General features: G+C 36.8%; 1 protein-coding gene across 1 annotated transcript; it reads left to right on the top strand.

The window, feature by feature from the left end:
- The first annotated feature begins 33,718 nt into the window (after positions 1 to 33,718).
- Positions 33,719 to 33,997, top strand: LOC149232926 (uncharacterized). Its single transcript, XM_089382044.1, has one exon. The coding sequence runs from the start codon at positions 33,719 to 33,721 to the stop codon at positions 33,995 to 33,997; it is 279 nt and encodes a 92-aa protein (XP_089238170.1).
- Positions 33,998 to 72,089: the final 38,092 nt, after the last annotated feature.

Raw genomic sequence — 72,089 nt, 5'->3', positions numbered from 1 at the left:
TCTATCTCATTGCATCACACTTAGTGCATCGCGAAGCTATATATTAGTGTTGCGAAGCACTATTCCAAGTGCATCTCTTCATAATTCAAACTCTGATATCGCATTTTGATTTGCTAAAGTGTGACTTGTTAGAGGTATTCGCATTTCCTTACACACTATTGCAAGAATCCTTGCAAAAACGCATATATATATATATATATATATATATATATATATATATATATATATATATATATATATATATATAAGGAAGAGGTCCCCTCCCCCGACCCCATATTATATATATATATAAGGAAGAGGTCCCCTCCCCCCACCCCATATCATTTCACCTTACACATTATTGCAAGAATCCTTGCAAAAATGCATATATATATATATATATATATATATATATATATAAGGAAGAGGTTCCCCCCCACCCCATATCATTTCACCTTGCTCTTTTTGCTCTGAGTCCTTTATAACTCAACACAAGGAGGAACATCTTATCGTGACTTGTTGCTAGAGATCACGCTTCACCCTGCTCTTTTTGCACCGTTTCCTTTGTAATTCAGCACAAGGAGGCACATCTTATTGCGACTTTTTGCTAGAGATCACATTGTCATCAGGGGTTGAACAGTCGCTAGGTTTTAGGTAAGTCAACGTACTTTTCTTTATTCATTTTCAGTTTTATTTGCAGCATTTCATTTTCCCATCATTTCATATTTTGACTGTTTAATCCCACTCATAATCATCAACAAAAAGCATACATAGAGGCTAATATTTCTTGGAGAGCCAAAATTCTTATTGCTCAGTTAAGGATTAATTCTCATAAACTCTGTTGTGAGAAGTGTGGGAGGAAAGAGTGTATTTTTTGTTCTTCTGGAAAAGTGGAAACAAAAAATCATTTCATTTTAGAATGTGAGGCCTTCAAAGACAACAATGAAAGTTATGCAGATATTATAATGGCAACTATCTCTTGGGATAATCTATTTAGCGAGGGGTTTTGGGAGCGTTTATTGTGAGGCTTCACAGGAAAAGGGCCAAATACATCAACCAGATGAAAAAGCAATATGTCCCGTAAGCTATCTTTAGCGTTGTGGACGTTAAAATAAATTTCTTTCTTTCTTCTTTCTATAGTGCCTCTTCACCTTATTTTCACGCTTTCATTTCTCCTATTTCTACCCTTCCCTCCATCTCTCTTTACTATACTTAGTCACTTTTGCATCACTGACTCTCACATTACACTACAACACTATTTCCTAATCTAGTCTCTTGTTATGACAAAGCTTTCATTTTTTGTTTCACAATGGCGGAATATTTATCAGTAGCCTTTTCCCCATCCTCTGTGAAACGACGCACCAAAAGCAAGTTTCTCTACAATTAGTTTCTTCATCGCCACTAGCATTCACTTGCCATTTTCATTGCACCTTGACTTCACTCTTTGCGATAACGTAGTTCACATATCACATATTACATCATATATCTGTGATATCATATTCCTTGACACATTGTCTTCTTCCTTATCACAATATTTCTATGCAACTCACACAACTACATATCACGCTCTCTAAAGGCAACCTGTGAAACACACTAAATACATTGTGTTGCTTTTATATTCCTAACATTCTTTGTTATTCTGAATATCTTCAAAATATTGGATACTATTGATCTAGACTGCTTCAGTCTCTCCTTGTCAACAAGAGACATGGCTCCAACCACCAGGAAAAGACCCGGGAAAGAAAATGGAAGAAGAGAGGATTGCAAAACAACTAGCAAAAAAGCAAGTAGAGGAACCCAGATTGAAGGAGCAAGCACATAAAAAAAACATAAGCATTATTTCCGCCTATATATGTCACTCCTCCCACACCTATCACCGATGGACATTTTATGCTCAAAGAAATGGGCATTACATTTGAAGAAGAAGATTGAGTGTTGGATCGCAAAACAACTAGCAAAAAAGCAAGTAGAGGAAGCCAGATTGAAGGAGCAAGCACATAAAAAAAACATAAGCATTATTTCCACCTATAGATGTCACTCCTCCCACACCTATCACTGATGGACATTTTATGCTCAAAGAAATGGGCATTACATTTGAAGAAGAAGATTGAGTGTTGGATCTCTCAAGTTTTATATTTGACCAAGTCAAGAACATAATATCTCAAGAGAGGTGGAAATACTTGGTTAGAAAGTCGGGCAAGCTAATTTCAGTTACCACAGAGAAGGATATAGTATTAGATACTACAATCAATCCTGTAGCGATAGCTTCCTAGCTATCCACCTTCATTGCCACTACAGAAAAAAATGTGGAATGTCTAATGAATGAGGTGAAGGAATTGAAGAAGGACTTAGCCAATTATAAGCAGGAGAATAAGAATATTTCAAGACATTTGCATTGGAAGAACTAAAAGGATTGGAAAATGTTATGAAACAATTGTATGATGAGATGATCGTACTCCAAAAGAGAGCATCATTACTAACAAATATTCAGAATGAACTCAAAGGAAGAGGTGCCTTATTACGAAAAACCATCAATGCGGTGGAACTCATGTATGAGTGGGGTACAAAATACCCCGATGCACCAGTTGAATTATCAAGGAAAGATAAAATAGGCAAAGAATAGGATAAAGAAAAGGTCAAGATGTCCATGTATTCACAAGAAAAGTTGGGAAGAGATGCAACCAAGGCTTTGAACAACTATCAGTCGCTTCATAGTGCATTGGAATCCCTTGTTAAAACACTGCAAAATGTTGATGTTGGACCACTGTGAATATCAAGACCAGAACATGAAATATGGAAAAAGATTCAAGAATTTGTGAATCCAAAGAAACAGGCAATGGCAGAAAAATTAGGATCCCACGAAAGAGGACATTGTAAAACATGTGGTAGAATCTACAACAAGTCTTCAGATGGACTGTTAATTTGGTCATTAAGCCCCCAGTTCCGAAAAGCTTGGTCACGTTAGTGCATATAATCGCATAGTGGGCTAATATTTTAGGGCTTAACTCCACGCCCTTTGGTTTTTACATACCCCTGGTTCTGTGGTTCGCCATGTGAACCTAGGGTTGGCCCCATCCAACCTTCCGCTTTGGTCTTGTGCGCTAGTCTCCGATGGTATTATGCCTGGGTGCGTTGGCCGTGGGCCTGGCTAAGGCCTAGCCCCTTGGCCCCTCCACCTGTGGTCCCGTGGGCACTGGTGTGGCTAGGGGCTAGGGCTTAGCCTACCTCCCTCCCCAATGGTGCCACATATAAACCATTTATATAGTTTTTGCACCATGCATGATAAGAAACATGCAACGTCTAGTGGTTAGGCCTGTGGTTGATTGGTGGGAGGTCATGAGTTCAACTCCCGTGGGTTGCTCGAACTCCATAATAAATTTTTGAACCAACCTTTGGAGGTCACGTGGCAACCCCTGGTTGTCCCACGTGGCCCTCCATTATTGAACCTAATTACACAACAATAAAATACCAATAAAAAAATTGAGCCAATCCCAACGAGACACGTTTCATCCAACCATAGGTCCTCATAAACACAGTCACCTACCCAGTTAGCGTACGGACTGCTGACTAGGTGCACTTGCAACTTCAACTTTTAAAATTTTAGCTATTTAGAAAATTGATCATAACATGATATCGAGAGCATACAATATCGGTTTTGAGTGAAACAAGTTGTGTTGGATTCAGATCGTAAGGATCTATCCAATCGTATAGGTTTCAAGAATTTTTTTAGCACTTTGAATTTTGAAGACTAAACTAATCCCTTGGATCACTCCTCCCCATTGAAAGATTTTGGACCTCTAAATGACTACTTTTAGTCAACAAATAAACGAGGGTACATTTCCCTCACCCTTCCAACCTTAATCCATTTGGCTTTTCTTGAATTTGTGCCTTTGAGACCAACACGAAGGTACTCCACATTCCCTCATTTTGAAGTTCTTGTCCTTCTGTCAAGGATGGTATCCTGTTGTAATTCTTCAAGAAATTATGACGAGAAATATTCTATTGAAGGAATCTAAACATGATCTCCTTGATCATCAATCAAAGGAGGCTCATATAGTCTCAAATTCTCAACATTAACAATTGCATACATTTGCATATATGGAGGCAAATCCAAATGGAAGGCATTGTTACTAATCTTTTCTAGAATCTTAAAAGGTCCATACCTTATTGGTTTTAGCTTTTTACCTTCTCCTTTGAGCCTCTCTTTGCTAATGTAAAGCAAAACTTCATCTCCATCTTGGAAACTGTGGTCAACATGATGCTTATCATGCCTTGTCTTGTACCTGGCTTAGCTCTTTTCCAACTGTTCTTGAACCATTTGATGCACCAATTGAACTTGTTTAATGAACCACTTGGCCTTATCAATGTCAGTATGACCATCAATAGCAACATCCTTCCCAAAGATAAAATGTAAAGGAGATTTTGGTAAGTAACCAAATCATACCTCAAATGGAGATGTTTGAGTCGATGAATGCTTTGTTTGGTTATAAGCATGCTGAATGTAGTGTAAGTGTTCATCCCAAAGCTTGGGATGTTTGTTGTAATAACCGTGAAGAAGATGTACTACCTTTCTGTTCACCACTTCTGTCTAACCAACAATTTTTGGATGGAATGTTGTGCTCTTTTTCAACTTGGTGTCCATCAGTGCCCATAAGCTCAACCAATTTTTTTTGACAAATCGAGAATCTCGATTATAAATAATGGATTTGGGCAACCCAAAATGTACCCATACATGTTGAAAGAACATTTGTGCAGTCTTTTCAGCTGTAACATGCTTCTTACAAGACATCAAAATACACATCTTGCTGAAGCGATCCACCACAAAATAAAGATAATCACGATTTGTTTTAGACATAGGCAGTCCTCCTATAAAGTCCATAGAGACACTTTCCCAAGGATGGGAAGGAATTGGAAGTGGAGTATACAATCCTAACTTTGTATTGTTAGGCTTACTTGTAGCACATAAGGAACATCCTTGTACATATCGTGATACACTTTCATTCATTCTAGGCTAATAACAATACCTTTGTAATTGTGCCACTGTCTTGCCTATATCAAAATGGCAAGTAATACAAGAAGTATGCGCTACCCTTATGATGTTGACTCTTTCACCCCGTGGAATGCATAGCTTGCCAAGATGATACAAAAGTTTATCATGCACATGGTAATCCAATTACTCTACTTGGTTTCCTTGACACAAAGTTACATATACATCTTTAAAGTTTTCATCTAAAGCATACTGTTCAACATAGCTCTCATGAATGATAGAATTATGCTTAAGAATAAGTGAAGCACTAACAATTGGTCTAGAAATCATGTCAGCAACCTTGTTATAGATACCTTTCTTATACTTTATCACCAAGTGGAATTGATGCAAGAAACCCATCCATCTGAAGTGCCTCTCTCACTGTAGCTTCATTTGTGATTGCAAGTATTGCAATGGTGGATGATAAGTGTGAATGATAATTTCCTTTCCCATCAAATAGTGTTTCCACTTTTTCACACTTTGCACCAATGCATATAGATCCTTCCCATAAGTAGGGTAGTTAACTACTGCACCATTAAAAATTTCAAAATGGTAACATATGGGCTTACCATGTTACATCAAGACCGTTCCCATGACATTCACTTGCATCTGTTTGTATCTCAAATGTCTATCTTAAATCAGGAAGTGCAAGAATTGGAGCTGTGCGGATTATCTCCTTCAATGCATCAAAAGCTTTGTGTTGCTTGCCTCCCCATTGAACAATCTCATACAAATCAAATTTTAACTTTGAATCACATCCTTGGAAAGCTTCATTTTCAACATTCTCTTTGGGTTTGATCATCAAGAGTACAAAGTTGTTACTAGCATTGACTAATCTCTTCATTTGTCCAACATTTACAAGTGACAAATTCAACTTCTTGTTTTGTGCTCTAACGATGTACTCAACTCCATTTTTTAATGAGTGATATTTGTTCTCATAGCGATGAAAGATGGCTCTCCTATCATGTAGATATGGGCTTCCCAAAACAATACCACAAATATCAAGTGGAATGACATCAAGCTCTACCTCATCTATATAGTTTGGAGTGATGGCAAATCTTAAATTACATCTTTTTGTCACATGCAATTTTGCATTGTCACATATCCAACCTAAAGGATATGGTTTAGGATGAGGAGTTGTTTCCAAATTCATTTTCTAGACAATGTCTTCAGAGGTTTTCTTGTGAACCACTATCAAACAATATCTTGGTATGTTTTGAGTTCCATTGAGGCTACTAATTGAAGAACTAATACTTGCAATAGATTCCTTACCTTTGAATCCCATGGATGTGATATTTGTTTCATCCCTACAGTCAAATCCTAAATCATTTTGTGTAGTTGCAACAGTCTTTTGTTTCCCTTTGTTGTTAAAATTTTTGGGTCTCATTTCAGGATGAAGTTTCCAACATTGATCTTTATCATGTCCTTCTTTTGAACAATGTTTACATGTGAGATTTTCTCCCTCTTTCTTGACTGAAGCATTTTTCTTGCCTTTGCCTTCGAATTTCCCTTTTCCTTTGTCACCATTATTGAATGGATTTTTGCTTCCCTCTTGAGGAACATTCTTCCCTTTTGCTTCTAAATGAGTTTCCTATACACAAACTTCATCTAGTTTTGTAGGGTTAAACACGAGAATGATGTGTCTCAAATAACTATGCAATCCTCCAATATATTTGAGCAAAGTGTCTCGAGAAGACAAATCTATGCCCAAAATCAAAGCCCTTTTTCTAAATTCTTGAGTATAGCTTTGAACATTTTCCCCTTAGCTTGTCTAAATTTTTGCCAATCGATAATAGCTTTCTACATGTATGTTAATGGATAAAATTTCCTTCTTAGTGCAACAGCGAAATCATTCCAAGAGGATCAAACCTTACCACGTTTCTTCATGGTCTTTTGAGTTTTGGCTTTCGACCAAATTAGTGCTGCACCTTCCAATCTAAGAGAATCAAGTTGAATCTTGGTTTCATCATCCTTGATTCTTTGTATCCTACAATACACTTCGATCTGATGAACCCAATTATCCAATCTCTCTGCATTTACCTCTCCTTTGTACATAGGCAATTCAAACTTAATATCAAGCTTAAGCAACATAGTTTTACCATTACCCCTTGGGGAACTTGGAGGTGTTTTTGAAAGGGTAGAAGAAGTAGTAGATGATGAGGCTGAAGATGAATGTGAGTATGGATGTGAAGGTGGTGGTGTTATGAAACCAGCTCAAGAAAAGATAGAAAAGATAGATCAACGCCTTAGAATTCATCCTCTTCGAAGGGGCAACCTCCTTTACATTACATAAATGAACAATTCTTGGATGATACAAATGAAAAGACCTCCTTTCTATATATAGGAGTCTAAGGGGTCATAACATAATCAGAGCCGACATAAAAATAATAATGTAAGGGCACAATAATAACAATAGTGGGCTTCTATGGGGCACAATAGTAACAATATGGGCACTACATGGGTACATCAATATAATAAGTGGGTTATACTAATAACAATAAGGGGTTACACTAGTAGTATAGGGGCCTAACATGACCCTCTCCTTCAAAAAGCGTTGTCCTCAACGCTTGAGTAGTTCTTGATGCTTCTGTATAAAATTCTTGTCCTCCCATGTGGAATATTCAGCGGGTAAGTTCTTCCACTTGATGAGATACTCTGAAATTGATCGATTTCGTAGCTGTTGGGTTCTTGTTTCTGTGATTGCTCCAGGTTCCAATATGATTTTTCCTTCCTCTTTAATTTCTGGCAATATTGTTTGAATTGGGATCTTTTGCAACTTTTGAATAAGTGGCCATACTTCTTCATCCTTCTTCCATTCATCCCTTGCTTCGTTTATCCAATCTGGTTGGATAATATAAATAACACAAAACAATGCTTCCACATCTTCATCCTTGAAGAGTCTTCCCATTCGGTAAGGTCGCCATTTTTTAAGTGCATGTAGTATTGCCAACATTTCCTTCTCATAAATAGCTTGCTTTAGATGTAGCAGTAAAAATACCCAATCACCTACATCAAAACATTTTTCACTACGATGTTGATCTACCTGTTGTTTCGTTTGATTTTGCACCGAAGTGGCATTATCCTTTAAAAGTTGGAGAACTTGTTGTTGATGCTCGATGTGATCTTTCACTGGTTGAACCTTTTTCTTCTTGATATGTCCTTCTATCTCTAGAGTTTGAGGAGTGGTAATTTCTTACAATCCTTTACAAGATATGGTCGGATTCATTTCTTGATGCTCGATGTGATCTTTCACTTCTTGAACATTTTTCTTCTTTATATGTCCTTCTATCTTGATAGTTTGAGGAGTGGTAATTTTGAACAATGAATTACAAGATATGGTTGGATTCATTTCTTCTTTCTCGATCTGATCTTTCAATTCTTGCACCTTTTTCTTCTTGATATGTCCTTCTATCTTGAAAGTTTGAGGAGTGGTAATTCTTGCCAATGCTTTACAAGATATGGTCTGATTCATTTCTTCTTTCTCTGGGGTGGGGTCCTGGCGTATATCTTCTTCTTTTGTTGTTTCTTGATCCTTTTCTTCCTCCTCTTCATATTCTATGTAAAATAATTTCTTCTCAGCACACTTATGACCTTTAGTGCATTTGCTATCACAATTGTAACAAAGCCCTTTTTCTCTTTTTTCTTCCAATTGTTGTGGTGTAACCCTTGTAGGTTGTGGAAGGCTAGGAAAAACAACACTTCCATATTTATAGTTGTGAGGGGTACACTTCCTAGTTTCCATAATTTTGTTTTCCACTATGTCACAAAGCCCTTTTACTCTTTCCAATTGTTGTGGTGTTGCTCTAAAGAAGGTTTTTCTCTTCGTATCCTCATAATGTGCTATCATTTCCTCCGTGAAAATTGACCACGTAACAAGTTGTTTACGAGAACAAAGCCCTTTGTACCATAAAAATTGATTTGGTTCTAAATATGAAGATGCAATACATACCTTTTGTAACAGTTGTACACCATGTAGATCAAAATATTGCTCCATCTGAAGTATCCAATTTACCGGATCCTTGCCATCAAGCTTCCTCATCTTGCTTTTTCTTGATTTTAGGAGCTCGACTTTGAAACGAGTGTAACTCTGTACTTTCGGATCTTTAAGTTCTGAAATTGTGACCTGTAGTAGCACTCTGTGTCATTTTTCCAATGCCACCAGTCTGATCCAAATTGGATTCTCCAAGAAAGAGTTATGCACAATCTCCCAAGATGACCTGATTATAGACTATTTCAGTAGAGCGAACTTGTATGAAGTGCCACGTGTCACTGTTTCGACCTTTGACTCTGAAACATATATACAAGAAAAATACAGTCCGTCCTCTTTCTGTACCTTCTTACGAAATTTCAATCCGATCCGCAGAGAGAAAGTTATGACGATTTTCCCCAGGTCCCCTGTTTTGAATGTAATTCAGGAGTCTGCAAAAAGACCAACTTCCTCAGATCATATCTCCGCAAATATCGCGCGAAAAGCTCTGAAATTCGGACCCAAGGTTCAGCGCGATTTCTTCTCAAATGGGTTTTTTTGCGACTTCTGAAACGCCACAGAAAAAAAGTTATAGAGAAAATGCCACGATGACCTGTTTGGAGCAGCGAAACCCTAGAATCCAAAGCTCCGATACCAAATGTTATGAAACCAGCTCAAGAAAAGATAGAAAAGATAGATCAACGCCTTAGAATTCAGCCTCTTCGAGGGGGAAACCTCCTTTACATTACATAAATGAACAATTCTTGGATGATACAAATGAAAAGACCTCCTTTCTATATATAGGAGTCTAAGGGGTCATAACATAATCAGAGCCGACATAACAATAATAATGTAAGGGCACAATAATAACAATAGTGGGCTTCTATGGGGCACAATAGTAACAATATGGGCACTACATGGGTATATCAATATAATAAGTGGGTTATACTAATAACAATAAGGGGTTACACTAGTAGTATAGGGGCGTAACAGGTGGCTTGTCACCATTTCCTCCATTTCCTTTTGGAGGTTTGTCTCCTTTTCCTCCAAGAGGTTTTGAGCTTTCTCCATACAATCTTGAATTCCTTTCTTCATAAAGAACCTTAACCATTTCAGACATCTCAAAGAATGCTTTTCTGAAAGTTTTTTCATCTTCAAACATCCCTTCAGGACCTTCTTCATGTGCCATAACTATTGAAGCTTGAGGTGTATTTGTTCTCCTTGAAACAATTTGAGATCTTGGCTCCATAAGTTCTCCTTCTCCTCTTTTAAGCTTCAACCTTGTAAGCATCAGAAAAACACTTGCAAACAAATCAAACCTTCACAATAACCTGTGCTCTGATACCAAAATGATCTGAATATGTAAACTTGAAGATTTTTAACAATTTGCAAGTGAAAATTATATGTGTTTTGGGTAGATGATCAATTTACTAAACACATAAAACAAATGAATTTAGCACAATTTACAGCCAAACATAGACAAAATAAGCATATCTGAAACACATAACACAAAACATGATAAAGGAGTTCATCCCTCTCCTAGGCTACATATCCTGGTCCAAGTTCTAATGCAGGGTCTCTTTCATTAAGTGCTCAAAAGTGTGTTTACGTGCTTTTACATTGCTTAAACAATAAAACTGATGTCTCTAATGGATTTAACACTATCAAAAACCCCCATCTGGGTTCTTTTTGCATCTCATTTGGCAAAAAATTGAGTAAGTTATGCATGTTACAAGTTCTTCCCCATTCCATAGCTAAACATCCTCCAATTCAGCCCAAACCTAGCTTGTGCGCCCCAAACCCGAAACTGGTGCGAAAAAATGGCTTACAATCCCGCCTGACTAGCAAAATTATAGGACCGTTAATTTTTCCATTAAGCCCCCAGTTCCAAAAAACTTTGTCACGTTGGCTCATATAACCGCATAGGGGGTTGAGATTCTAGGGCATAACTCCGCGCCATTTGGTTTTGTCATGCCCTCCAGTTCTGTGGTTTGCAATGTGACCCTGGGGCTAGCCCCTTCCAACCTTCTGCTTCAGTCTTGTGCACTCGGCTCCAATGGTATTATGTCTGGGTGCAGTTGCCATGGGCCGGGCTGAGGCATAGTCCATTGGCCCCTCTGCCTGCAGGCCCGTGGTTATGGGGTGGCTAGGGGCTAGGGCTTAGCCTGCCCCCCTCCCTTAATGGTGCCACATATAAACCATTTATATAGTTATTGCACCAGACATGATAATAAACATGCGATGGTCTAGTGGTTAGGCCTATGGTTTCTTGGTGGGAGGTCACGAGTTCGACTCCCTGGGCTGCTCGGCCTCCATAATAATTTTTTGAACCAACCTTCAAAGGCCATGTGGCAACCCTTGGTTGGCCCACATGGCCCTCCATTATTAGACCTAATTACACAACAACAAAATACCAATAAAAAAATTTGAGCCAATCACAACGAGACAAGTGTCATCCAGCCATAGGTCCTCATAAACATAATCATCTGCCCAGTCATATGCCTAGTTAGCGTATGGACTGCTGATTGGGTGTACCTGCAACTTTAACTTTTAAAATTTTAGCTGTTTAGCAAATTGATCAGAACACAATATTGGGAGCATACGATATCGATTTTGAGTGAAACAAGATGCATTGGATTCAGATCGTCGAGATCTATCCAATCGTACATGTTTCGAGAATTTTTGAGCACTTTTAATTTTGAGCACTAAACTGATCCCTTGGATCATGTATGCAAGTTGAAGAGAGAATTATATGGACTCAAGCAAACTCTTAGAGCATGGTATGGTCAGATTGACATCTACTTGCAAGAAATGGGCATTGTGAAGAGTGATGCAGATTCAAGCCTTTACTATCTTATGGTTAAAGGTGAGCCGCTAATCCTTGTGTTATATGTGGATGATCTATTTTTTAGTGGGTCACTAGAGCTCATGGAGGAATGCAAGAGGGACTTAGCAACATAGTTCGAGATGAATGATTTGTGGTTGATGCATTATTTTCTAGGTTTAGAGGTGTGGTAGGCAAATTGGGAGATCTTCCTTGGTCAAGGAATATATGCTATAGAGAAATTGAAGAAGTTTAGGATGTTGGAATGTAGACCCATGTCTATGCCTATGAGAACCAACTGGAAGAATATTGGTGGATCTAAGCATGAGGAAGTGGACCCCACCTTGTATAGACAACTTATTGGCTCTCTTATGTATTTGATCAACTCAAGGCCAACCATTTGCTTTGCAGTCAACACTATTTGTCAGTTCATGGTGGAACCAAAGAGGGTGCATTGGACAACAACGAAACATGTGCTATGATATTTGTGAGGTACAGTTGTGTATGGGTTGAGGTATACTTAGGCTGATGATGTCAAGTTGATGGGATATATTGATGCATATTTATCAGGTAATGCAGTGGACAAGAAAAGCACTTCAAGGTGTTGCTTCAGCATGGGATGAGGGGTTGTGTCTTGGTATAACAAGAAGTAGAAGTCAGTTGCATTAAGTTCTGTAGAGGAAGAATACATGGCAACAAACATGGCTACATGCGAGGCCATATGGCTTCGAACGCTGCTAGTGGAATTGTTTGGTAAGAGGATGGAGTTGATTAATATCTATTGTGATGATCAAAGTCGCGTCAAGTTATCTGAGAATCTAGTATTTCGTGATAGGTTGAAGCACATCGTCTTCAGATACCATTTCATCAGGGACTGTGTACAACATGGATCAGTTCGACTACAATATGTTCCCACAAATCAATAGGTTGTAGACATTCTAGCGAAGGTCTTGAGTAAAGGAAAGTTTATTTTCTTCAGGGATAAGCTTACATGATCGCATTGTGTGAAGCTTTGCCGGTTCTACTACATGTTTTGCAATGGCCTCTTTCGTGGGATCCAAATTTTTCGGATTCATTCTTGTTTCTTTCCATTCACAAATTCTTGAATCTTTTGCCATATTTTGTGTTTTGGTATTGATATTTCCGGTGGTCCAACAAATTCACTTTTTTTGCGTTTTGACAAGGGATTCCAGTGCACTATGAAGTGACTATGAAGCGATTGATAGTTTTTTAAAGCCTTGGCTACATCTCTTCCCAACTTTTCTTGTGATTGCATGGACATCTTGAACTTTGCTTTATCTTGTTCTTTGCCTATTATGTTTTTCCTTGATAATTTGGCTGGTTCATTGGGGTATTTTGTACCCTACTCGTACATGAGATCCAATGAATTGATGGTTTGTCATAATAAGGCATCTCTTCCTTTGAGTTCATTTTGAATGTTTATTAGTGACTATGCTCTTGAAATCCTCTTTATGGGAACTAGAGGAAGACAAATCTTGGATTTCTACACGTCACTTTTAATTCCCTTGCTTAGAATTGGCTAAGTACTTCTTCAATTCCTTCGCCTCATTCATTCTGTAACAACATTGAAGGTAGGTCTCTGAGAAGCTATCACTATGGGATTTATTATAGTATCTATTGCTATATCCCTCTCTGTGGTAACTGAAATTGGCTTGCTTGATTTTCTCGCCAAGTATTTCCACCTCTTTTGAGATATTTTATCCTTGAATTGGTCAAATTTGAAACTTGAGAGATCCGACACTCGATCTTCTTCTTCAAATGTAATGCCACTTTCTTGGAGTGGAAAATGTCCACTGGTGATAGGTGTGGGAGAAGCGACATCCATAGGTGGAAGTAATTCTTCTATCTCTTTATGTGCTAGCTCCTTCAATCTGGCTTCCTCTGCTTGCTTTTATGCTAGTTCTTTTGCAATCATATCTTCTTCCATTTTATTTGTCGGGCCTTTTCTTGGTGGGTGGTGGGTGGAGCCATATCTCTTGTTGACGAGGAGATGATGAAGTAGTCTAGATCAATAATATATGACATTTCAAAGATATTCAGAATAACAAAGAATGTTAGGAATATAAAAGCAACACAATGTATTTAGTGTGTTTCGCAGATTGCCTCAAGAGGAACTGATATGTAGTTGTGCGAATTGCATAGAAATATTGTGATAAGAAGAAGACAATTCATTAGGGAATATTATATCACATATTGATGATGTAAGATGCGATATCTGAACTGCGTTATAGCAAAGAGTAAAGTCGGGTTGCAATGACAGGTGAATGCTAGCAGTGACGAAGAAACTAATTGTAGAGAAGCTTGCTTTTGGTGCACCATTTCGCTAAGGATGGGGAAAAGGATACTAATAAATATTTCATCGTTACGAAACAAAATGTTAGATTAGATTAGGAAAGCACGTTGTAGTGTAATATCAGAGTCGATGATGCAAAAGTGACTAAGCATAGGAAAGAGAGATGAAGGGAAGGGATGAACGAGGAGAAATGAAAGGGTGAAAATAAGGTGGAGAGGCACCATATATAATGGAATAAGGGTAGATAGAAGGAGATAAGTCACAAAATGAAATGATGGGAAAATGAAACATTTCAAATAAAAACCACAAATGAACAAAGAAAAGCGTAATGACTTACCAGAAACCTAGCGATTATTTGTCTCTTGATGACGATGTGGTCTCTAGAATAAAGTCGTGATAAGATGTTCTTTTGTGGACCGAGTTACAGAGGACTCACAGAAAAAAGAACAAGGTGAAATGATATGGAGGGGGCTCTTCCTTATATATATTTTTCACGTGCGTAGAGCCATCTAGCAAATTAAATGTGCCTTTGCAAGGATTCTTGTGATAATGCATAAGGCAGTGCAACGATGTCTAACAAGTCACACTTTCACAAAGAAAAATGCCATATCAAAGTTTGAATTACGAAGAGATGCACTGGGACAGTGCTTCCTCAACACTAATATATAGATTCGCGATGCACAAAGTCTAAGTGCAATGCAATGAGATAAATAAACTTGTGACAACATTTATTTTAAAGAAAAATCATCAAGGGAAAGCACCAAGCTTAGAGGGATCATAAAGAATTATCACTTGAAGATTTAAAAGGAGGGACTCCAAATTTTAGAGTATATCAAAAATTTGGCATTGTTGTAGCGATTACAACAAGTTTATAAAGGCAAACACAATCCCAATTAGATAGCTTATCAAAGCATGTCATAGAGTTGGGTTCTGCTTCTGTAAGGCCCTTCCATTTCAATTGATCCTTAATCCTACCTTTATTAAGGAAATTTTGGACAAAGGTTCAAAATCTTGTGTAATCATGGTTCTAAGCATACTACAGGGAAACTCAAGTCTCATCTCATAACTAGTCCCATGATAAGATTGAAGTTTGATGTTATGTACCATGTGATGTGTTAATGACTTGATATGGGTCTTTGTACTCATGAGTGAAAGACTATGGAATTGATTGATGGTTAATGATGCCATTAATATTAAGTACCCCCACTTTTAGAGTTGTGGCAACATTGGAATCCTTGTTCGCTTGATGGCTGTTCTCATAGAGGACATGATAATATGTGATTTTGGTGAATTTATTAACCTCTTGTTTAGATTGGGCTATAACGAACGCCAATATGTTATCAATTGGGGTGAGGTTTAGTATGACTCTAACTAATGATAGCCTTTATATCTCCTACCACTATCAACAACTTGATTCAAGAGCCATTATCTATTCTTAGGCCTTCTAATAAGGTGTAACCTTCTACTTGATTGTTAGTAGAGATATGAAGATTCCATGCACAATTTGTTTCAATTGTTTCTTTCATGTTGATGATGACTCCCACCTGCACCACCACCCCATAAAGGCTTTTTTTTTCAAAGTAAGAACAAGTTTGCAATACTTAAGACTAGAAACCTAGTCTTTATTAATATAACATAATACCTTGACATTTAATAACACCATTATGTGAAAATAAAACTTGGCTATCTAGAGTAAACATTGATGGTACACAAAGGGAATGGACTTTCAACTAGATTACAAGATGCCTTTAGATTTTAGGCACAATGAAAAAGGCTTGGAGGCTACAATCCACTGCTTAGACATAGGTGGAGAGGGCAGGCCCATGAACAAAAACAATAGTTGAATCTTTAATGTCTAGTACCCTGGGAAAATAACTAATTTTTTGACTTTGATCACCTTCAAGACAAAAATTCCTTTCTAGCAGATTGTAAATTCATTTTGTGGGAGTATAAGTAGGGAAAATGCATAACAAGGACACCAAACAACTAAAACTATCCATGATTACATCTCATTTTCTCCACCTAATCACTGTGATCAAATTGCATTGGGTTCTAGACTATTCCAACGTCAAGTTGCTAGAATAACACACGAATCTTCATGCAAAAACATAACTATCGACATTTATCTTCAGGAAGGGCACTTGGCCATGTCCTCATCCATGAGTGCTTGTTGGGACCACTGCTAAGCATTGTCACACTTGGGGCATCTCAATCACCTTATCTAGAAGGAAGGATTATTTTGATGTTGTTCATATAGACAATTTATTAATAAAAAAGTTGGATATGAAGTGGCCATTAAATATTTCCACTATGCATAATGTATGCAAATTATGATTATTATTGTTGTACTTTTCAAATGATACAAGTAATAATGCAATTTTTTTAAACATTAAGAATATTTATTATAACTTGTTGATAATTAGTATTGGAATAATCATTATTGATTGCTATCCATAAAATGTGAGTTAACTCATCATTGTTATTGAAGAAAAATCACACCACTTGAAAAACTACACCTTCTAGAACCCATAAAAAATTTGCAAGGGAGAAAATTTCACTTATGCTAAATACCTTGTGGTCTTGATTGGTTACCCTATTTCCTCACACCACTGGAAAAACTATACCTTCTAGCATCCATAAAAAACTGTGAGGGAGCAAGTTTCACTTATGCTAAATAACTTCTGGTCTTGATTGATTACCCTATTTCCTTACATTTAAAGAAAACTAAATTAAAAAAATATTGTTCCAAAATCACTAATCAATAATACAATTATAATACACAAATAAAAATTAACCATCCAGGGTCCATCTTAACTTTGAGTTTCGACAAGAATCAAATCTCTCAATGTGAAAACCTCTTTTTGAGGGAAAAACTTGAGAAAATGTTTGCACCTCGAGAGATTTGATCCCTCTCTGGTGCTTGATAGATCTGGAGTTAAGATGGATCTACACTAATTTGATTAATTGTGCCAAGAGGCCCTTTACAACCCAATATGGGGGAGATGTCCATGTTACCTTTAAAAAATAATAAAATAATACTTACATGAGCAATAGAAAAAACAATTAATGTCAACCATAATATGTAATTTCTTTATTACTTAGGATGAAGTTGACAAAAAATAATACTATTGATATTACATGATGTGTGATTTATTCTATGTTCAGTTATATGTAATATGTACAACAAAAAAGATTTTACTGTCAATCATAAGTAAGATATTTCAATGTCCATATTAAACAAGTGTTGCAGGGCAACTTAGCCCCTATCACTCAAGTTTGAAATCATGTTATGCTAAAAATTGCATAAAAAATTATAAAAGCTAAATTAATAATAGTCAATAGGTAAATAAAATCCTAAAGACTTGCTTTGGGAGGAACAATAAAACATAGATAATGGTGGGAGGTAACTCTTAGTAGGTATATTTATTTAAATCTTATTCCTATTCATTTTTTATGCTAAGACTTCCTTAAATTATAGTGGAAAGTAATGATGGTAAATATGTTATTTACCTAAATAATAGCTATTTTCAATGGTTTTATTTTTGGATGGTTTTCTTACAAAGCTTAAGTATTTTATTTTTGGATGGTTTTCTTGGAAATCTTAAGTATGAGATATCTAAAACTCATGCATGAATATTACAACAATATCCATAAATTAGGGATATGTGTGTGCGTGTATATATATAAACAGAGAGAGGAATTAGATTTGCATCTTTAGAGATTTGATCCCTCTAGATGTTTGGTGGAGCGAGAGTTATATGGATCTATACTGGTAATAAATAATAATTATAATTATTTTTTTAAATTTGACTATATATATTTTGTTTGTTTGTTTTTTTCTTAGTCGAAAATAACATCATCTTTCATTAAAATAAAGGTGATTACAATAACTTGTTTCTGATTTACTTCCTTCTAAAAAAAACATTTCTGTCACATATTTATCATTGTACTCAATTAAAACTTAAGAAAAATTCTACTTACCTATCATATTCTCGATATCTACCTATGGTTCCACTTTGAAAATCTATTAGCATACCCCCTTTGATTATTTCTAAAATGTCTCTTTCCTAGCCTCAATAAGAACCACTTATACAAAATTGCTATGCTACAGGATCTCTATAGTTCCTTCATTTATTACTAAACCCTATTGATAAGCATGAAAGTGAGTCAAGCTTGTTTCTGTTGCAATTCCCCTTTTTGATAACATGTTTGCAACCCCATTTTGTTCACGATACACATGCCTATATGTAATCTGACGAAATGTTTGCTCCAGAATCCACATACGCCTTATCCACGCAGAAATATTAATAGGATTGAATTGAGAGGATCCATGTACCCATTCTATGCCACTTTTTGAGTCCCTGAACATCTTTATAATCTCAATACCCAACCATTTTGCACATAGAAGTGTCCCCCATAGTGAAATAAATTCTGCCCAACTGTTCATGCCTCTTCTTCCTTCCCACAAAAAGTGATAAAACATACCAGGTTCCATTACAATATAAGCCCCACATCCACATTTCGTATGTACACACGCCCCATCAAAGAAACCGGTTGGGATTTCACTCCAAATATCGGTATACTCAATGGTACCTCTATGGCCTTTTCTAATAATTGATCCAATCTCCCCGAAGTATGCAACAATGTTAATTATTGTTGTCCCGATGTCTAGTTCTTGTTGTTCAAAAAGTTTTTTGTTTCTGCATCTCCATATCCCTTAGAATATATAGAATGGTAAAGTGGAGTGTTGCTTAAGTGTTATGAACCAAGAAGATAGACATCCCTCAATCGATCCCCGTTGCCACCTGACTTTGATGTTGAGTAGTGATATTACTCCATCCCAGATAGCAGTTGCAAATGGACATTTTATAAATAGATGAAGAGTGTCCTCCATCGCTGCCCAACATAGGGAACAAATGCCTGGTCCTTGTTGTCCTCTATGTATTAATATGTCCCAAGTGAGCACTATGTTGTGGAGAACTAGCCAATTAAAACATTTCAACTTCATGGGTATGTCCCAATACCATATTTTTTGGAACCACTGGATCCTTTCATCAAATGTATCTATAAGAAATCTGGAATATATATCCTTGAAAACAATCTGTTCCTTTTTAAGTGTGCCTACCCAACACAATTTATCCTCTACGTCAGATAGAAAAGCTCCAGTCTAATTTAAACATTGGGTTTAATCCTTCCATTCTATACCCCATCTCCATGACAACCCCATAGAAACCGTATTTTGTCACGTGAAAGTACCCAAGTTGTTGTTTAGTTTAGCCGCCACTTGCCAGGTATGAGTAATACCCATCTGGGATAAATGATATATCAGAGGGGAAAAACGTGAATGGTGACCGTCCATACCCTTGATAATGTCCAAACCCACCTGAATCTGACAACCATCGCCAATCTCCCATCTCATTCCAACAAAGAGCCACTGTTTAGTTTTCATCATACTACGCCAAATGTATGACGTACCCTTATGCTCCTTAGCCCCTTCTCTAATCCACTGCATGGTATCAATATGACAAAGGTATTTCCTTTTCATGATATTTTGCCAAATACCTGTGCCATATAATGCCCTCCAAAAAGATTTTGTGACCAATGAAATATTAAAGCGCTCTATGTCCAATATACCCCAACCTCCACTCCGAACGGGTCATGCAATGGAGGACAAACAAACCAGGTGGTATTTCCTTCCTATACTTTTACCCACCCATAGAAATCTAGCCGAAATTTTATCGATCTTATGTATTATTTCCTTTGGCAGTAAATACAAATGCATCCAGTAGACTGAAAAATTATGTAGGACATATTTGATAAGGGTGAGTCTACCCCCTAGGGAAAGCCACTTATTTTGCCAAAATAGTTTTTTCTTCTAAAATTTTCTTAACAACCAATCCCAATCTTTATTTCCATATTTATTTGGTTTCAATGTATATCCAAGGTAATTGAATCCCTCATCTATTTGTATCTTTTCAATTTCAAACATGTGGCAAATATCCATAATAAACACTGCAACCTATGAATTTGTAATGAGGATTGATTTACCTTTGTTCATGTATAAGCCTGTAGCCTTACCAAATGCATTTAATATCTCATAAATCTGACTCCATTCTTCAATGTTATTCACTCCACCCAACAACAGATCATCCATGAACATTGAGTGGGTAATATATATATCCTCTAATACGTCGACCCCTTTAACCAAACCCCTATTCCTTGCTTTCAAGAATTTCCAACTCAATTTGTCCATAATAATTATGAACAATAATGGTGATAAGGCACATCTCTGTCGCAACCCCCTTGAGGAGTTGAAGAAGGTGGTAGGTAGACATTGATGATGATAGAAAAATTGGTAGTCGCAACACATGCCATAATCCATCGTATATTCCGATGGCTGATGCCAATCTTATATAGTGCCAATTGCAAGAACTCTCATCTATGCAATCATATGCCTTATTAATATCGATCTTTATAAGACTAGCATTTATTTTTTGGGTCTTGATGGAATGAAGGCATTCTTCAATGATTGCAACCACGTCCTGTATCAATCACTGGTCCAAAAATCCAAACTACTATGGAGAAATGTGTTTGGATAAGGAAGATTTCATTTTGTTTGCAATGAAATCTTCCTTATCCAAACACATTTCTCCATAATTTTGTTTGCACTTGCGACAATAAGACAAAAGTGCGAACGACACTTGCAAATGCAAAAGACATCGAGAGTGACACATACCAGAGTGAATATAACATGAAAATGACACTTATTAAAGTAAAAACAAGAAAAAGCAATAGTCGTAAAAATGAAAGCAACACTTGCGAAAGCAAAGGTACACAAAATCAACAGTTGGAAAACCCCATCGAAATAGAAGTACAATCACAACCAAAAGTGAGAGATTGTAAATGAAAGTGCACACTGACTGTGGACATAAGTTATACATTGCACATGCAGTGTCTTGATGAATTGTGTTATGCATGTTCAAGCTTGCATAAAAGAATGCACTCATGAACTTATTACATACTTAACATGTGTGAGTAAGTCACTCCGACACTTAGAAACTGAGAAGAAGATTTAAACACTTAGCGTAACATCAATCGATCATGAAGCGACTATGGAGCTACATATTGTTAGATCCTCAGTAGGCTCCAAAATTCATGTGTAGGAAAATTTTTGGAGGTCGTTGATCACAACATCAACAAAACTCAATATCAAATACTGATAATTGTTCCCTCTTAACATCTATTTCAAGTGCGCATTAGTTGAAATTATCGAACTCGATTTCGATGCAGACATTTTGCAATCTATCGTACTTCAAACCTTCAGCAACACACTTAGACTTCATTATGAGATTCGATGTGGGTGCTTGGAGTTATGATGACTGGGAATAGATTTTATCAGGTTGAAATATGATATTAAAGGTGAAACCGTGCAATTTTATGATTTTTGTTGGTTTGCAAAAAAAATCCATATTATTCATATGAACATTTATTAATGCGTAACTCTCATTTGATATAAGATTAATGATTCATGTAATTAATAATGCATTTTCTTATTTATACTATCCCAAAAGGGTAAGGTTATTTTTTGTTCATTTTACTAACAATGGTGCTTTTAGCAATGCAAGAATATAATTTTTGTTTATTCATTATATTGACAATGGTTATAATCTGTGGTTGTTTGATACGTATAGTTTTTGTTAAGTAAGCTTAATGATTACAATCTTTGATTATTTTGTTAAGTAAGTTTTTCGATTGTATTACTATATAGCCGTGGATGGTAGCTTTGAATGACACATGTAAGTTCTCAGTTGTATTGATATGTAACCTTGGATGGAAATCTTGAATGACCTAAATCACATCAATGTTTTAATTATAGAAATTCACAAAAAATTAAAATTTGGCCTACTTTTCTTTTTTGATTTGTTTGATTCAACGTTTGCAAAATTTAGGCAATCCAGTGTATCATATATCCTTCTTATTTCTGCCAACAATTTTTTTGTCTTATAGAAAACGAAGAACCAATCCTTTCTATGACATAGTCTTTTTTAACATTAGTTTATTTGCTCAAGAAATGTCAAAATTATTTTTTTATGAGCATGTCACAAATCATTATCCCAAAGACACATAAATGTGTTTATAATTTTTTAAGCAATTAGGTAATGATCACAATCAATATTAAGTTATATATAAAATGTTTTACCTACAAATGTAATTGATCTAAAGTTTAATGTAAAGGAGTTTTCACAAACATTAACAATTAAATAAATTAAAATGAAAAAATTATGCATACATAAATATTATAATGTTTAAGGATTTATTAAAGGGTCTTTTTTCGGGACCATTTTTCTAGTTAATTTTAATCAAAATCCGACATAGATTTTTAAAAACTTGAGTTTAAATTGTTTAATTTGCATAATTCAAGTTCCTAGGTGAATCCATTTATGCATTCAAAAATGTATTTTAAACAACAAAAAACCTTGAAAGTGTATTGCCCAATTTTGGAGAATTTGGGGAAAAAACTATTTCGGCTATAAGTTAGAGTATACCTTTATTAAATATTTTCAAATTAAATCTATCAATGTAATTTTTATTATGGTTTAATATGAAGGATTTATGTATGAAATGAAATTAAAAAAATTAAAAATTAAAAATTAAAAAATTAAATTTTCAACTTCATTTAATATTATTTTCTGAACCATTTTTTTTTATAATAATTAACAAAATATTATTAATAAATTTAAAAAAAAGTCCACCAATAGCATAGTCTATTTTACAATGAAACTTTTCTCATTTCTATTCTTTAAAAAATAAAAAAATATAGATATCTCATTTCTATTTTTAAAAAAATAAAAAAATATAGATATCTCATTTCTATTTTTAAAAAAATAAAAAAATATAGATAACCTAGATTTAACATTTGAGATTCTTCATGGTATACATAATTTAATGGATGAATTGGAAAAAAAAAAATTTTCATTGCAAAATCTATGTAGTGTGTGGGGAACCTCCAAGCTTTAAAGAATTTACAAATTCTTAATGTTACACAAATATTTTAATGAGTGTATTTTTCAACCATAAATATATAATTATTTTTCCATAACTTTATATATATTTTAATAAAACAATACACAATTACTTTTATGTTTTCAATAATTTTTTTATATATTTCAAATCATAATATTTATTTAGAAAAATTGAGGAACCCAGAAATAACAAACTCAAGTTGCAGAGTCTTTGAAGCTATACACATCTGAATTAGACGATTAGCCCTTCTCTTTAAAAAAGAAGAAGGGGAAATTCACCAAAAAAATATTTGTGGAGACTGGAACTTACGACTCAGTAAAGGAATATGACCAAAAATAACCTCCGTGAAAACCTGACTTGATGACTTTGGAAAGAAAATCCCAAAAAAGAGCACCGCCGAAACTGGAAATGATCTGAGAAAGTTTGGGCGCTGAGATAGCATTGAGGTCACATTGAATGAGAATATGGTCGCAAATCCGCTGCATGGAACTCACAGTCGATAGGAGGATAAGTAAGAAAAAATTAACATAGAAGAATAACACATAGATATATTAGTGATTAAGAACTATAATTTCCTTATTTAAATTTATGAAAATGGATAGATTGTTTTATTTCATTAAATGGAAGTTGTGTTTTTACAGTGTTTCATCTATCAAATGTAATTTTTTTTTCCTGTTTTAATTTCTTACTCGATTTATGTTGCTTGTTTCAGTGTACTGATCCACTTTCTAAATATCAATACTACATGCTTTAGCCCCAAATTGCATAATTGCATTAATTAAATCCTTATGCTCATGATTAAGCTATTTAACCTATTATCATGCTTGTTATTAAGTTCATCTAACTTTTGAAGAGTTTTTGTGTTCTATTTGTCTCTACTCTCAATTCCATACACTAAAGCCACTTAACATGTCAATAGAAATCTATCATTCATGCATATATTTAGAGTCCCCATTTTTGGAATAATTAGGATTTTGAATAGTTCTTCATTAATGTATGCATTGGAGTTGTGATCACATTTTTCTTTTACATTATTATTTAAATCCTTCACCTCTCCCTTGACCTCAATTGAGAATAAAAAATGACAAGCCTCTAAATTGTTTAAGCAAGAATATATTTCTTCTTTCCTTTATTCCTACCCCTCTTACCCTCAACATTGATTACATTTACAACCATTTAGAATATCATATTTATTAGAGTATATGTACTTGCAACTAATGTGAGTGTTGAACACAACTCCTAAATAAATAAAAGAGATGAATTACACAATAACTCCTTAAATAATAAGATAATCTCCTCTTAATAATTCAATATATCCAAATCACTTCTCTCTCTTTCTCTATATATATCTACACATTACTCTATATATATCTACACATTACACATATGACCTATCATTTAAATCCATACACACTTCTTTATATATATATATCATTTTTATTAAACACATCATTATTATATATACATTTAAATTTACATATGCCCTTTATGAAATTTTCTTACCCTGCTCATTACCATTTTTCATACATATACTTCATTACCAAAATTATGCTTTTTATAAAACATAGAAACATATAGAAACATAGAAACTTAAAATAGTGTGCATTTTTCACACTTCATTACCAAAATTATACAGTTGATAAAACATAAATTATACAGTTGATTAAACATAGAAACTTAAAATTGCACACGATTAAGCTTTCTCAACATATGGAAAAGGAAAAGAAATATGTAGAAAGTCTAAGATCCATTGTCAAGCGAGGTTCAAATGAAGTCATTCTAGTACTTAGGTCTTGAATGAGTTGCTACATAATAGACCTATCCATTTTTTAAATTGTGAAAAAGGAAAACTGGTTCTCAGATTTGGTTCATTGAATTTAATATAAGTTTGTAATGAAAATTTTAATCTGTTTACATTTTTCACTTTTAATATGTTTTAGTAATAAAATATGTTATAAAAATGGATCAATATGTTATAAAAATGGATCAAAGTTATTTATTGAGTTGGGAAAATAATTTTAAAGATTTTATTACACAATTTCATAAACATAAACTTGAAAGCTATAATGATTTTTCCATTTTTGAAGATAGGTTATTATAATTTATCTATTTGAGAAGGTATTTGGAGACATTTATTAGGGGATTTTGACATTTTTAAAATAAAATAAGTTTGAAGTTTAAGTATTTATTAGATACATATTTTTGTATATGGTATTTATATTATAAAGAAATAACTTAAAAATATAATAACAATTATAAAAAAATAACTGAAAAATAAAATAAAAATTTGTTTTTTTTCTTAAACTTACAAATTAATAATTTTAATTTTATAGTTTTATAATTTTGAAAATTTTAAATTTTACAATTCATTTATTATTTTATACACCACATTGTATACTTAAATCAATAAATATTTTTTTAATAAAGTAAGCATAGTACATATTTTTGATATTTTATTTTATACATTACATTGCATACTTAAATCAATAAATAAAATAAAGTAAGCATAGTACATATTCTTGATATTTGAGTAATTAATTTTTTTTTTTTTTTTACAAATTTAAAAAAATAATAACTCTTATTTACTACTTTAAATATTATTTTATAATTTTGATATTTTAAATTTTACAATTCACTTAATGTTTTAAACATCATAATGTATGCTTAATCAATATGTGAAACAAAGAAAAATAAAATAAAAATAAAAATAAACATTTCTCAAAAATACATCACAACTTATGTTTAAATCAATATGTGAAATAAAGAAAAATAAAATAAAAATAAACATCTCTCAAAAATTTAGATTTAGACCATGATTTTTAAATTTGAATATATATGTTTATAGGGGTAGAATAGATAGTGATCCGGTGTATTGTTAAGTCACTCTTATGACATGAAGATCAACAAACATTCATGTTAAGAGGTGTATTGTTAAGTCACTCTTATGACATGAAGATCAACAAACATTCATGTTAAGAGCTGGGCTAGTGTGACCCAAACCATATACAATCCCAAGTGATTTTGATAACTTACATATCCTTAGATGACGATTTCTCAAATTACCAATAAAACTTAATGTAATCTCAGAAAAATAAATATAAACACTATACTTAAAATAACTAAACATAAAAATAATTTTATATAAAATAAAAACAATTACCCAATTTTAAATAGATTTAAAACCTGCTTTCTTTACATGATCTGATTTACCTCAAATTTTCTAAACAAATCCAGATAAATCAAAATCAACTGAAACAAAACATATATAAATGAAAAAACAGACAAAACATGTGCGAAGATAATCAGTATCGATTTCTCGATAAGCTCAATTAAATAAACACCAACCCATTTACATTTACGGGACATTCAACATATGAAAACACTCGCAGCCAAAGACAAACATTGGTAACCTAATCGAAAGAAACCTATCATGGTCGGTATATATATATTATATATCTTTACAGCTTTTGATGATACGTTAATACATTATCATATAAAAACTTCTGCGAAGAACTGATAACACATGCCAGGTGTTATATATAAAAGTTAGATAGAAGGATATGTTAATATTCTATTATATAAAAAAACTTTGCCTATGGAATTGATAAAACCCATGAAATCATCGTTGGTTGTATTATAAAAAAGAAAGGGTGGATTTTGGAAATATCTTAAAATTTGTACTTGCAACAACTCATTTGACTTTTGTCAATCGGATTAATAATATTTCCAAAATCTAATAGCAAAAGCTACCTTTTATAGCATGGTAAGAAGTATATATATATATATGTTATAAAAAACATGGTAAATGTTTTCCACAATTCTTTACAAGAAAGAAAATACACATTTTCATTTTTTTCAATGGTTATTGTTGAAGATAATGGAGAATATCTTAAAATAGGTAGAGTTGGTTCACGTAGCCTCAGGATAGGAATTAGTTTCTATTTCTTAGGATGTTGTTCTAACTTCCCTAAATCCATGTATTCTATTTAATGTGTAATGTTGATGAACAATGTAGAGCGTTCTGCAGAGCCATACTCTCCTAGTTCAGACTCTCTTTCATAGAGCTGACCAGTGGGTTTTATTTTCATTAATACAAACATTGCCATTTTTATCATGGTATTAGAGCATCAGGGCTGAGGAACCTGTACGCTGGTTGGTGGGTGGTTCTTTGAACCGAAATCGTTCCAAGTTTTGAGTGGATAGTCGCGACGATATTTATTTTTTGATCGTCGCAGTTTTCCAGTGTACAGCTGTGACAATCTCTGAAAATTGGTGTATTTCTGCGACTGTCTCGGATATTGGGCATATATCTACGACTAGTCTCAGAAAATTGGTGTATTTCTGCAACGGTCTCGGATATTGGGGTATATCTGCGACGATCGTGTAAATCAAAGAAATTGCAAAGGGAGCCAAGAACAAGGCTGTAGCTGTCAGAGAAGCTGAGTGGGGAAGCCAAGAACAAGGCTGTAGCTGACAACAGGAGGTTGTCTGGAGGCTGAGAAGAAAGCCACAGAGATCTGCGCGTGTTGCGAGATCAAACAACAGTGATCTGTCTCTGTCACAGATCTGGGGTAAATTTAACATCTTTTACCTATCGATTTTTTTTCTTCTTCTAAATCGCCAAGATGAATAACAATATTTTTGAAGCATGCATGAACGAGCATAAAAAGCTCGATGGTTCCAATCATGCAAATTGGAAGTTTAAGATGCAGACTCTGTTAGAAGCACAGAGTGCTTGGATGATTGTGAATGGAGATGAGCCGAGGCCTGCGGCTGGATCAACGATAGTCTCAGATTGGGAGAAACGAGAAAGCAGAGCATGGACAATGTTAAAGATGCCAGTGAAAGATTGTATTATACCACAGATTAGAGAAGGTAAGTCAATGAACGAGATCTAGGGAATTCTGAAGGAGTTGTATGAGATCAGGAATTCAAATCGTCTTCTGTTCCTTAAGAGTAAGATCCTATCCATGAAGATGGAGGAGAATGAAACGGTTACTTCATTTGTAGCAAGGATCAAGGATCTAAAAACCAAATTATCAGATATTGGTCATACAATGGACGATATAGATCTTGTGACCATTACAATGAATGGTGTCACTGATGATTAGCAGATGTTCATCACCAGGATTAATGCTAGAGGAGAGATCCCGCATTTTGAAGAGCTGACAGGTATACTGATGCAGGAAGAAGATAGGAGATTGACTCTGAAGCCCAGAGTGCCGATCTTGCATTGGTGGCAAGGAAGAACTTCTACAAAGGGAAAGGAGGTCCACAACAGCAAAACAGAGCAAGTTCACATAAACGGCCAAATTTGACCCAAGGTATGCATCCGAATAAAAACTACTTTGAAACTAAATGTTTTTATTGCGGAAAATTGGGTCATATTGCTAGGGAATGTAGGAAAAAGAAGTATCATGAAGAACAACAGAAGCTAAAGAGACATGTAGGTCATCTCGCGAATGGTGATCAAGTGCAGAATTTGAGGTTGTTCATGGCAGATCGTGATGAAAATGTTGATGCAGACATCTGGTATGTAGATTCAGGAGCATCAACACATATGATAGGGAATAAGCACTAGTTGGAGGATTTTAAAGAGATCAATGAAGGCGCACAGATTTACCTAGGAGATGACATAAGTCATCAAATCAAAGGATGTGGGAAAGTTTCTGTCATTCTACCTAATGGTAATATCAAACAAATTTATAATGTTATGTATGTGCCTGGCATAACAAAGAACTTGATTTCTGTATCAATGATTACATATCAAAATTTGAAAGTTGAATTTTTAAAATCTAAATGTTACATTATGGATCTGCTAGATGGAATGAAGACAATTGCTACAAGAATCTGAATAGGAGGACTGTACAAGTTGGATGTGAGACCTGCACCAGTTCAAGCATTGACAGCAGCGAGCTTGAATACAGAAGAGCTTTGGCACCAGAGATTCAGCCACATCAATTACAATGATTTGCTGTTACTACAGAGGAAAGAAATGGTAAGAGATCTTCCTATGCTAAAGCAAGTACATAATGATTGTGATGCTTGTACTTTAGGAAAAATGCATAGAGAAGAATTCCCTGTTAGAGTAGAAAAGAAATAGAGGGATATACTGGAGTTAGTGCACACAGACCTTTGTGGTCCCATGCAGACAAAATCATTAGGAGGTGCAGTGTATTTCCTACTGTTTATTGATGACTGTACGAAGTTTTCTTGGGTGTATTTCTTAAGTAAGAAGAGTCATACATTCGAATACTTTAAGCAGTTTAAAAATATGATTGAAAGACAAACAGGGAAACAGATAAAAATTCTTCGTTCTAATCAAGGGGGAGAATACACGAAAGATGAGTTGATCAGGTATTGTAAAGATCATGGAATTTTGCAGCAGTTTACAGTACCCCATACTCCACAGCAGAATGGAGTAACAGAAAGGAAGAATAGAACTCTGGTGGAATGTGCGAGAAGTATGCTGAAAGGTAAGAATCTTTCAAATGGTTTTTGGGCTAAAGCAGTGAGTACTGTGGTTTATTTAAAAAATAGGAGTCCTACAAGAAGTCTTGAGTTTAAAACTCCTTTTGAAGCTTTGTATGGATATAAGCCTGTAGTAAAACACTTAAGAATATTTGGATGTAAAGCATTTGCCCACATACCCAAGGAATATAGAAAGAAATTAGACTCAAAAGCCATCAGATGCACTTTTATAGGGTATTGTTCGTCATATAAAGCATACAGATTATTTAATCCCTCTACTCACAAGATCTTTGTTAGTAGAGATGTTAAATTCCATGAGCAGGATAGTGAAGAAACTGATGAGCACTATGATGGATGGGACATTCCGTACTTTGAAGAAGAGGATGCAGAGAACAATCAGGATCAACAGCAAACAAAGGCAGAGGATGAACAACAACAGCAACAACAACAACAATAGCGACAACAACAACAACAGGAAGAAATAAGGTTTGAAACCACCACCCCACCACTCAGGAGATCTGATCTGAAATCACCCCTAGGTGACCTCAGGAATTTAATGAAGGTATTACAGACTCATGTGCTGGTGATGTGCCTATGTTATTTTAAGCAATAGATCAATGAGATTGCGAAATACACATGCAATTGGAAAACAATAAGAGAAACACAACAAGCAAAGACAAAAACACAACAATTTAATAAGGAGTTCACCCAATCCTCCTGGGCTATGTCTCCTGGTCCAACTTTCAGTGGTGGCCTTATTTTATTGTGTCTTTAAGCAGAGTTTTTACAATGAGGAGCTCAATTTGAGTCTCCTGTAACAGATGATGCTTAGTAGGGCGGTACTCGGATTCCCGAAGCCACTAGAGTACACAGACTCCCCCTTACCAAGTCTCGACCTCAACTGGTCTTGATGGGATGAGTCCAATTTGGTACTCAGTTCCCGACAGATATCCTCACAGGAATTGCTTGAACCTCTCAAGCCTTCTCGGTTCTGTCTGCTCGATGCTACCTTAGCTGTGCAGGTCAGCTTGACTTCTCTGTTCTTTGCTTCTCTGTCTTAGTTCTTTGCTCTTTGTCTGTTCGTGGCTTAAAGCCAATATATCCATTGATTGTTTACTTCCTCTTCCGTCTCTTCGGATCGCCTGCCGTTGTCCACTTGGAATTCCCTGCTTCTATGTCATCACCACTGTGTAATGTTTAACAGGGAGGTGGCCACTTGTCCCCTCACAAACTAAGCGCCAGCTCTTCCTCGAACGGTTTGTTATTTCGGTTACTTTATGAAATGATTCATCCGCCAACTCAACGGTCAAATCAAACTTCAAATTTTTATATGCCTCAGCTTATTCTTCTGCCAAATTCGGTCTCCCATCGGGTGCAATCTCCGGCGTTAGCTCTGGAGCCCCCAGATCCTACGGTTTTCGCTTTTATCGCATGGTTGACTTGCTCGAATGTTAGCCTGCGATGAGAGCGGTTTTCTCTCTTATCCACCGGACACACATCATTCAATGTATGAAATCGCTTGGTCTTCGGCCAAACCCGCTTACCACTTGAAACGCCTCCGATATTCCGCCGGTTTTGGAGCGCGGGACCCGCCTGTCGTTTTAGTGCTTTTCCCACGGTTTCTTGGTTTCCCTTGTGACCGAGCGCTTGGGGCTTTTACTTCTCGAGGGGTTTTGCTTAGCGATGCGCGATTGCACATCAGAAACAACCTTCGTTTCTGGGTTTGAGCCTCCCAACTGCCATTTTTGTGCCATGCACAGTCCCCATGGGCCAACGGTCAGTGCGCTTTGACCGAAGGTCCTCATTGCTCCATGCTGGTTGCAAATTACCATTATACAGAGGTTATTTCTGATAGCTGTATGATTTCTTGAAGTCTGTCATTCATTCTTAAGTTTTAACAGTCATGGAATTGTTTGAGGATCCAATTCGGATCAAGATCAGGTAGGAAAATTGAAATGCCTGCAAGATATAGGGTAAATGCATTTATAACTAGTATGATGAATGTTGTTGAACCATCTAGTTATAAAGAAGAAAATGAAAGTAATGAATGGAAAATAGCCATGGAACAAGAATATGATTCAATAATCAGAAACAACACTTGGGAATTTGTAGAACTCCCTAGAGGAAAACAGGTCATAGGTTGCAAATGGTTATATAAACCGAAAATTAATGCAGATGGAACTATAGAAAAACTAAAAGCTAGGTTGGTTACAAAGGGGTACACACAAAAATAAGGGTAGATTATGAAGAAACCTTTGCCCTTGTAGCTAAATTGAATAGCATCAGAATGTTAATTGCTTTAGCTACCAAGAAACATTGGATGATGCACCAACTAGATGTAAAGTCTGCATTTCTGAATGGAGAACTAAAAGAAGAGGTTTATTTAGAGCAACCAGAAGGGTTTGTCCAGAAGGGAAAAGAACATTTAGTTTGTAGGTTGAAGAAAGCACTCTATGGACTAAAACAAGCTCCTAGGTCATGGTATGAGAAAATTGATTCATTTTTTCTACAAGCTGGCTATAATAGAAGTAAGAATGACCCTAAACTTTACACCATGAAAGATGAACAAGGGTGCATAGTGCTGATTTCATTATATGTAGATGATTTAATAATTACAGGTGATGCTATATATCTGATTGATGAAATCAAGCAGCAGATATCACAGATGTTTGAGATGAAGCATCTCGGTGAACTCAGATACTATTTAGGTCTCGAAATCTAGAGAGATTCAGGTCAAACATTTCTGTCTCAGGCAAAGTATGTCAAAGGCCTATTAGTGAAGTTTAGAATGGATTAGTGTAAGTCTGCACTGGTACCATTGCAGCAGAACATAAAATTTCAGTGTGAGGATGGCTCAAAAGCGGCGGATGCAACACTTGACAGATAGTTGGTTGGGAGTCTAATCTACCTATCCACCACTAGACCTGATTTGGCTTATGCAGTCAGCGTGTTAAGCCAATTTATGTCTAAGCCACTTGAAAGCAATTGGAATGCAACGAATAATGTTTTTAGGTATCTACAAGGTACTGTAGATTATGGAATTATTTACACTGACTGTTCTGATGTTAGATTGGCAGGATTTGGAGATTCAGATTGGGCAGGAAATGTAGATGATCGCAGATCTATAACAGGTTATGCATTCAGTCTTGGATCCGGGGTGATCACTTGGAGGAGCAAGAAACAGAACGCAGTCTCCTTGTCCTCAGAAGAAGTAGAGTATCAAGCCATGTGTGCAGCAACGTATGAGGCGGTTTGGTTGCGGAGACTTCTCCACGATGTTGGGGAAGAGCAAGCAGTCGCAACAACAATCAGATGCGACAATCAAAGTTCAATCAAGCTGGTCAACAATCTAGTGTTTCATAAAAACACTAAACATATTGATACTCAATTCCATTTTGTTAGGGAGAAAGTGCAAGCTAAATAATTTCATTTGGAATATTGTAACACGTGATAATGTTGTGGACATTTTCACTAAGCCCCTTGTATAAGTAAAATTTCAAATGTTTAGGGAGATATTAGGCATATATGTGAACCCATTCTCCATTAAGGGGGAGTGTTGAAGATAATGGAGAATATCCTAGAATAGGTAGAGTTGGTTCACATAGCCTCAGGATAGGAGTTAGTTTCTATTTCTTAGGATGATGTTCTAACTTCTCTAAAACCATGTATTCTATTTAATGTGTAATGTGGATGAACAATGTAGAGCGTTTTGCAGAGCTAGACTCTCCTCGTTCAGACTCTCTTTCGTGGAGCTGACCAGTGGGTTTTATTTTCATTAATACAAACATTTCCATTTTTATCAGTTATCATCTTCTGATATGGCTCAATATTGAATTGCTCAATTTTAATGTTAGGCTAGAACCTGTTTTTCCAATGGAGTTATTAAAATGAGATTCATTCTCATATATGTGTATAATAAGATCTCAACAGTTGACTGTTCAGACCTAGAGTTCACACCTTGACAAGATTATCCTTAGTTTTTTCCCATAAAAAGGCAGCGGGATCCAGGAAGGGTATGTTTAACCTGGTTTTCCGTTGGGGACATTTGTTATCTGTTTGCAGAATAGATTGATATTTGAAGAAGGGTTGGTGAATCCCAACAAAGCTGAAGGCATGGCGATTCGATCAGGAGAGAGCAGGTCTGAGAAAGTCTTTTACGACCCATTTTACATAGCGGGAGGCGGTCCTCAGAGGAATAAGTGTGACGAGAGTCGTGGAAAGTTATTTGATGATTTCAGCGTGGCGACCCACGTTCACATCTTGAAGCCGCAGGAGGTATCTCTAAATGTCAGCAGCGTGCTTCAGAATAACGACATGAATTCACAAACGCGGAGTCGAGATTTGTTGGTTGAAAGGGATGAAGGAGACCATCGGCTTGACACACAACTTTAACGACTGCCTGCTTTGATCAACAGGATAGAGCAATCCACATTTTGGGATTTTGCAATCCATGGGGTTTAAATACCTATCACTGTATACATCTATATAATAAAGCAAAACCACTTTCACACCACACATCTGTATAATAAAGCCAGGTCTCTAGGTATATTTTGTAGAAGGGATACCTTTGTTTGCAAAGGTCGACATATCCTCGTCTGCAAAGGTTGGAATTTCAAAATAAAGAAGCCCCTCAAATTTAATGAGTATGTTACCCGTTTGAAAGGTTTTAACAAAGATTTATGATGGGTGCAAGAAATATTTTTGACTGTATTTGTATTGGATGGGTAAATCATTTCATCAAATTCCATCGTCTTCAATGGGAATATCTTTATGTGTTTTGTGCGGTTAATGTGATTGGTTATATATATATATATATATATATATATATATATATATATATATATATATATATATAATTTTTTCTAAAATAAAAATTATAAAGGAAATTGAATATGTATAAACAATGTTTTTAATATTATATTTAAAAATAATATTTATATTAATTTTGGATGGATGGTGATTGGGTGCTTTCTTAAGGCACTCTTTGATGTGAAGTCACTGGTTATATTGGACATGATGAAGATGTAATCATGTCAAATTTACAAACAAATTAAAAATTATTAATAACAAAAATAATTTTATTATTTATGATATATACAAATTTTTAAAAGTGTATTTGCTGGCTAAGAGTGTGCTTTTCTTAAATGTAAGGGAACAAATTAATGACAGTGAACTTACATTCGTTGATACCAATTAGTGATGGTTGTCCCAATTGCCATTTTGACAACTGAGTTATCGAGCCTAGAGGCTCATTTTACATCCTAGAATGAGGGGATGTGTAAGTATGTGCCTACGTCCATTCCCTTTTAAAATAAAAATAAAATTACATTCTGATCTGAATTTGAAACTACTTGTAAATTGTTTGCAAGGTATTCAATTCAGAATTATACATGTTTAAAAGATTTCCATGTCTTGCAGAAAGAAAACAAATGAAATTTTTAGTTGTTCATGATCCATTTAAGCATAGCAGATTTATTTCCTTTTACTGTTTAACACACTAAAACGAATTTGTTCTGCAAAATAATTCAACCACAGATGCAAAAGAAGTTGATAAAGCAGTTCACCCCTCCTGGGCTACGTCTGTTGGGTCCAAAGCTCCCAAATGGGCTTGTCCTTATTTTCATTAAATGCTCAAATTGAATATACAGCTGAATAGAAGCATCTACAGGTGAAATGGATGGTAAAAATAGATTCAAAACACTTGAATCCTTCAGGATTGACTATTGGATCACCTCCTATGGATACCTGCAACCCTATACAGTCTTCACAAAACTGGGCCCTAGTGGCTCCTAGAACTTTCACGGCTCCAAAACCTCTGCAAATGACCTTAGATGGCTATAAGACCTGCACCAATGGCTTCAGAAGGTCAAAAATACCCAAAATAAAAAAAAATTCGTCAAAACCGACTTTCCTAGCCAAAGTTATGGCCATTTAAAGTTTCTCCAGTTTGCCCCTAGAAAAACTCTAGCGAACTTTAGTTAACTTCAGATAGCTCCGCCAATTATGGCGGGTCCGCCAAATTTGGCGCCCCTGCCAAAATTCCGCCAACTTAACTGCAGTTACATTTAATGTTTGGGTGGTTGCCTCGGATTTCGTGCTGGCGGAATATTCCTTTTTTATTTTTTTTTGAAAAATTAAAATTTCTAATGTTATGGACAAATCCTTCTTTTTGCCATAACTTCCTCATACGACGACCGTTTTTCGAACCGTTTGCGGCGCCGGAATCGGGAAGATGAGAACTTTCTAGTCATTCAACTTTGAACTAGTTCTAAGCACTTTAAATTTTGAGCATTTTACGACACTTAGGACATGAGCACCTGATCACGCCTCCCCATTGGGAAGCTTTTGGACCCCAAAAGCCTTCAACTACATGTTAAAGAGGTGAGGGTACAACTCCCTCACTCTGTCCACCTCCATCCACTTTGCCTTGTTCGGTTTGCTGCCTTTGAAACCAACCCGAACATAATCTACACTGCCCCTCCTTGAAGTGCGTGTCCTTCTGTCAAGGATTGTATCTTCTTTCAGCTCATCTAAGAATTCTGGCGAGAAATCTTCTATAGATGGCAGCTGAACAACATTTTCATGATCAACAATCAAAGGAGGTTCATACAAACGTAAGTTCTCCACATTGACAACAGAATACATTTGCATGTAGGAAGGCAAATCTAATTGAAAAGCATTATTTTCAACCTTCTTGAGGATTTTGAATGGACCATAACGAATAGGCTTCAACTTTTTACCTTCTCCTTGCATCCTTTCCTTACTAATGTACAACCATACCTCATCTCCTTCTTGAAACTTGTGATCGACTCTATGCTTGTCGTGTCTTTCCTTGTACTTGCCTTGACTCTTCTCAAGCCGTTCTTGAATTTGCTGAATTATTTCAATGAATGAACGAGTTTTGTCAATGTCACTATGTCCCTCAATGGCAACATCTTTCTCAAGAATGAAATCAAGAGGTGATTTTGGCAAGTAACCAAAACAAGCTTCAAACGGTGAGGTGTTTGTGGAAGAGTGCTTGGCACGATTGTAAGCATGCTGTATGTAGTGCAAATGTTCATCCCAAAGCTTGGGATGCTTGCTGCAATAACCTCTCAAGAGGTGCACAATGGTTCTGTTCACAACTTCGGTTTGTCCATCTGTTTGTGGATGGAAAGCAATACTTTTCTTCAACTTTGTGTCCATCATCTCCCATAGGTTGGACCAAAATTCCCCACAAATCTGGAATCCCTGTCACTAATAATGGAAGTAGGCAAACCAAAGTGAATCCATACATGACGAAAAAATAATTCAGCAGTTTGTTCAGCAGTTATAGTTTTCTTACAAGGCATAAGTATACACATTTTGCTGAAACGATCAACTACTACATATAAATAATCATGCTGCTTTCGAGATTTTGGCAAACCTCCTACAAAATCCATAGAGATGCTCTCCCATGGTCTAGAAGGTACCGGCAAAGGAGTATACAAACCAAGCTTCCTGTTGCTAGGCTTGCTTGTAGCACATAATGAACAACCTCTTATGAACCTTGAAACAGAATCTACCATGCGAGGCCAATAGCAATACCTCTGTAGATGTGCAACTGTTTTGCTCACACCAAAATGGCCAGCAATAAGAGAAGAATGAGCTTCTCTTATGACATTTATCCTCTCCCCCTGTGGTATACACAACTTGCCCAAATGAAACAACAAATTGCTATGCATGTGATAATCATTTTCCTCTACATGATTTCCTTTACTCATGTTAGCATTTAAAGTCATCATCAGATGCATATTGTTCTATGTAACTATCATGTACAATGGAATCATTCTTAAGTCAAGTAACAACACCAATAATAGGCCTTGAAAGCATATCAACAACCTTATTCAAAGTACATTTCTGTTGTTGCCTCGAAAATCGTTGCAACAACATTGGGGATAACCACCCGGTCCGGACCTTAGTACAGCTCCTTTTCCGTTTGGAATAGTGGCTCCGACTGGGGGTAATGGGACCAGTTTCCCAAAAAGTAGATAAACGGGATGGATGATTTATAAAACTGAGCTAGCGATGGGCGAATAACTAAATCTATTGACAAAAATATAAAAGAACTATGATTTATCCTGGGAATCTATTTAGCTTTGAAGTGTAGCGTTTTATGGTCCGTGTCTAAAGACAAGCATATAGATGACTCTATCTATTAGACGCCGATGTTAATTCATTTAAGATTGCTGTGCCTAAATAGTTAAACAAAGCGATTAAAGCGATATTACTACACTTATCATTATATCATCGACACATGCATGATTGAAAGGAAAGCATACTATAAAACATCCAATAGTGGAAGGAATATGGAACTGCTGTTAAAACATATGCATGCAATCAATAATAGCAAAGACAATTAAATAACAATTCACATAACATGAATGAATTCAGACATAGATAGAAATACCATATGAGATGCTTTGACACTCCCAATATCAATCGCTACTTGTAGTTCCTCCTTTAACGCAGAAACATTTCCATACAAAGACAATAGTGCACAATTGCATAAAAAGCCTCCTTATCAAATTAAGAACGATTGGTCCAGTTTCATAAAAGAATATTGACTGAAGCACAATAGTGCAAACTTCAGTCTTTAAGTCTGGTAAAAAACTTTACGACCCTTTCCAAAACAATGAAAGGGTCTATAAATACTTAGTTAACCTATCTATCTATGAAACATAAATCCTACTTAATTGGTATCAATCAATCTTGATATGATTTTCTTCAGCGATATGGCAGTCGGTGGCATGATTCATCAGGTCGGCTGCTTGCCTTTATATCTGAGCTGGCTTATCGCAAGCATTGGCTCTACTTCAGGAGGTTTGTTGAGGCGCGAACTGAGCTGGGCAACATAGGTGGCATCTTGAATATCGGGAATCATATACCCGATCGAATCTGTTAAGCACTTTAGGGCGGCTCTCTGTGTATGCGGCTTTACCAGGAAGAACCAATACGTGTCCTAGGTTAAACTGTTAATCCCACTGATTAATCTCCCCCTATCCTGTAAATCAGGATAACATGATTGCTCCAATGTGTTTGTTGTTGTTAATTTTCCTGGTGTGCATTGGGAGATCATGTTTGATAAGTAGAGGGTATTATTAACCAGTTCAACTAGATTGCTGGAGGTTGATTTACATCTTGAAGCCGCCCTCTCTGCTTTCATCAACTGGGGCTGCCATTCTGTGAAGAGTATCTCTTTATGCGTTTCTAGGATCCTAGGCAAATTCGCCTCTTTTCCTTGATCAGAATCTTGCCATTCGATGAATGCAGTTAACGTTTCTTCGGCTTGATCCAATTCTGTTCTGGCTTTGTCTACTTGCTGACCAATAGATTCTGTTAATTCACACAGTGGCTCTGCCTCGGCTAATTGTTGACACAGAATCTTAATTTGAGATATTAATGCATTGTTTATTTGTAATGCTTCTGCTCTAAATTCGTCCACTCGTGGAGTGCCCTTTGATTTTTCGAGCTGTGATGACAATTGAGCAATTCGCTCATCTTTTGCTTTCATCATTTGCTCATTCGCCGCCTTTAATTGTGCCAATGCCCCTGATAGTTCCTTCTGCCTTTGGATTGCACTTTGGTCAATCCTTTGTTTTTCTGTCTGCAATTGTTGAGTCAGTTGACTGTTCATTTGCTGTTGTGCCAACAATTGCTGCTCTGCTTGCCCTGATTTCTGATTCGCTTCAGCTACCTGCGCCTGAAATGAGAAAATATCTTGATCCTTGGTTTTCAATAGCAGACTTACCTTCGATGCTTTATCAATAGTCGCTGCTGAGTAGGCTCCTGCATACTGTGATAATTTCGTAAGGTCATCGGAGGGGTCATGTTCTTCTTTCCAGACCACATTGCCTGTAACAGTTTGCTCTGGGAAAAGGGAAGGTTGATCAGTTCTTCTTCTTTTCCTTTGTCGTTTAACTACTGCCTTATGCCTTGGGCTGTAGAAGACATCCAGGGGAGGAATATCTTCTACCTGCAAAATGATCTGGTCAGAAGGGTCCTTTGGAATTACCTCTATCTCTTTAGAACTGGGTGGGCCGCTGGTTCCGCTAAGAACCTGTGGTGAAGTGATTTCTGGTGTATCAGCTACCTTGGAAGTGTCTGTGTCCTTTGAGCATTCCAAACCACTGATAATGGAATCGAATTGCTCCCATTCCTTAATCAATTTAGGGTCAATATGAGTGTCAATATTGACATCGATGGTGGTCTGCTTCTCCTTTTCAGTTTGGGGCTCTTTTCGGACTTTTTCCTGTTCTTTCTTCCGCTGACTCTCTTGCTCTTTCTTCAGGGTTTCCTCTTTTTCTCTTCTCTGCTTCTCCTCCTGTTCTTTCTTCTTATTTTCCTCCTGTGGCCTCTGTTGTTCTTTAGTTGTAACTGGAGGTTCCTTTGGTCGTTGCCGAACAGGCTCGCTTGATGATGTCGCCAGGGTTGTCGCTAGTAAATCTAGAGGTAGAGTTTGCAACCTCTATTCTCTTGGTTTATTAAACTCAGTCAACCCTTCATCATTATATCTCATTCTAGCGTGTTCTTTAGCCTGACCTATGGTTTCGGCTGCAACGAACAGGTCGTCAAACATGTCTTCTTTATGGTCAAATTTCGTTAATTTGGCCTGTTCTAATGCATTATAGGCAACTTTCCTTGGATCATAGTGCCTATTAGGAAGAGTCGCCAGAGTTAATGATTTCATCTTCGTGGCTTCCTTTTCAGCATGTTTGAGATCATGCAGAGTATAAACACCAATTCTCAAGGGAAAAGAGGGCCAGCCTTGCTTCTTATTCTTTTTGAGAGTCTGTGTAACACTCTCAGCTATAATTTGGTAGGCAATTTCTCTGGCCAATAATTTATCTGGTATGTACAAAGAGAGAACATGTGGTGCAGCTTGGCTGCCGAAAACTCTAACATAAGTGAATGTTTCCTCCCCAAACCAACTCCCTACCGCTGTTAAATCAAATGAAGCTTCATAGGAAATCTTGGGAATAGGTTTATCAAAAATAGAATAATAAATAGGCACCATAAAGGCATTGCAGACTTGGTACAGATGTTGCTTGTAAGAAGACTTCCACAATTTCTGATGGTATATGTGGATCGCCGTGGGGTCTTGTGGCGTCCACCTCCAGCCGAGAACGAGAAATTTAGAATTGAAACACAAAGTATCTAAAACATATGCACTGTAATAGAATGGGGGCATTTTCCTTTCAGTAACGACAGTCTTACTTCTAAACTCAAGCACAACTGTGGCCAATTTATCTGATAGAATAGTGGCCCAATCCATTATTTGACTGTTTACTGCCGCTTCCATTAAGGGAACCATTTCTATGGTGAAATTAGAGGAGTCATGTAATCCCCACAATCTACACATCATTATTCTGGCATAGCAATAAGGAGAAGCCAGGGAATCGACTGAGTACTTACCGGAAGACTCATGCTTGTGCTTCACTGGATTTTGCCTCCAGTCCCGGATGGGTTCGGATTCAACTTCGTTGTCGTTCGGGAATTTCTCCAGGAACGCCTTGTTATATATCTTCTCTGGCTTAGGCAAGTGGTACATTTGCCTTAAGTCCTCAGGTTTGAATGAACCGAAAATTCTCCCGTCTCTAGTGTTGAGGGTTCTATCCATAATCGAGATTTCTTCAATTGCCCAACGCACTACATCTGTGTATGGGAGAATTTGCTCCCTGGCTGCTATGCAGTGAAGGAAGGAGTCAGCCAAATCCTTGAGATTGTGTTCATATTTCCTTGTAGAATCAGCGGTAGCTTCTACTACTGTCGCTGTAGGTTCTTCACTCTCAATCAGGTTATAGGTGCCCTGCCAAGTAGTTCTGTTGAGACCTGAACATGTTGTATCCGAGATTAATCCCTTCTTCTTGTCCGTAAGAACTTGTCCTGCAGCTGGCGTAGAGGAAGCGCCTGCGGTTTTCTTTGATTTCTTTCCCATTTTGCTTGAGCTTTCTCCTTTGGATGAATTCTGCACAGAGGCGAAAATAAACGTAACACGGAGAATTGCAATGAAATCTTCAAAGTAATGAGCTATGGTGACTGATGCGTAACAAGGAATTAGCTCTTAAACATGGGCGCAGACACAATCCATGGGAGGATTTTGGGACTTATGACCATATTAATTGGCCGTTTAAAACCTGCCAAATCTTAAATGCCCATTATATCGTTATTCGACCGAATGACCCATTTAAGCGTGTTATCGGCGTTTTGGCGGTTGGGCGCAGGTGCATCATTGCTTAACAGATTAAGCTTTAAATATGATTTTATCAAAATATCCCTCCATTTAACGTCCTTTTTGAAAACTGTGCTTTATCGCATTCGGCGATCGGGGCAAACTAAAACTTTTGCATTGACATCATTCCAAACCTCTGATCGCCGATAGCGTTATTGCATTGTGTCGGGGTATTGAGATTATATGTAACATGTGGATAGCGCACCACCGATCGCCGATAGCGAAATCGCATCGCATCAGGGTGAATGGGCATAACAATGTGCATTGATAGTGTATCACCGATTGCCGATTGCGATATCGCATCGCATCGGGGGTATGACCTGGGGCGCCTTATTATTGTGCATAGGGTATCGCCGATCGCCGATTGCGCATCGCATCGGGGCTAATGGCATGGGGCGCTATAAAATGTTCATAAAGTATTGCGATGGCCGATAGCGATATCGCATCGGCGGAGACCAATGTGACACTTATGTATGTTCCTTATGTCATTGCGATATGCGATCTTGCGATCGCTTTATCGCAATGATAAAGGAATGTTTTATTTGATGGGTTTTTCAAAAGGTTTTATATAATGTTTTCGTTTAGTTGTCGGACCTTTTGAATAATACAAGGTTGATACCAATTAAACTCTAAGGGACCCATTTCATATGATAATTTTGGAAATATAATGTTATGAAATGGGGGGTTGTTGTGGAGCACAACAATTGGCGATTCGCTGGAAGAACCAGTTATCTCTGAAAGCATAGAAATACTTAAACTTTCTCAAAATAGAGTTCTAATCAAAGGGGAAAATTCTAATATAACTAGGTATATATGCATTCCGAGTAAAATAAAACTATTTTGCTAACTTCCTCTCTTTTTCAAGAAAATAATTACATTCTAAGTCTTAAATAGGCCTTTATTGGTTTATAATGATAAAATAGAAAACCTTTCCGAATCAGCTTTTATAGTAAACTCATCTGTCATAGGTAGAGCCTCTGCTGCCAGCAAACGTTCATAGTTTCGACAGGGATACCTTTTAACCATGTTATTGTCCATTGTTCCATCCAATTAAGAGTGTGATTAACAGAGTGAATTCAAAACATGTTTTCATATTTTGTATTTCATTTCCTTTTTCTGTTATTGAGAAGATAAAAAGCCATTGTCCTGGTTTGGTGGCCAGCTATTGACAATGCCACTCACTGGTAGTAATCTAACCGAACAAGCTGGCTCGTAATGAGACCCCTTGTCTTATAGTTGCTAAGCCATTACCCTGTTATGGTATGCAGTATTGGTAATGTCGGTTAAACTATTTCCCTATGAACATGGTAAGCAGGCTTGTAATAAGACCTCTTATCTTTTCTATCAAATATTTTAGAATTACACTCTGAGTAATCATAAACTTTAGTGAATGGGATGGACAATTTTCTCTTTAAGAGTAAATGGATGACAGGGTAAGAGTTGAAGATGCTGAAGTTGGATTAGCTTCTATCTTGATATTGATAACCTTTGTAAGACCAATTCGAAAACAGAGAATGATTTACAATACTTCTAAATTTTGAGAGGAGTTCGCAAAATCCTTGAAAGATGGTTTCAGAATACAATGATACCTAATTTCCTAGAAATTATCCCTTTTGGTTAAGAGTTCTATTATTTTAAAAGCAAATATCACACTACTTCTGTGGGATAATTTTTCAACCACAGCAAAAGGTCAATGGAAGATACTTTACAACATTATTTTTCAAACAAAATCCTACAAACTACAAAACTCTATCAAACTAAAAGGAAAGGAGAAGGGGTTACCTCCTCAATTAAAGAATTTCTTCAAGATAAGGCCATTAACAGGGAGAGAATCTCTCAAACCTGATAAATCTTGCAATACAAAGGTCGAATGGCCTATCTTTTCACAGATCTGGAATGGTCCAAGCCACATCTTCTGGAACTTGGTGTGTTTACCCTTGTCCTCATGGGCTTTGTCCCATTTCAGAACTAAATCGCCGACTTGGAATTGTTTTGAACCGGATGAGACTGAATCAAAAGCTGCTTTGATGATTTGCTGATGTTTGGCATGAGTAACTCTGGCTTTTTCTCTTTCCTCTTCTAATTTTAGAATTTGATCATGTCTAAGCTGAATAGAGGAGGAAGGACTTTCCTCAATGAACTGCACTAGGGCTAAAGAAGGAATAACAAGATTTGTGGGTAGTACTGCTTCTTTTCCATACACCAGATTAAATGGGGAAGTTCCTATAGAAGCTTTCTGTGTTATCCTATCAGCCCATAATGCAAAAACTAAGGATTTGTGCCAGTTTTTATGATTCTGTTCGATAGTTCGCTTAATGATTTTGATCAGATTTTTATTAGTTGATTCCGCTAGACCATTACCTTGGGGATAGTAATTAGCAGAATATTTCAATTTAAATCCTCTCTTAATAGCGAAATCAAACATAGCATTGCCTGAGAAATAAGATGCATTATCAAACACAAGAGCATTTGGGACACCAAACCTGGTAATAATGAATTGATCTATGAATTCAATGATTGCTTCAGAATTTGCTGTCTTCAAAGGGACTGCCTCGACCCACTTAGTAAAATAATCGGTAGCAGTAAGGATATACTTATGCTGCTTGGAAGATGGTGGAGTAATTTCCCCAATGATATCCAATCCCCATTGCTCAAATGGTTGTTCAATGTTGACTGGTTGCAGAGGGAAAGCTGGTTTACGCTGTCTTCCACTAGAAGTTTGACAATTGAGGCATTTCCTTACATACTCGTGGGCATCTCTAAACAGAGTTGGCCAATAGTATCCAGCATGAATAATTTTGTGAGCTGTTGTGTCAGCTCCAAAATGTCCTCCTGCTGGTCCATCATGTAACTCCTGCAAAACCTTTTGTGCTTCAGTTTTCTCAAGGCATCTTAGTAAGATGGAATCATAATTCTGCTTGAAAAGCACATCATCAATAAGTGTAAAATTCTTTGCTTTTAACCTGATGGCCCTTTTGTTTTTGTAAGACAGGTTAGGGGGTGCATAACCATTTTTCAAATAAAAGATTAAATCTGCATATTGAGACTCAGAATCAGTAACACTTATCTGATTGATTTCTTCAGTTTGACCTGTATCGCTTGATTCTGGAATATTGGATGCTCCTGCCAGTAACCTGCAAAAACCTTGGCCCCTAACAATCTTTGCTGGCCTAATTTCTAAATCATATTCTTGCAGCGCTGTGACCCAATTTGCCCTTTTTTCACCTAGTTCTTTTTGGATTAATAGTTGCCTAACTGCAGGGAAAGGAACTATAACTTTCGTGTGATTTTTCAAAAGGAAGGGTCTATAATGTTTGACTGCTTTAAATACAGCAAAGGCTTGTTTTTCTACTTCGGAGTAATTCAATTCGGCACCCTGAAGATTTGAACTGAAGAATGAAATGGGTGCTTCAAGACCGTGATCATTTAGCTGCGTGAGTACTGCAGCATATGACAAGTTGGATGCAATGGTATACAATGTAAAATGATTAGAAAAATTCGGAGTATTTAAGGCGGGGGCATTGATTATTGATTGCTTGATTAGATCAAAAGCTTCTTTTTCCGCTGATCCCCACTTAAAGACTGAATTCTTCTTGATCATCGCTTGAAGTGGCAAAATAATTTGAGAAAAATCTGGAACAAATCTTTTAACAAAATTGATCTGACCTAAGAATGACTGCATGGACTTCTTATTGTGTGGAAAGGGGATTTCAGAGATTTCTTTGATCCGATCGGGATCTATATAAATGCCATCTTTGGACACAATAAAACCCAGGAGCTTCCCATGATCAAGAGCAAAGAAAGACTTTTTAGGGTTAAGAGAAATACCATATCTTTTGCAACGTTGGAAAATTTGATTAAGATCATGCAAATGATTATATCTCTCCTTAGAAAATACAGTAATGTCATCTAGATAGACGACTACTGTTCTATTAATCAACCCTTTAAATGCTGTATCCATAGCTCTTTGGAATGTCGCTCCTGCATTTATAAGTCCGAAAGGCATTTTCTGATATGCATATGTTCCCCATTTTGTTCTGAATGTTGTTTTAAGTTGGTCATCAGGATGAACCAGGACTTGGTTATACCCTGAGAAACCATCAAGAAAGGACATCAATTCAGAACCTGCTACTGATTGGAGTATTTGCTCCATAGTCGGTAATGGGAAATTGTCTTTCAAGCTTGCTTTGTTCAAATTCCTGAAATCAATACAAATTCGAATGTCGCCATTCTTCTTTCTGACTGGCACCATATTAGAGACCCAGTTTGAGTGTCAGACAGGAAAAATAATCTTGGCTTTCAAGAGTTTGTTAAGTTCCGATTTTATCTGGCTCTCTAAATTTGGATGTATTTTTCTTAACTTCTGCTGAATTGGTTTCTGATCGGGAAGCATAGGAATGGTATGCTGGATAATGGATGTATCATAAGTCTTCAAATCATCGTATTTCCAAGCAAAAACCTGTTTATTCTTCCTTAGCAGTTTAATGAATGCCTCCTTCTCTTCCAAGGAAAGTCCTAGTCCTAAGTTAATATTTTGAGGAGCTTGGTCAGTACCTAGATTTACCAATTCAAACCGTAGGGTAGAGCTTTGGAGCTTTGTATTAGTTACAGGTTTAAACCTGTCTTTTATGTCATAAAGATCCTCCAGCTTTACCACAGGTTTAGGAATTGCATTTTCCTGAGGTGTTTCTCTCATTTCAGAGTCATGCTCATTTTCCTCAATAATTTGATTATCATAGGACTTTTCTGAAGTTAAGAATTGTAAAATATCCTCATCATGATTAAATACTCTCCAATTAGTGACATTGTCAGGGATTGAAGGCCTAAAAAGCAATTCTACTGAAAATCTATCTGGGCTGTAGTCTTCAGAGGGTAGGAGTTTGGAAGCTACATTGGCTAGGAGATCGGCTGCCGAGTTTTGAGACCTCGGGATGGAGGAGATATTGAATGCCAAAAAGTGTGCAGTAAGATCTTGTGCAAGCGATTGATAATGCTTAAGATGATTTGAAATACAATGAATTGTATTTCTTACCTGTTTGATGACAATTTCAGAATCGCCGAACACTTTTAAGTATTGCACTTCAAGGCCGATCGCTTTATACAGCCCTTGGATTAAGGCTTCATATTCCGCTGTATTGTTAGTGCATTCAAATTCCAGTCTACAAGACAGCATTGTTTTTTCTCCTAATGGGTTAACCAAAATGCATCCTGCTCCTGAGCCCTCGCTGGACTTAGAGCCATCAAAATATAAAGACCAAAATAAAGAAGTATTAACAATTGTATTTACAGTTTTCTCAGCATCATTAAAACATCTAGACCTATCAGTTTGTGAAAAATTTTCAATCTGAGATGAAAAATGATTAACTGAGAACGGGGATGACTGGGCAGTAAAGTTACCAAAGAATGACTCGGATGAATAATTCCCCAAAATGTTGTTGTTAAATGCTACAGGCTGGTTCTCTTGCTCAAATTCAGTAACTGTATGGGTCATATGTTTTTCGCGATCAATCCTTATTTGGTTTGGCTTACCCTTATAGGGAAGCCACATATGTGACCAATCAGTAGAAATATACCCATGCAATTTTTCAGACCAATCCCTACTCAGAATTAAACCGTAAAACTCAGGTATATCGGCTATCAATATATCAATCCTTTGTACAACTCTGGGATCAGCCGATAACCTGATAGTTACGGAATTAATCTCTCCAACAACCTGGACTTTGGTCCTGTCCAACTGTACAATATGAATAGCAGACTTCTGGGGTTCAATGTTCAGTTTAGAACAAACTGAAGCTGGCATTATGTTAGAAGATGCCCCTGAGTCAATCAAACAGTTGTGCAGATTTCTGTTATAGATCTCATAGGTTAGAAGGAAAGGTGGAGTGTGAGAATTTGATCTATCTCCAATCAATACTGAATCGGTAGCTTCAACCATACCTGGGGGAGGTTGACCTGAATCATTAGCAGCTTTAGCACTGGGAAGGGGTGTAGAAGGAACAACATTCAATTCTTTAAGAAGTAATTTTTGCTGATGCTTTAATTTACTAAGCTCAAACATAGTAATGTTTGCTTTAGTTTTCTTCATGTCATCAACAATGTTATACTCCATTGAATCGGATACCACTAATGTTTTAGATGTTGAAGGAGTGTTAGAAGTTGAAGGCTGGTTTTGGGGTGCTACTACAGGTGATTTCTTTGGAGGTATTTTCTCTTTGGTTGTAGCGGCACCTGCACTTCTTTTCTTTGATGTTACCTGAACAGGTTCAGAAGTGGTTTTGCTCCTAGTAGTAACCGGGAACGCTTCCTCTTCATTTTCGGTATCGGAATTAGGGAGTATGAAATCCCACATTCCATGGCATTCTACTACTTCTTCTTCATCGTCAGTGGGAGCGATTGTTTCTTCTTCCTCTTCATCTTCTTGCTCTGAGTCTGCATTAGATATGACATTTGGGGGTTTTGATTCATTTCTCTTATAAGTCCTAAAGGGTCTTTTGGTTGAGGTTTCGGCCACTTGTTTCTTTATCTCAACCATTTCATTTGATAAGGTTTTTAGGACCTTTTGCAAACCTTCCATGTCATAAGGGTCTTTTGGGGTTTTCTTTTTCGAGTCATCTTTAAAAGAGACTTTTTTGGCTTTTCTATCTTCCAGAGCAGCCTTTTTCTCTAAAGCATTGATACGTTTCTCCACAGCAAGTGCTTCTCTCATATTTTCAGCTAAGGTAGGTTTTCTAGCCCTATCTACAAAAATGGCTATATTGGCAGGTAGGGCGGTTATGTACCATTCGCTTCGAATTTGTTCACTTGGCTTGGAGGCCGTCGGGATTTTGTTCAAGAGTTTGTTGAATCGAGCATTAAATTCCTTGATTGGTTCCCGATGCTCTATCCTAAGGTTGGAGAGATCATTTATTAAGGTAGCCAAAGGTCTATCATCTCCATATTTGGTAAGAAACTGCTCTTGGCAAGTGTTCCAACTGGTAATAGAACCAGAAGGTAAAGAGAAATACCAGGATCCTGCTGATCCTTGCAAGGTGTAAGGGAAGAGTCTTACTACAACATCTTGTTCTGTTACTCCTTTCAGGTTGACTGCCAACATGAAATTATTGATGTGTTCCTCAGCCTGGGTCCCATCATCTGGATTAAATTTGGGCAGCCATTTTTCAGGAGCATCTGGTAATGGATGCAATGGTGCAGGCATGTTGACTGCACCAGGTCTGGTCCATGGATCTGCCATTGTAACAGCGGTAGTAGATGATACTACTGTTGTAATTCCAGATGTCTGGGAAGGAACTAGTGTTGAGGAGTGAGCAGATTGGGATGTTACAGTACCTAATCCCTGATGAACAACAATATGTAATGGGGGAGTGGATGGTTGACTTTGCAGTGGGGAAGATGAAATGGAGGATGTAGATGAAAGCTCTTCACTGTCAGATCCTTCAGTATTTTTCTTTGCCCTTTTCTTCTTAGGTAAAGGGAACTCGGTGGGTTCAATACCAAGCTTTTTGCTCTGAAGTCTGGTGAGAGGGTGAGGTAAATTGAACTGCGAAGTCGCACTGCTTTGTGATACCTCAGATTTCTGTGGTGAAATCGAGAAGCTCTGAAGTTTGTGGATAAGAGACTGGACTTCAGGTGATTCAAGACTTAATTGTTCTGGAGTATGATGGGTTTGAGCAGTGGTAGTGGATTCCTCTTCTTCTTGTTTGGGTACTGGAGAACCAGTGTGCAAATAGGAATATTGAGGGGATTCAGAGGGAGAATTACTCTTAGAATGGCTTATAGGTTTTGGCTTATGTGCCATTCACAGTTGGGGCCCTCCTTCTAGCGCCAAAAATGTTGTTGCCTCGAAAATCACTGCAACAACATTGGGGATAACCACCCGGTCCGGACCTTAGTACAACTCCTTTTCCGTTTGGAATAGTGGCTCCGACTGGGGGTAATGGGACCAGTTTCCCAAAAAGTAGATAAACGGGATGGATGATTTATAAAACTGAGCTAGCGATGGGCGAATAACTAAATCTATTGACAAAAATATAAAAGAACTATGACCTATCCCGGGAATCTATTTAGCTTTGAAGTGTAGCGTTTGATGGTCTGTGTCTAAAGACAGGCATATAGATGACTCTATCTATCAGACGCAGATGTTAATTCATTTAAGATTGCTGTGCCTAAATAGTTAAACAAAGCGATTAAAGCGATATTACTACACTCATCATTATATCATCGACACATGCATGATTGAAAGGAAAGCATACTATAAAACATCCAATAGTGGAAAGAATATGGAACTGCTGTTAAAACATATGCATGCAATCAATAATAGCAAAGACAATTAAATAACAATTCACATAACAGGAATGAATTCAGACATAGATAGAAATACCATATGAGCTGCTTTGACACTCCCGATATCAATCGCTACTTGTAGTTCCTCCTTTAACGCAGAAACATTTCCATACAAAGACAATAGTGCACAATTGCATAAAAAGCTTCCTTATCAAATTAAGAACGATTGGTCCAGTTTCATAAAAGAATATTGACTGAAGCACAATAGTGCAAACTTCAGTCTTTAAGTCTGGTACAAAACTTTACGACCCTTTCCAAAACAATGAAAGGGTCTATAAATACTTAGCTAATCTATCTATCTATGAAACAGAAATCCTACTTAATTGGTATCAATCAATCTTGATATGATTTTCTTCAGCGATCTGGCAGTCGGTGGCATGATTCATCAGGTCGGCTGCTTGCCTTTATATCTGAGCTGGCTTATCGCAAGCATTGGCTCTACTTCAGGAGGTTTGTTGAGGCGCGAACTGAGCTGGGCAGCATAGGTGGCATCTTGAATATCGGGAATCATATACCCGATCGCATCTGTTAAGCACTTTAGGGCGGCTCTCTGTGTATGCGGCTTTACCAGGAAGAACCAATACGTGTCCCAGGTTAAACTGTTAATCCCACTGATTAATCTCCCCCTATCCTGTAAATCAGGATAACATGATTGCTCCAATGTGTTTGTTGTTGTTAATTTTCCTGGTGTGCATTGGGAGATCATGTTTGATAAGTAGAGGGTATTATTAACCAGGTCAACTAGATTGCTGGAGGTTGATTTACATCTTGAAGCCGCCCTCTCTGCTTTCATCAACTGGGACTGCCATTCTATGAAGAGTATCTCTTTATGCGTTTCTAGGATCCTGGGCAAATTCGCCTCTTTTCCTTGATCAGAATCTTGCCATTCGATGAATGCAGTTAACGTTTCTTCGGCTTGATCCAATTCTATTCTGGCTTTGTCTACTTGCTGACCAATAGATTCTGTTAATTCACACAGTGGCTCTGCCTCGGCTAATTGTTGACACAGAAGCTTAATTTGAGATATTAATGCATTGTTTATTTGTAATGCTTCTGCTCTAAATTCGTCCACTCGTGGAGTGCCCTTTGATTTTTCGAGCTGTGATGATAATTGAGCAATTCGCTCATCTTTTGCTTTCATCATTTGCTCATTCGCCGCCTTTAATTGTGCCAATGCCTCTGATAGTTCCTTCTGCCTTTGGATTGCGCTTTGGTCAATCCTTTGTTTTTCTGTCTGCAATTGTTGAGTCAGTTGACTGTTCATTTGCTGTTGTGCCAACAATTGCTGCTCTGCTTGCCCTGCTTTCTGATTCGCTTCAGCTACCTGCGCCTGTAATGAGAAAATCTCTTGATCCTTGGTTTTCAATAGCAGACTTACCTCCGATGCCTTATCAATAGTCGCTGCTGAGTAGGCTCCTGCATACTGTGATAGTTTCGTAAGGTCATCGGAGGGGTCATGTTCTTCTTTCCAAACCACATTGCCTGTAACAGTTTGCTCTGGGAAAAGGGAAGGTTGATCAGTCCTTCTTCTTTTCCTTTGTCGTTTAACTACTGCCTTATGCCTTGGGCTGTAGAAGACATCCAGGGGAGGAATATCTTCTACCTGCAAAATGATCTGGTCAGAAGGGTCCTTTGGAATTACCTCTATCTCTTTAGAACTGGGTGGGCCGCTGGTTCCGCTAAGAACCTGTGGTGAAGTGATTTCTGGTGTATCAGCTACCTTGGAAGTGTCTGTGTCCTTTGAGCATTCCAAACCACTGATAATGGAATCGAATTTCTCCCATTCCTTAATCAATTTAGGGTCAATATGAGTGTCAATATTGACATCGATGGTGGTCTGCTTCTCCTTTTCAGTTTGGGGCTCTTTTCAGACTTTTTCCTGTTCTTTCTTCCGCTGACTCTCTTGCTCTTTCTTTAGGGTTTCCTCTTTTTCTCTTCTCTACTTCTCCTCTTGTTCTTTCTTCTTATTTTCCTCCTGTGGCCTCTGTTGTTCTTTAGTTGTAACTGGAGGTTCCTTTGGTCGTTGCCGAACAGGCTCGCTTGATGATGTCGCCGGGGTTGTCGCTAGTAAATCTAGAGGCAGAGTTTGCAACCTCTGTTCTCTAAGTTTATTAAACTCAGTCAACCCTTCATCATTATATCTCATTCTAGCGTGTTCTTTAGCCTGACCTATGGTTTCGGCTGCAACGAACAGGTCGTCAAACATGTCTTCTTTATGGTCAAATTTCGTTAATTTGGCCTGTTCTAATGCATTATAGGCAACTTTCCTTGGATCATAGTGCCTATTAGGAAGAGTCGCCAGAGTTAATGATTTCATCTTCGTGGCTTCCTTTTCAGCATGTTTGAGATCATGCAGAGTATAAACACCAATTCTCAAGGGAAAAGAGGGCCAGCCTTGCTTCTTATTCTTTTTGAGAGTCTGTGTAACACTCTCAGCTATAATCTGGTAGGCAATTTCTCTGGCCAATAGTTTATCTGGTATGTACAAAGGGAGAACATGTGGTGCGGCTTGGCTGCCGAAAACTCTAACATAAGTGAATGTTTCCTCCCCAAACCAACTCCCTACCGCTGTTAAATCAAATGAAGCTTCATAGGAAATCTTGGGAATAGGTTTATCAAAAATAGAATAATAAATAGGCACCATAAAGCCATTGCAGACTTGGTACAGATGTTGCTTGTAAGAAGACTTCCACAATTTCTGATGGTATATGTGGATCGCCGTGGGGTCTTGTGGCGTCCACCTCCAGCCGAGCACGGGAAATTCAGAATTGAAACACAAAGTATCTAAAACATATGCACTGTAATAGAATGGGGGCATTTTCCTTTCAGTGACGACAGTCTTACTTCTAAACTCAAGCACAGCTGTGGCCAATTTATCTGATAGAATAGTGGCCCAATCCATTATTTGACTGTTTACTGCCGCTTCCATTAAGGGAACCATTTCTATGGTGAAATTAGAGGAGTCATGTAATCCCCACAATCTACACATCATTATTCCGACATAGCAATAAGGAGAAGCCAGGGAATCGACTGAGTACTTACCGGAAGACTCATGCTTGTGCTTCGCTGGATTTTGTCTCCAGTCCCGGATGGGTTCGGATTCAACTTCGTTGTCGTTCGCGAATTTCTCCAGGAACGCCTTGTTATATATCTTCTCTGGCTTAGGCAAGTGGTACATTTGCCTCAAGTCCTCAGGTTTGAATGAACCGAAAATTCTCCCGTCTCTAGTGCTGAAGGTTCTATCCATAATCGGGATTTCTTCAATTGCCCAACGCACTACATCTGTGTATGGGAGAATTTGCTCCCTGGCTGCTATGCGGTGAAGGAAGGAGTCAGCCAAATCCTTGAGATTGTGTTCAGATTTCCTTGTAGAATCAGCAGTAGCTTCTACTACTGTCACTGTAGGTTCTTCGCTCTCAATCAGGTTATAGGTGCCCTGCCAAGTAGTTCTGTTGAGACCTGAACATGTTGTATCCGAGATTAATCCCTTCTTCTTGTCCGTAAGAACTTTTCTTGCGGCTGGCGTAGAGGAAGCGCCTGCGGTTTTCTTTGATTTCTTTCCCATTTTGCTTGAGCTTTCTCCTTTGGATGAATTCTGCACAGAGGCGAAAATAAACGTAACACGGAGAATTGCAATGAAATATTCAATGTAATGAGCTATGGTGACTGATGCGTAACAAGAAATTAGCTCTTAAACATGGGCGCAGACACAATCCATGGGAGGATTTTGGGACTTATGACCATATTAATTGGCCGTTTAAAACCTGCCAAATCTTAAATGCCCATTATATCGTTATTCGGCCGAATGACCCGTTTAAGTGTGTTATGGATGTTTTGGCGGTTGGGCGCAGGTGCATCATTGCTTAACAGATTAAGCTTTAAATATGATTTGATCAAAATATCCCTCCATTTAACGTCCTTTTTGAAAACTGTGCTTTATCGCATTCGGCAATCGGGGCAAACTAAAACTTTTGCATTGACATCATTCCAAACCTCCGATCGCCGATAGCGATATTGCATTGTGTCGGGGTATTGAGATTATATATAACATGTGGATAGCGTACCACCGATTGCCGATAGCGAAATCGCATCGCATCGGGGTGAATGGGCATAACAATGTGCATTGATAGTGTATCACCGATTGCCGATTGCGATATCGCATCGCATCGGGGGTATGACATGGGGCACCTTATTATTGTGCATAGGGTATCGCCGATCGCCGCTTGCGCATCGCATCGGGGCTAATGGCATGTGGCGCTATAAAATGTTCATAAAGTATTGCGATGGCTGATAGCGATATCGCATCGGCGGAGACTAATGTGACACTTATGTATGTTCCTTATGTCATTGCGATATGCGATCTTGCGATTGCTTTATCGCAATGATTCATTTGATGGGTTTTTCAAAAGGTTTTATATAATGTTTTCGTTTAGTTGTCGGACCTTTTGAATAATACAAGGTTGATACCAATTAAACTCTAAGGGACCCATTTCATATGATAATTTTGGAAATAAAATGTTATGAAATGGGGGGTTGTTGTGGAGCACAACACTTTCTTATACCTTATTACCAAATGGAACTGTTGCAAGAAGCCCATCCATCTGAAGTGTCGTGACTGTTGTAACTTGCTTTGTGATTGCAAGTACTGTAAGGGCTGATGGTCGGTATGTATAACAGTTTCTTTGCCCATCAAGTAGTGTTTCCACTTTTTGATGCTTTGTACCAACGCATACAACTCCTTATCATATGTAGGATAATTTACAACAGCACCATTAAAATTTTTAGAATGAAAAGAAATAGGCTTACCATGCTGTAGAAGAACTGCACCCATAGCATAATCACTAGCATCAGTTTGTATCTTAAATGGCTGTCTCAAATCCGGTAATGCAAGGACTGGAGCTGAACTAATCTTCTCTTTCAAAGATTCGAAAGCTTTTTGCTGCTTGCCTCCCCATTGGAAAGCATGCTTCACACTTGTCACTGCATGCATAGGATCTGCTATAGAAGAGAAGTTAGAGATAAACTTCCTCCAATATTGAGCTGCACCCAAAAAACTTCTTACCTCTGTTATGGATTTGGGAGTAGGCCACTTCACAATAGCCTCAATCTTAGCATGATCAATTCTCAAAGCACCTCCTCCTACTATGTGTCCCAAATAAACCAAAGAAGTCTTTCCAAATTCACACTTTGACACTTTAAGAAATAACTGATTCTTCTTCAAAACATCAAGTACTTTTCTAACATGCATGACATGATCTTCTCTAGACTTGCTGAAAATTAAGATGTCATCTAAGTAGACAATAACAAAATCATCAAGAAAAGGGCGCAAGACATCATCCATTACCCGCATGAAAGTTGCAGGTGCATTGCACAACCCAAACGGCATCACAAGCCACTCAAAGTGTCCTTGTTTGGTTTTAAAGGCTGTCTTCCAAATGTCACTTTCTTCAATTCTTACTTGATGATATCCACTGCGCAAGTCTAGCTTAGTGAAATATCGAGCATCTTTCAGCTGGTCTAGCAAATCATCTATCCTTGGGAGTGGGTAACGATTCTTTACCGTTATCTTGTTCAAGGCCCTGAAATCAACACACATACGCCAAGTGCCATCTTTCTTTGGAATCAATACAATCGGTGACCCACATGGCGAAGTACTTGGCCTTATGAAACCCTTGTCCAACAAGTCCTTGATTTGCTTCTTTATTTCAGCATTCTCCATAATAGACATGCGGTACATGCCTATGTTTGGAAGAGGACAATCTGGATGCAAATGGATTTCATGCTGAATCTCCCTCTTAGGAGGCAAACCTGTTGGCTCCTGAAACATCTCATGATATGCATCAACTACATAATACAGATCTGATTTAAGTTTTGGATCACAATTGTCAAATGACTCATGATTCACATCAACCTTGGGCTTAATCATAAGAAGAACAAAATTCTTACTTGAATTGACCAACCTTTTTACCTGTCCTGCATTCACCATCGCTATATTTGTCTTCTTGCAATGAGCTCTAACAATGAACTCCTTGCCATCTTTGAAAAGATGATATTTGTTTTCATGGCGATGAAAGATATCTTTCCTGTCAAACAAGTAAGGACTTCCCAAAACAATTCCTGCTATATCAAAAGGTACCACATAAAGTTCAACTGTGTCAATAAAATGTGCAGTAATTGTAAAGCGCAATGTGCACTTTCTTGAAACTTGTAAATTTGCATCCTTGCAAATCCATCCAAGTGGATATGGCTTCGGATGTGGAACGGTCTCAAGTTTAAGCTGCTTGACCAAGTCCTCTGATATAAGGTTTGCTTGTGACCCACTATCAAAAAGTGTGTCAATTTTAGTATGTTTTGAAATCACCCTCACATGAAACAGTTCAATTCTTTCTTCCTCATTAGGAGCTTGTACATGGCAGTTTGAGGTACTAGTGCTGGCTTGAGTTTCAATTTATTTTCCCTTCAAGTTTTTCAAACCCATGGCTGCAATTTTGGTTTCATCCCCTGAATCTTCCCCTAAATCCTGTGGTGTAGATGTAGTAGCAGCAATTTTCTGTTTCCCTTTGGATTTGTTAGATTGAGGTCTTTTTTCAGGATGTAATTTCCAACAGTTTTTCTCCTCATGGCCTGGTTTGGAACAGTGTTTACAGATCACTTTCTCACTCTCCTGTTTGACAGATGCATTCTTTTTGCCCTTTCCCTTGGAGGTTTTCTCTTTGTTTTTCCCCTTGGGGGGCTTGTTTCTACCCTCTTCAAATGTGTTTTTTCCCCTTGCCTCTAAATGGGTAGCTTGGACACAAACCTCGTCCAGGCTAGTAGGGTTAAACATCAAGATGGTGTGTCTAAGGTAGCTATGCAAGCCACCAATGTATTTCAGCAAGGTTTCCCGGGTCTGTAAATCTACCCCTAACAAGAGAGCTCTTCTCCTGAATTCTTGGGTGTAGTCTTGGACACTCTGACCCTTAAGTTGTCTGAAATTTTGCCAATTCATAATGGGTTTCTGCATGTGAGCAAGAGGATAAAACTGTTTTTTAATGGCTAACAGAAATTCAGGCCATGTTAAGGTAACCTTACCAAATTTCTTGATCTCCTCTTTAGTCTTGGCCTCCCACCAGGCCAATGCTGCCCCATCCATTCTCAAAGAAGCCAACTGAATCTTTGTGGCATCATCATGCATATTCTGGATCCTCAAGTAAACTTCCAATTGCCTAATCCAGTTGTCAAGCTTTTCTGCATTCACTTCACCATTAAACATAGGTAATTCGAATTTTACATCAAGCTTCAAAAAAGGACTTTTTCCAGAGGATCTATGCTTATGAATAGAAGAAGACGAGGATGAAGAGGAAGAAGGTGAAGATGGGGGTGGTGGATCACCATTTCCTCCATGTCCTTTCTTGGAATGATCATCATCCTTCTTACCTCCTGAAGAGCCCTCTCCTTCATGTGGATGTTTGGACCCTTCTCCAGCCAATTTCTCATTTCTTTCTTGGTACAATATCCTCACCATTTCAGTGAGGTCTAAGAAAGCCTTTCTAAAGACTCTTTCTTCTTCTCTTGGATCTGTCTCTGTAGGAATTTCTCCTTCATGTTCAGACATCCTTGAAACTTCTGCTGAGACTCTTGAGGGTGAAATGGAAGGTGGAGGTGATGGCTCTCTGGCCTTCCTTGACTGAGGATTCTCTCGTTCTCTAGTCAACTGTCCTTCCCCTCTTTTAAGTTTCAACCTGGTAAGAATCAATACTTGCAAGACAGTTAGAAGATCTTTGCAAAAAACCCTGATCTCTGATACCAACTTGATCTGAATTTGAAACTACTTGTAAATTGTTTGCAAGGTATTCAATTCAGAATTATACATGTTTAAAAGATTTCCATGTCTTGCAGAAAGAAAACAAATGAAATTTTCAGTTGTTCATGATCCATTTAAGCATAGCAGATTTATTTCCTTTTACTTTTTAACACACTAAAATGAATTTGTTCTGCAAAATAATTCAACCACAGATGCAAAAGAAGTTGATAAAGCAGTTCACCCCTCCTGGGCTACGTCTACTGGGTCCAAAGCTCCCAAATGGGCTTGTCCTTGTTTTCATTAAATGCTCAAATTGAATATACAACTGAATAGAAGCATCTACAGGTGAAATAAATGGTAAAAATGGATTCATAACACTTGAATCCTTTAGGATTGACTATTGGATCACCTCCAATGGATACCTGCAACCCTATACAGTCTTCACAAAACTGGGCCCTAGTGGCTCCTAGAACTTTCACGGCTCCAAAACCTCTGCAAATGACCTCAAATGGCTGTAAGACCTGCACCAATGGCTTCAGAAGGTCGAAAATACCCAAAATAAAAAAAAAAAATTCGTCCAAAACCGACTTTCCTAGCCAAAGTTATGGCCATTTAAAGTTTCTCCAGTTTGCCCCTAGAAAAACTCCAGCTAACTTTAGTTAACTCCAGATAGCTCCGCCAATTATGGCGGGTCCGCCAAATTTGGCGCTCCTGCCAAAATTCCGCCAATGTAACTGTAGTTACATTTAATGTTTGGGTGGTTGCCTCGGATTTCGTGCTGGCGGAATATTCCTTTTTTAATTTTTTTTTGAAAAATTAAAATTTCTAATGTTATGGACAAATTCTTCTTTTTGCCATAAATTCCTCATACGGCGACCGTTTTTCGAACCTTTTACGGCGCCAGAGTCGGGAAGACGAGAACTTTCCAGTAATTCAACTTTGAACCAGTTCTAAGCACTTTAAATTTTGAGCATTTTACGACACTTAGGACATGAGCACCTGATCACATTCTAAATAGAAAAATAATATGCTATAAAGTAATTAGAAGTAAAACAATGAAAATTAACACATTGTATTTTGCACTCTAACCAAGTTTGTACGTGAAGAAATTTTGATCCCTCTAAGGTCATGTTAGATCCGTAGTTAAGATGGATCTATGGTGGTGATAAGTTTTCTAGTTATTATTAAAAAAAACTAACTTAAATGTAATAAAAAACAATTAAATGTGAAACACAATGTCCCCTAATATTATATTTAAAAATAATAAATAATATTCACACTAACAAATTAAAAAAGAGTAATACAAAAAACATTTCAACACTATAATTAATAAAATACTTCAATTTCCTTCTTAATATCGGGTCAACTTTATATGGAAACATAAAATGATTGAAGCTAAAAAAAATCTTAACTTCATCTTCATTTACTTTTGAATTTTTGCTACGAAGAACAAGTGTTGGAAATACTGCGCGCCGGGGGGTTGAATTAATATTTCATAAATTTCAAATAATTTAAAATCACAAAGCATTAATGAATCACATCATATCAAAGGTACACAAGATTTATATTAAAAATTTATTTATATTCTGAAGGAAGCTACAACCTGGTTCTACTGGCCACTATTGGAAATGGTACAATCCTTGGTTTACCCAATTCCATTGGAAGGAGGCAAGTGACCTCCAAAGGAAGCTCCAACTTCCTTGTGGAGCACCACCCCGCCACCTTTTATGATAAACGGTAAAACAAATCTTTTGCGCTCCCATACTAGGGATAGTGACCCAATTACAACGACACTCAGCAATTATTACAAGTGTACATGATCAATTCCAAACCGCATTGCATCCAATCACTGATAACTTCTTTGTTGTCTCTAAGCCTTCTAATAGATGTTTAACCATTCCTCAACATAGTTCTCAATCAACAATTAGAACAACCCTAATTTGGGCCTTATGTTACCTCAAACAAGCTAAACAAATTGTTTCAGGATAGGTCTAGGTCTGCTTGAGGAAGGACCTTGGATCAACCCTTAATTCGACCAATGATCAATCCTTTAAACCAGTGAATGAATGTGTCAAACCATTGCAACTTGAACCAAATTTTGCTGAATAAATACCACATAATAGGCCTAAATCTTCCCTTAGATATCACTATGTTTTTGTCTCAAATTAGATTGAAATTGTTGTTTGAGTGTTGTGGCCTCCATAGGGCTACTGTAGCCCTATCACAGATTCAAATATATCCTTAGACATTCCTCAGACTAGGCCGAATTTGTGCCATAGAAAAGAATTTGGATCTACCTTAGAAAGGAAAAAATGCCCAATGAATAACCATAATAAGATAAACTACAATGATAACAAAACCCTTGATTAAAATCAAACTCTTCTTCAATTTATCTATGCTTCCCATGGCCTCAGACAATCTCAAAGATAATTGTTCAAATGATAATGCATGGAATGATGATAATTGAGGGCTAATGAGTGCCCTTTTTATACTTGAACCAGGAGGGCTAGATGGGGGCGTACTTTGCCTTTAAACATGGGCCTACTTGATCATAAATTCAAATTTAAATGAATAAATTTAATTCTTTATGAAGCCAACTTAAGCACCTCTTTTGAATCCATTTTCAAGATACAAATTTTGCTTTTTGAGGTTGACTAGGTCAATGATTTGTAGCAACCATAACCCATATATTTTTCATTTGATTTTATGCCAAATATTTTGGACCAAAGTCATCATTCATTTGGGGCATTTTGACCACAACTTCGGGGCTCCAAATTTGAAAGAGGATATTTCCTCAAATTTGAGGAATCATGTGTCGTACCACCTATCAAACGAAATGTGATGAGAGATGCCACTCTAAAGTGGTCTTGCACCCAAATTCAATGACTTTTGCATGCATACTGTCAAAGTAGTGCATTAATCCATTCATTCTTTGACATCAAATAATCATTTCTTCCACCAACATGTGTAATTTATTTACTACTCAATATGAAGTTGACATATGGTATCAAAGATAATATTGATATTAAAATAGAGGTTGAATGAAATTTTATAATTAAGTCACATAATTTTATATCAACATAGAAAGATGAAGTAATTCAAATAATTTTTTTTTCTTTTATTTTCACTTCCCATTGTGAAGATGTGTAATTCATTCAATTTTTAATATGGAATTGATATATGATATTTAAAAAATATTAATACCATTTTTTTAAGATAGGGATTATAAACATGATGTGTAATTTATTCAATTTTTAATATGGAATTGATATATGATATTTAAAAAATATTAATACCATTTTTTTAAGATAGGGAATATAAACATGCATAGAGGGATATTTTTCTATTTCTCTTTCCATTGACAATGTTTTTTAATTCAAGGTATGAGGGAGATTGGTAATGCCTTTAATGCTTAATATGTACTTACATGTAACATTTTTAAAAAATATTAAGAACAAAAAAATTCAATGTAAATATCCATTTATGTAGAGATAGTGAGATTTTGTTTCTACCACATGGATATATGCTTTCTACTTCCCAATTTCATGGAGATTGTATTTCAAAATATACTAATAACAAACAAAAATTGGGTGAAAAATGAACATTTCAACAACCGTTTTTCAATGTCAATAGTATATATATGATATAAAACAAATCAAAATAAACAATTTCCTATGGTTAAAACATCTTATTAGTGTGTTGCTCAACATGAAGGAGATGTACCACTTAATCCTCAACATGGAATTTACACTTGGTGGGAGCGGACACACACACACAAGATAATCCATGTTAACCCCAATTCTATCAAGTGCCAAAATGAATCTAATATCTTGATTTGCAAACATTTGTCAGGTTTTTCACGTTAAAAGTGGTTTGCACCTCAGGAGATTTGATCTGCGCTGCCCTAATTTTTATATAATGAGTATTTTTTTAGTGTTCACATTATTTTTTAATGTAAAGGATAAATTATATAATAGTGTTGGTAAAATACATTAAATAGTTAAATAATGAAATTGAATATATAAAAAACATAAATATAGAAAGTAAAAATATAATTATATTTACGTCGTAAGGTGTTCCCCTGTGTACCAGTGCACCATCGGATGGAATGTTAGATGATTGAAGTTTTTAGATTGTCAGATTAATAGTTATTAGTTAAGAGAAAACTAATAGTTAAGATGTGTAATGAGCACGTTCAAAAAGTAATCAAATGACTGCTTCTTGCTGAATGGTTTCTTGATGGCTTAACACGAATGCTTATTCCCCTCTCAATTCTCCAGAAGAGGGTTCTCAAAGGGAACATGCAGTTTTTTAAAGAGAAGGTGTGGCGAAGATTGTGTTTTTTCACCGTATTTCTACTCTGAGGATATGGGTGCGGCACAATTTAGCAAAGTACATAAAATATTTGGAGCGAGCAACTTCTCAAAGCTGCTGCAAAAAGTGTCGTTGGATAAATAAGTGATGCCATGGCCACCGTATCATTTGAGGGAGAGGCTTGAATGAACAACCCTATTCAAGGCTGTTTGGAAAATGTTTTTGCTCTCCGGAATGAGGTTCTTGAATTACCAGTTTCCAACTTCTTTTATGCATTGATTTTCTTGTGTGATATTTGAATATTTTTGTCGTCAACGTTGCACATCACATGTCTGAAATTATTTCTTGCAGATTGCTAAATTGAATGGAGAAATCACCGTTGGATATGCTGAGGCTTTCGCCTGTGCCAACATAGATGGCATTGCTCCGAGTTAGCAACAATACCTTCCTACATAGGGAGACCTGCCATTTTTTCTATCAGGAAATAATGGAGTTCATAATTACTGTGCAGAGACATCTACTGCCAGGGAGACCTGCATTTTTTTCTTATGAGGAAATAATGGAGTTCATAATTATCGTGCAAATCCATCTATTAATTCTGCATAGATAGAGTTCAAGGAAGACGAGTCAATCTGTCAATGGAAAGAAATCATGGACATCCGACACCAAAACCCTTCATATTCAATTAAGGGAGAGGCTAATCACACTCCTGTGTTTTATTATTAGTTGTCATGATTTTATTATTATGAGTTGTCATGTTTTTTCTTAGGTTATAAGGGTTTTAGTTTTATTTCATTAGTTACCATACTTTTTTTTTTTTTTTTAATAGTGATTAGCATTTTAGTTGCTTTTAAAAAGCATGCAACATATAATAAAAGCATGCAACATACAATAAAACATGGATTCCTTAATTATATTATCATAACAAGCACTCCCATTTGTTTCCAAGTGGTTTATTTTGTCTAGTTTATTTTAAATCTTTTGAGTCTAATAACAATGATTGAGACCTAATTGCCATTGAGATGACCCATTCCTTGATGGTGTTCTCCTACTCACCAATTGTGTATTAGAATTTTGTCATTATTACTCTTTTGAGAAATGAACTTTACCATTTTATTTTAGGTTTGATAAAGGGTCCACATTATAAAAAGGCTTGGGAAGGGATAAACATCATGCACCGAGAAATAAATTAATAATGATATATAGTGCATACATCTAATGGAATATATCTCAATCTAGATAACATTTATTACTTTATGGTTGGATGCACATTGATAATTATGGTTAACAATATACACCCTCCCTGTAAACACTAGACTGACTTAGTAAATTAGAAACCTTAGTGTCATAAATGGGAGCAACTGTGAGTACTCAATATTGTTTTCTAATTTTGTCCCCTTGTCAAGTTTACTTCTGGATGGGATGAATCCCTTTTTACTAAACATATCCTTACATCCATATCCTAGAGAGCTCTCTTGAGAGATAATATTAAGATTCCAAGGATTGTATAATTTTGGATCAATGTTAATATATATATATATATATATATATATATATATATAACAGGTGGAATGAGGTGTTATTTGATATTATGGAACTTTTCATGTTTTTGATGATTTAATAATAGCTTGATTCTTTCTAACTTGTCCCTACAAGTATGAATGATAGAGATGCAAATGACACACTTCCCCTAGAGATAAGAGATTTTGAGATGCACTATCTATCACCTAAGCAAGGAGACACTTGGTTCCTCCCTTAGCCACAAAATTTCTCAATGGTCCCATAAATTCATGTCCAATAATGCATTAGGGTTATTTGTGCATTTAAGGAGAGGAGAGAAATTAGGCATAATTAACCAACCCATCATATACAACTAGTGGATAGGGTTCTAAATTTTTTTCCTACTATTTTGGAGAATGCTAAACCCATTGAGTCAAATAATGATGATTGAGACCTAATTTTCATTGTGATGTAGCCTCTTAATATTGGATATGGACCAATCTCTAATAATGAGATAATCCACACCCACTAAGTCATAATGTTTATGTGTCATTTTTAAGGATAAGTGATATATTTATGTCATGGATTATATGTTAAGGTTTTTGACTTTTCCTACCATAACTAAGAATCTTTATTTTGAACTTTTCCCTTACTTTTGATGTCATAATTTTCCATCTTTAATGTAGAAAACATTATCCATATTTATATTTTGCTAATATAATTAGATTTCATTTTCACACTCAATCAATTTGAACAAAGCGTTTTAAAACACTTCTCTTATCTCTAAAAATATTTTGTTCGTTCTTTAAAACATGTGATTCACGTTATATTATAGGAGAATATATTTTTATAAACTTTTCTTAAAGTTTTACCAAATATTTTTAATTTTTATCTATTTATTTATTTTTTATAACAAAGATTTCATAGTGAAATCTATTTTTTATAACAATTTTCATAGTGAAATCTTTAGATTTTTAATAGATTATTGAATTGAGACTTCTGTAATCCATATCAATTATTTGAAGAATTCTTCGACGAAAATCAATATAAAATTGAATAAGAATTCTTGAAAATATAATTTCGCGACGCTTCTATTATCATAAAATTTTGATATTTTTAAAAACTTTATTTAGTTTTTATAGGATGTATAATTAAAAGACAATCATTTTACTAAGAATAACTTGTTCATTTTGCCAAAACCAATTTACTATCATACAAGTTAAATTAAATTAATTTACATAATTTTGAATCCACGTCGGTTTGCACAGGCAGATTGCTTCATCCAACATGGCTATATCTTGCACAGATTGTTCCACGTTGGCCTTTATTAGGTCAAAAACGTGGGGGTGCCTCTCCTACCACGCTGCGACTTTGAAAATTATCCGCGTGCAGCCGCCTTCAAATGCAACTCCACTCCATCTTCTGTCAAATGATCCTTCTCATCTCAGTCTTGACTCTGTAGCCTCTCTGCACATTTATCCCATCCATATTTCATTCATATATTTGACATATTTACTGGTTTGGTTTATAATGGAAATGAGGCATTTTTTTATCAAAATCTTCACGGTTATGTAACCTCACTAATATTATATATATTATATTTATTTATTATAATATTATATATATTATATTTATTTATTATAGAGAAAAAAACATAAAATATATATTAATAGTAATTAAAAAAACAAAACAATAGAGTTTAAATTCAACATTATTTAAAAAAGAATTTGTATAATAAAATTATAAATTTCCAAGTTAATATATATTCTAAAATAAAAATGAAAATTAAATTAAAAAATGTTTTTTTTTTAATAATATTTATATTTCATAATTTTAACTTTTTTTTTTGCTTTAGTATTCCATCTTTGGTCCATTTTGGCACAATAATGATGGTTTTCCTGTGGCCAACAATCTTTCTAAATTCTTTTATATCCATCTGCCATCTCACGTATATGAGGAGAATGAATAACTTTCCAATGACAAAGATCACGATTGGCCAGGCGCCTCATCTTCATTTGGATAGAAGAGATTTCCATAAACAAGTCGTTTCTCTTAGTTCCAGATCCATATCCAGATATAAACCCAATTGCATACCCGTTTCTCTTAGTTCCAGACCCATATCCAGATCTAAACCCAGTTGCATACCCTTCCCTTCCCACAATTCCATCAATTTAAGCAGCACCCAAGCTAGAAACGCCAAATACACCTAAGTTTGCACTTATTCATTGCAGTGAAGTTCCCGAAAAGCTCCAAAGTACCCATTGAAGCTCCCGATGGTTTTGGAGCGTTTCCGATCAACTCCCAAGAGCAGGGGAGCTTCGGGTACGTGCTCTCCAATGCCTGGGAGCGGTACCCGTGTAACTATGATAAAAACATTTTATGTAATGCTGTGCAGTTCTCGCATTCTACTGGCATTTTCAACGATGACCAAACCAAGGCCTGTAAAACTGTTGTAGCCACCGTTCATGAGAAGGGCGACATCATTTTCTGCCAGATATGGCACGTAGGCAGGGCGTCACACACATGTATATGAAGTCAATACATACTTTCCATTCTTCAACATAATAGATTAGTGTAGATGCATCTTAATTTCATAAAAATGTGTCAAATTTAATTTAAAATAATATTTTGAACTTTGAAGAATTTACTTTGATTGTGATTTAACTAGCACAACCACATTAAAAGTATTAATATGGTTGATATAAGCACAAGACTTCAGTTGTTTCGTAGTTAGAAACAAATTCATATAATTGTTTTTGATGAGTAGGATCAAAAGCTTGGAAAGTTTCAGATGTCTTGGCTGTAATTAATAACTTTCTTCATCTGACCTGCACTTACAAGACTGGCACTGACTTTGGTGCAATGAACTCTAACAATGTATTCCACCTCATCTTTTGTGAGGTGATACTTGTTTTCATGGCGAAAGAAAACTGCTGTCTTATTATACGAATATGAACTCCCCAATACAATACCACAAATATCCAAGGGTACAACATCAAGATCAACCTCGTCAACTAGTTTGGATGCAATCACAAATCTAACTCTACATTGCTTGGTTACATGTAAGTTTTCTTTATCACACACCCAACCAAGCAAGTATGGTTTTGAATAAGGATTGGTCTCTAATCCTAAATTTTTAACCAAGGATTCTGAATTCAAATTTGCTTGTGAGCCCGAATCAAACAAGGTTTCCACTTTAGTATGTTTCATTATGACTCTAATGTGAAACAATTCAATTCTCTTTTGTTCATTAACAAGAGGCTCATTTAAAGAACTTGTACTTGCATGTAATTCATAATTTTCATTAGCATGAAGAGAAAGAGTACTTTGTGTGCCCAATGTTGTAATCAATGTCTCATCACCAGAATCAGATCCAAGGTCCTGCCGCATGGTCGCCACTGTATTTTGTTTTCCTTTTCCACAAAATTTCTTTGGTTTCAACTTCGGATGCAATTTCCAACATTGTTCATCATCATGGTCTTCCTTCTTGCAATGTGTGCAAGATGGCTTCACTCCTTCCTCTTTCTTGGTTGTAGCTGCCTTCTTGTCCTTTCCCTTGCCTTTTCCTTTGAACTTTCCATTATGAGGTTTGAAATATGATTTCTTTGGATGCTCTTATCTATCATTCTTTCCCTTGCTTTCAAGGTGAATGGCTTTCACAATGTCTGCATCAATAATAGTAGACTCAAATAATAACAAAGACAGTTTGATGTAACTATGTAAAACACCAATATAGTTTGTTAGGAATCAAGTGAAATGCCCAAAGTCAATGCTTGTTTTCTAAACTCTTTTGTGAATATTTGTGAATTTTGACCCTTTCTTTGCCTTAAATATTGCCATTCCATTAAATATTGTTGTCGATAACCCAAACGATAAAATTGATTTTTTAATGCAGAAACAAAATTGGACCAAGAAGAAAGGAGATTACCCAAGTTTTTTCTACCTTTGTGCAACTTGCTCTCCCACTAGACGAGAGCAATGCCACTCAACCGAAGAGATGCTAATTGGATCTTTGCTTCATCTTCCCCAATCTGTTGAATCCGAAAATAAACCTTGATATGTCTAATCCAATTACTTAGTTTCTCTGCATTACATTCTCCATTATATGCAGGAAAATCAAACTTTACATCTGGCTTAAAGAATGGCTTCTTAGATGTATTCCCATGATGCCTGTTAGAATGATGTGAAGAAGAAGAAGAAGAAGAACTGTCACTAGAGGATGGAGAGGGCGGTTAAGGAGGATCTCCTCTTCCACCTTCATGATTTACAAATGCATGGTCATTTGGCTCTTTCTTCTCTGGCTTGATTGTCTTCTTATACTCTGCAAACAATTTGTCAACTTTCTCTTCCATGGAGAAGAAGATCTTGCAATAATTTTGCTCTTCCTCGATTCGAGCTTCCTCATCTGCCATGTTCTGTCTTCGTGGTGCACGCCCTGCTTCAAGATCAAATGATTTAAGTTTTCCTTCACTTCTTTGGAGCTTGTCCCTGGTTAGCATTCAGTCATACAACTCATATCAAGAAGAATTGCTCTGATACCAATTTTGATGCAGATATTTTAACTTCAAGGATGCATTCAGAATTGCATATAAAATAGCATATTAACCAAGTAATTTAACACATGAAAAAGAAGTGGAAATCATAAAGCAACCATGAGATCAAAGACACACAAATGATTTGATTACGTAGTTCATCCAATGTGGGTTACGCCTCTGGGCCTTGCAAAAAAGTGGGGAGGCCTTCTTTTATTAAGTGGCATCAAAGAAATCAATTACAAACAAATTTACAAAAATTGACCCTTATACCTCCAATTCGGATGATGGCTTGAAAATGGAGAGCTCGGTTGGAGAAACAAACAACACAGATATATTTCTGGTGTGAAAATGTGCAAAATTGACTATAAAATTATCCAATTCTGACACTGGAACCTCTGGCCCTCTAAGGGAATCTTTTTAGCATCTCCAAGATACCCTCGCTCAGGGTTCCACACCTCTGGAACGTTCCTGGTTTTATCATCCACCCTACGCCATATGGAAAATACAAGGGTTTAAGTAATAGGGAGGGGAAAAGCAACCAAAGGCCGAGCCCATGGCTCATTGGTGGAAGAGTCGTTTGGGTCGGCGGAGGTTCCAGTTTCGAATACCCTGCCTCCCATATAAAGTCTAATGGTTTTGTTTGAATGTGGCATAGTTTTGTTTGTAACGTGATCGATCGGGGTTTGCGGTAACCATGACCCCAATGGGGTTGGCGGTTAATATATATATGCGACAATGCATTATTGTGGTTCCATCGGGTTGGATGGGTCCGCTAGGGGTGGCCCACCCGCGCAATATATATAATATCACCGTTGAAGGGTGACAACCCGCGACCCCATATTTTTATAATTTTTTGATTTTTTAAACTATATGTTTCAAATTTTCTCGCCGAAAAATAAGGGTCACTGGAAAAATTAAGTAGGCGAAAAGTTCTCCTGTTCTGGTGGTCATATTTCGTGCAACAGGATGCTGCCAAATTGTTGCCTCGTTAAGACTGCCACTTGGCCAAGTTTGACCAGAAATTTGACCAGCTAGAACTTTAACATACAAACTCAGATTTGAGTGTCGTTTAGACCATTGGAATCAAGACGACAAGTAGTACAACCTGGTCATGGTTTAACTTACATATGATGCGTTTAATTTTTGAGTTATTTTCAAGGCCACTTCTATTTCTAGATCCTCTCGGATCATACAAGGGGGTCTCTCCGATGTGAAATCCCAATTAGACCTCACACCATCAGGAGTAGGAGCCCCAACCAGAAATATGATGATCTGAAAATGAGATCTAAGACAATTGTTAAGGTATTACAGACTCATGTGCATGGATTTGCCTATGTTACTTTGTGCAATGGATCGATAAGATTGTGAAATACATAGACAATGAAGCAGTTAAAGAACATAATAGACAAACACATATAAACACAACAAGTTTAACATGGAGTTCACCCAAAAATCCTGGACTACATCTCTTGGTCCAGCCTTCAGTGGTGACCTCTCTATTATGTCTTCAGAAGCAGAGTTTTACAATAGTATGAGCTTAATTTGGGTCTCAACACACAACATATAAAACAACAAGAGTTTTTCTTGAACCCCTCAAGCCTCTCTGAGTACACAGACTCTCTTTATTACTCTCTGTATCTGTCTTTTCTCTGTCTCAGCACTGCCTCCATTACTGCCTCTGTTTGCTCTCTGTCTATGGCTTTAAAGCCAATCTACGCTGTTTGTTCGTTTCACCTTCTTGGTTCTCTGTCTCCCGGCCTCTGTCCGCTCAAATCCCTCTTCTAAGTATTAGCAATCATGGCATAATGCCTTTTGGGGAGGTGGCCACCCATTCTGCAACGAATGAGTGCATCGAGCCTTTGAAATCCCTGAAACGGCTATTCTCTGTTTACACAGAGAAATACAGTCAAACATAGGAAAAGTCTGCCAAAAACTGTTTATCGGGCTTCAATTATCCATAAATCCGCCTTATACTCCTATCGGGTTTGCCGTACATCAACATCGCATCTCCACCGTTGATCTGGGAGATCTAGATCCAATGACTGTGGTTTATTTCGGGTGGCTCTTTCGTACGAGGGTTAACTGCCCGATGAGGGTGGTTTTCTCTCTCCTCAGCTTGGACACATGGCAACCATTGTACCACTTACCGCCTTTAGCTCGCCCGAAATCCCGCTTATATCGTGATTTCCTTTGTATTTAAAAATACATTAAAATGTTGAAAAACCCTGTAAAATGGCTTTATCGAACTTGAAATATTATAATATTGCATTCATAGATCTCGTCGGGTCCAGTTTTCATCGCATCGGCGCTTCCCTTCGTATTTCGTTTAATAAATGAAATACGCGAAATACATAGAAATCTGTCGTTTGACGGATCTCAAATTTTATGGAATATTTCTTTATAGCTCTATCGGGTCTGGTTGTCGCAAGCCATATGTATATCGACCCCGATCCTTTGCATAGTTCCAATGTGACATTGTGATGCGATTAATCGCAATTGCATATCGCAGATACCTCGGGCCGTTTATAATCGCTCCTTTGCATTTTCCGATAGCGATACTGCGATGCAACTTGGGCCGTCGATTTGCGTGCTTGATCGACGGTCCTCGTTGATCCCGCTAATTGCTATCGCATATGTCATGTGGTCTCCGCCGATAGCCTCCTTTTGCCACCGCCGATTGCAATTTGCTGATCGGATCTGGACAATTGATCGGCCAGATCCGACGGCTCCCGTGCATCATTCCTTTGACCTCTGATAAGCCTCTTTTCCACTGTTTTCTTGGTGTTTTTAGGTCCTGATAGTGTTTTCCGCTGTTTTATGAAGGTTTTCTCATGCGATTGTTTTGATATTTTAAGTGATTTTTGAAGACTTAGAGGGTATTTGGATCCATTTTGGATCACGCCTTCCCATTGAAAAAGGATTTTGGATCACCAAAAGATGGTTTTTAAGCATCAATCAAGTGAGGATACAACTCTCTCACTTGCCTAATTTCCATCCATCGTGCACTGCTCGATTTTGAACCTTTGAGTCCAATTCTTAGGTACTTGACATCCCCTTTGCATGTAGTTCTCACCTTTCTGTATAGAACTGTATCTTCCTGCAACTCATTGAGATATTTAGGCAACAGATCATCAATATAAGGCAACTGACTTTGCTCTTCGGGATCTTCAACCAATGAAGGTTCAAACAGTCTCAAGTTCTCTGCATTAACCACTGAATAGATGTGCATGTAAGCTGGAAAATCAAGGCAAAAAGCATTCTCTCCAATTTTCTCAAGTATCCTGAAAGGCCCATACCTTATTGGATTCAACTTCTTACCTTCACCTTGCATTCTGTCTTTGCTGATGTACAGCTAGACTTGATCACTAACTTGGAAGCTATGCTCAATTTGATGCTTATCATGCCTTGCCTTGTACTTGGCCTGGCTCTGTTCCAACTTTTCCTACACTGCCTTGTGAATTTCTTGGATCTGTTCAATGAACTTGGTTTCTTTGTCCACATCATTGTGTCCATCAACTGCTATGTCTTTAGTACAGACAAAATCCAATGGATACCTTGGTGTAAAACCAAAACAAGTCTCAAAAGGAGATCTTTGTGTAGAAGAATGTTTAGCACGGTTGTAAGCATGTTGCACATAACACAAATGTTCATCCCAAAGCTTGGGATGCTTGCTGCAATAGCCCCCGAACAACTGGATCACTGTCCTGTTGACCACCTCTATTTGGCCATCTGTTTGTGGATGAAAGGCTATGCTCTTCTTCA

This window comes from Pinus tabuliformis, chromosome J, assembly GCF_031772625.1.
Source record: "Pinus tabuliformis cultivar Carrire ecotype Pingquan chromosome J, CPIR1, whole genome shotgun sequence".
NCBI classification, from domain to species: domain Eukaryota; kingdom Viridiplantae; phylum Streptophyta; class Pinopsida; order Pinales; family Pinaceae; genus Pinus; species Pinus tabuliformis.
Note: the sequence above shows the minus strand (reverse complement) of the source record. Positions and strands in the feature narration are given on the sequence as shown.

Bases quoted from the DNA above. Each gene is read 5' to 3' on its own strand.
- LOC149232926 (XM_089382044.1), top strand. From the start codon at position 33,719: ATGGCGATTCGATCAGGAGAGAGCAGGTCTGAGAAAGTCTTTTACGAC.